The sequence below is a fragment of the Canis lupus genome, chromosome 24 (genome assembly GCF_048164855.1).
Source record: "Canis lupus baileyi chromosome 24, mCanLup2.hap1, whole genome shotgun sequence".
Classification (NCBI taxonomy): Eukaryota; Metazoa; Chordata; class Mammalia; order Carnivora; family Canidae; genus Canis; species Canis lupus.
In genome coordinates this window covers 22,609,709-22,681,797 of record NC_132861.1, presented here as the reverse complement: position 1 = coordinate 22,681,797, position 72,089 = coordinate 22,609,709, and the positions used below count along the sequence as shown (strand labels likewise).

The following is a 72,089-nucleotide window of genomic DNA, read 5'->3' as shown; positions in this document are numbered from 1 at the left end:
AGCCCCAATGGGACAGACGCTGTAGACGGTGAGAGAATTCAGTGGCAGGGCCACTCCTCTGCATGAGTCCAGATGGCACCTTTCATCTAGAATGCTATGTGAGGCAATGGCACTGTTTAGTGGTTTTCAGAGAGACAAAAGGGATATCTACCCTCATAGGCTTTACTGGTTTGAGGGAGAAATATGAACATAAACAAATACTTTCCAAAGTAATTACTCAATTAGAGCTGGGAATAGCATTCTAAAGGAAATGCTGGGAGCAGGAGGCTCAGCAAAGAGCAGAGTTTCCAGGAAAGAACCAACATACGCCAAGCACCAAGGTAGGAAGAAGCATGGTATAGTGGAAGGTCTTCTAAAAGGCCACTGTGCTGGAGTTGGAAAGTGGGAGAGAAAGCAGTGTGACAAGAACCTGGAGGGGCAGGCAGGGGCTACATGACATGGACTCTCGAAGGCCACTTGAAGCATTTAACTCTTGACCTTGAGATTTTAGTCTGAATTCCTAGGGAAGTCACTGAAAGACGTTAAGTAGACAGAAATACAATCAAATCTGCATTATAGGGACGCCTGGGTGGCCCAGTAGTTGAGTGTCTGCCTTCAGCTCAGGGCACGGTCCTGGGGTCCTGGGATGGAGTCTGCATGGGACTCCCTGCAGGGAGCCTGCTTCTCCCTCTGCCTGTCTCTGCTTCTCTCTGTGTGTCTCTCATGAATAAATAAATAAAAGTCATTTTAAAATTTGCATTTTAAAAAGTTTACTTTGGCTACAGAGTGATTACAGTGGAGCTAGGGAGGCTGGTTTCAAGGCTAAGAAAGTGACTTAGGGTGCTTTATAGGCTATTGGCAGTAGCTAGATCGACGCACATTTTCAAGATACCATTTTAGGAGGACTCTTGTGAGAATGTTCTGGTCTAACCAATTGGTTACACAGTGGTACCATTTCCTAAGAGGAGGAACAGTGGAAGAAACATGTTTAGGGAAAGCAGCACAGTACACATTTGGAGATGCTGAATTTGAGATGCTTGAAAAGCATCCTAGGGGAGAGACTGAGGGACAGTTAGCTATATGTTGTTCTGAGGTTAGAGATATATTATTCCTCTCAGAGTGATTAGTCCTTCTCAAAACACTCTTTCTCTCTTTAAAAAAAAAAATTATTTATTTATTCATGAGAGACACAGAGACAGAGAGAGAGGCAGAGACACGCAGAAGGAGAAGCAGGCTCCATGCAGGGAGCTCAATGTAGGACTCAATCCTGGGTCTTCAGGATCACGCCCTGGGCTGAAGGCGGCGCTAAACCGCTGAGCCACCTGGGCTGCCCAACACTCTTTCTCTGTTGTCTTTCTCACCATTTTCTGTCCTTTGTTGTCCTTTTATCCCTATATATTAGGCTCCTTTAGTCACTGGCTATGGTGGGTTGAGTAGTATACCCTAAAATCCGTGTCTACAGAGCCTATGAATGTGACCTTATTTGTAAAAAGGGTCCTTGCAGATGTAATCAAGTTAAGAAAAAATCATACTGAATTAGGGTATGTTCTAAATCCAATAACCAAAGACCACATATGGAAAATGAGACACAGAGGAAAGAAGACCATGTGAAGATGGAGGCAAAAATCAGATACTTATAGCTACAAGCCACAGAATGCCACAGATTGCAAGCAACCAGCAGATGCTAGAAAGAGCAAGGACAAATTCTTCCCTAAAGCCCTTAGAGGGACTGTGGTTCTGCTGACATCTTGATTTTGGAATTCCAGCCTCCAGAACTGGGAGAGAATAAACTTCTGTTGTTTTCAGCCATCCGGTTGGTAGTAATTTGTTATGGCAGTACCAGGAAATTAATACCCTGACTCAACTTTGGCTCCTCCCTCTCCATGTGAATCCATCACAAATCTCTATTCTAGCCATCCAATGCCTCTCAAATCTATTTATTTCCTGCATTCCCACTCCCATCATCTCACAGAAGACTCTATCATCCCTCACCTTGTTATTACAAAAAAACAAAAACAAAAAAAACACCTAACTGGCTCAATGGGTTTATTTTTGCCCTTCTTCAAACCTACTCAGTAGCCCAAGTGACCTCAAAAATACAAATATGAAAAAAAAAATACAAATATGTACACGCCACTCTCTTTAATAAACATATCTGGTAGAATTAGGAAAAGGTTCACCATCTTCAATATGGGAAACAAACACTTCTGTGATCTCACCAGCCTGGCCCCCAAAGTCAACACTTGGCTCCCTCTTCATTATTCTTTCAACTCTTGCTATATTGGACTTCTTTGGGTTCCTCAACCTTGCCATGTTTTCTCACCTCTTCCTACTTACCTTCTATCACTCACACACTTTTAGTTATGTACTTAATGTGTAAACTCCATGACAGCATGAACTATATATGCAATGTTCACTGGTATATATACTCTGTGCCTAATACATACCTAAAAAATACAAAGTTCTCAGTGAACACTTTTTGAAATAATGGCACAGAATGCAATCAAATTCTTCAAGTTACATTAGACCACACCTGATCAGATATATTTTTTCCAGAAAACCAAGTTTTAACTCAGAATATATTTTAATAGAAATAATGTATGAAAAATTCAATCACCATTTATAACAGTACTTCTAGTGGGATAAATATCAGTTTCATTCAACCAGCAAAAGAAAAAAAAATGAACTTTTCAAAAATGAACTTTTGAACTGTCTCTACTCCATACATGCTCAGTCATTATCACCTGACCTTTTCATTCAAGCCAAGTCCTCAAACTCAACATGTACACAAGCATGCTTTGAGAATGCCAAGCAGAAACATAGATCTTAACTGTTTCTGAGGGGGGATGTTACACCCTGGAGATTTTGAAGACAAGAAAGAAGGACAGGAGAAACAAAGTCAATATTTCTCAGCCTGACAGGGGATTACACGGCTCCATTTCCCTTTCCTTCCATTTGGTCAAGTACTTCACAAAAACACTAATGTCAACTGGTAGCCTGGAGGAGAAGTTCATCTCCACAAATAAACATGGTCGCGGTTCTTCCCTTCTCCTTCTCTGCCACCGTTCTATTACTTGCCCCAATCACCAAGACAAACTGATGCAAACCCTGATCTACATTCATACCCAACCCATTCAATACACTTGTGATTACAAAGTCCACCATTCTGTACACTGGTATCCTGATATATGTAAAACTAGTAGGAACACTGTCATTCCTTCTAAACTCACAATAGTACAAAAGTCTAATCTATGATCTCTAACTCAGTACAGGTATGCCTCATTTTATTGCACTTCACTTTATTGTGCATCATGGATACCGCATGTTTTATAAATTGAAGATCTATCACAACTCCACATCAAGCTAGTCTCCTGGCTTCATTTTTCCAACAGCATTTGCTCACTTCATGTCTCTGTGTCACATTTTGGTAATTTTCACAGTATTTTAAACTTTCTCATTGCTATTATATTTGTTATGGTGATCTGTGATCAGGGATCTTCAATGTTACTATTGTGGTTGTTTTTGGGATGCCACAAACTGCACCCATACAAGACAGCAAACTTAATCAATGTTATGTGTCTGACTGACCCCCTGACCCACTGTTATCCATCTCTTCCCCCATCCTCAGGCCTCCCTATTTCCAGAGACACAACAATATTGAAATTAGGCCAATCAATAACCCTACAATGGTCACTGAGTTTTCAAGTGAAAGGAAGAGCTACAAATGATTAAGCTTAGTGAGGAAGGCCTGTCAAAAACTGAGAAAGGCTGAAAGTTAGGCCTCCTGTGTCAAATAGTTAGCAGACTTTTGAATGCAAAGGAAAAGTTCTTGAAGGAAATTAAAAGTGTTACTCTAGTGAAGACACAAATAAGAAATCAAAACAACCCTATTGCTGAGGTAGAGAAAGTTTGCATGGTCTGGATACAAGATCAAACCAGCCACAACATTCCCTTAAGCCAAAGCCCAATTCAGAGCAAGATCCATCCCTCTTTAATCCTGTGAAGGCTGAGAGAGGTAAAGAGCCTGTAGAAGAAAAGCTGATAGCTGGCAGACATTGTTGGTCCATGAGGTTTGAGGAAGAAGCCACCTCCATAGTAGAAAAGGGCAGGAGCAACAGCAAGTGCTGATGTAAAAGCTGCAGCAAAAAAAAAAAAAAAAAAACTGCAGCAAATTATCCAGAAGCTCTAGCTCTTATACTTCATGAAGCAACAGATTTTCCACATAGATGAAACGACCTTCTATTGGAAGAAGATGCCATCTAGGACTTTCATACTTTCATAGCTGGAAAAGAGAACTCAATGCCTGGCTTCAAAGCTTCAAAGGACAGACTCTTTTGTTAGGAGTTAATGCAGCTGAGGACTTTATGTTGAAGCCAATGCTTATTCATCACACAAAAATCCTACAGCCCTTAAGTACATTAAATCTATTCTGTCTGTACTCTCTAAATGTAATAACAAGGCCTGGATGACAGCACACCTGTTTGTGACATGGTTTACTGAATATTTTGAACCCACTGTTGAGACTTATTGCTTAGAAAAAAAGATTCCCGGGATCCCTGGGTGGCGCAGGGGTTTGGCACCTGCCTTTGGCCCAGGGCGCGATCCTGGAGACCCGAGATCGAATCCCACATCGGGCTCCCGGTGCATGGAGCCTGCTTCTCCCTCTGCCTAGGTCTCTGCCTCTCTCTCTCTTTCTCTCTCTGTGACTATCATAAATAAATAAAAATTTAAAAAATTTTTTAAAAAAAGAAAAGAAAAAAAGATTCCCTTCAGAATAGAACTGCCCATTGACAATGCACCCAGTCACCCAAGAGCCAATTCTAAAAGAAGTTCTACTGTGGGTAAATGCTATGCAACAGCATCACATGCCATAGAGAAATCCTAGGGAAAAGAAAAGTCAATCAATGCAGCAAACTTCATTGTTGTTTTATTTTAAGGAGTTGCCACAGGCATTCCCCCTTCAGCAACCACTACCCTGATCGGTTAGCTACTATAAATATCAAGGCAAGATCCTCTACCAGCAAAAAGATTATGACTCACTGAAAGCTCAGAGGATAGTTAGAATTTTTTAGGAATAAAGCATTTTTTAAATTAAGGTATGTACATTGTTTTATATATATGTTGTATTACATATTATGTATAATATATATGTTTATAGTTATATTTATATATAATAAATGATATGATTATAATATATAAATATGCAATTATAATAATGTTATTGTATCATGTTATAGGTTATATTATATATTAAATATATAGTGCCATTGCACACTTCATAAACTACAACATAGTGTAAGCATAACTTTTATATGCACTGGGAAACCAAAAACTTCATTTCAGTCACTTTATTGTGGTATTTATTTACCAGTTCAGCCATTTTCCCTTACTGTTGGAATAAGAACTAAAATCTTGACTAGAGCCTACAAAAACCAGTATGACTTGACCTCTGTCTCCATAGCTGCATCTCTTCCTACTCAACTCTTCCATTTCTAGCCTCCTTTCACTTCCTTGAATATACCATGATTCCTTATCTAGGAAACCATTGCACATTCTATTTCTGCTACTGAGAGTGCTCTCTCTTTCACCTACTCTACTTTTGCCTACTTCTACTTGGCCCTTATTTTTTTTAAGATTTATTTATTGATTTTATATATAGAGAGAGAGCAGGAAGGAGAAGGCAGGAGGGGGGAGAAACTCAAGCAGACACCACACAGCAGAGCCTGACCCAGGGCTCCATCTCACAACCCTCAGATGAGACCTAAACAGAAACCAAGAATCAGACACTTAAGTCACTGCACCACCCAGGCGCCCCTCTACTCAGCCTTTAGATCTCAGTGGAAATATCGCTTCCTCAGAAGACTGTCTCTCTTCAGCCCCAAGACCACATCACTGCATCATCATATACTGTCACTCCACTGTGTGTCTTTCTTCTCGACCCTTCCCAGTGCAAATTAAAATACTGGATATAGGAAATGCCAAACAAATATTTTTTAAATCAACCCTTACTCTGGGGGCTTCAACTTGCCCAAAAAAATAATACCTTGCTGCCTATTTTAAATCTTACTTCAGCTGCCATCTGCATACTACTTTCTGGGGGGGAAAAAGGCAACAGGCCAAAATTTTCTATTTGTTTTCTGAGTTTATGTCCATATTTTAATTCTAACTGTTGGGTAGGTGAGTTGTTATTATATACCTTTCTTTACTACAGATCTTAAGCCCAGAATGCTCACCAGTATACTTGTCTGAAACAAACCTCTCTCAGATCATGGATAAGAGTCTATGGTAAATATGTTGAATGAGGGAAGTCTTCCCTTTAAAATTAATCATTGCCATCTACGTGCTTCATTTATGTACTTTGCTCAGACACTTTGGAGTTTTCACACTATTCTTTCATCATTTGTTGACTTACAGGGCTCACTGAATATACCCATATTTACTTGCTTACCAATAACAGGAATTCTGTGTTGTCTTAGTAAACTCAGCTCAAGTTTGTACAGTACTCTCTGCCACAGAGTTACAGATTTGGATTACAATTCAATGTCAGAAAACCAATTCAGAAGCGCAGTTATAAAGCTACTGGTGGCTCTGGAAAAAAGCATAAAGGAATCAAGACACTTCATGACTGCAGAATTTAGATCTAATCAAGCAGAAATTGAAAATCAATTAAATGAGATGTAATCCAAACTGGAGGTCCTAACAACAAGGGTTAATGAGGTAAAAGGAAGAGTGAGTGACATAGAAGACAAGTTGATGGCAAGGAAGGAAAAACAAGAAAAACAAAAGACCATGAGGAAAGATTAAGGGAAATAAATGATAGCCTCTGAAGGAAAAATCTACGTATAAGTGGGATTCCAGAGGGCGCTGAGAGGGCCAGAAGGCCAGAAAGCGTATATGAACAAATCATAGCTGAGAACTTCCCTAATTTGGGGAGGGAAACAGGCATTCAGATCCAGGAGATAGAGAGGTCCCCCCCTAAAATCAATAAAAACTGTTCAACAACTCAACATTTAATAGTGCAACTTGCAAATTCCAAAGATAAAGAGGAAGTCCTTAAAGCAGCGAGAGACAAGAGATCCCTAACTTATATGGGGAGAAATATTAGATTAACAGCAGACCTCTCCACAGAGACCTGGCAGGCCAGAAAGGGCTGGCAGGATATAGTCAAAGTACTAAATGAGAAGAACATGCATCCAAGAATACTTTATCCAGCAAGGCTCTCATTCAGAATAGAAGGAGAGATAAAGACCTTCCAAGATAGGCAGAAACTGAAAGGCTATGTGACCACCAAGCCAGCTCTGCAAGAAATATTAAGGAGGACTCTGTAAAAGAAAGAGGAAGCCCAAAGAAATAATCCACAAAAACAGGGATTGAATAGGTATTATGATGACACTAAATTCATATCTTTCAATAGTAGCTCTGAGCATAAATTGGCTAAAAGATCCCATCAAAAGACTCAGGGTTTCAGACTGGATAAAAAAGCAAGACCCATCTATTTGCTGTCTACAAGAGACTCATTTTAGACCTAAGGACACCTTCAGCCTGAAAATGAAAGATTGGAGAACCATTTACGATTCAAATGGTCCTCAAAAGAAAGTAGGGGTAGCAATGCTCATATCAGATAAATTAAAGTTTTTACCAAAGACTGTAGTAAGAGATGAAGAGGGACACTATATCATACTTAAAAGGTCTATCCAACAAGAGGACCTACAATCATGAATATTTATGCCCCTAATGTGGGAGCTACCAAGTATATCAATCAATTAACAACCAAAGCAAAGTCATACTTAGGTAATAATACACTAATACTGGGAGACTTCAACACGGTGCTTTCTGTAAATGACAGAGTTTCTAAGCACAACATCTCCAAAGAAACAAGAGCTTTAAATGATACAGTGGACCAGATGGATTTCACAGATATTTACAAAACTGTACATCCAAACGCAACTGAATACACATTCTTCTCAAGTGCACATGGAACTTTCTCCAGAATAGACCACATACTGGGTCACAAATCAGGTCTTAACTGAGACCTTAACTTACCAAAAAATTGGAATTGTCCCCTGCATATTTTCAGGCCATAATGCTTTGAATCTAGAACTAAATCACAAGAAGAAATTTGCAAGAAATTCAAACACGTGGAGGTTAAAGACACTCCTGCTAAAAGATGAAAGGGTCAGGAAATTAGAGAAGAATTAAAAATATTCATGGAAACTAATGAGAATGAAGATACAACCATTCAAAATCTCTGGGATACAGCAAAAGTAGTCCTGAGAGGGAAATACATCACAATACAAGCATCCCTCAAAAAACTGGAAAAAAACTCAAATACAGAACGTAACCTTGTGCTGAAAGGAACTGGAGAAAGAACAACAAATAAAACCTGCACCAAGCAGAAAAAGAGAGTTAATAAAAATTAGAGCAGAACTCAATGATATAGACACCAGAAGAACTGTGGAACAGATCAACAAAACCAGGAGTTGGTTCTTTGAAAGAATTCATAAGATAGATAACCGATTAGCCAGCCTAATTAAAAACAAAAGAGAAAATACTCAAATTAATAAAATCATGAATGAAAAGGAGAGATTACCACCAATACCAAAGAAATACAAACGATTTTAAAAACATACTATGAGGGGATCCCTGGATGGCTCAGCGGTTTGGCACCTGCCTTTGGCCCAGGGCGCGATCCTGGAGTCCCAGGATCAAGTCCCGCATCGGGCTCCCAGCATGGAGCCTGCTTCTCCCTCTGCCTGTGTCTCTGCCTCTCTCTCTCTCCCTATGTCTGTCATGAATAAATAAATAAAATCTTAAAAAAAAAAAAATATTATGAGCAGCTATATGCCAATAAATTAGGGAATCTAGAAGAAATCGACGCATTTCTGGAAAACCACAAACTACCAAAACTGGAACAGGAAGAAACAGAAAATCTGAACTGGCCAATAACCAGGGAGGAAATTGAAGCAGTCATCAAACCTCCCAAGACACTAAAGTCCAGGGCGAATGGCTTCCCTGGGGAATTCTATCAAACGTTTTAAGAAGAAACCATAGCTATTCTACTAAAGCTGTTCCAAAAGATAGAAAGGGACAGAATACTTCCAAACTCGTTCTATGAGGCCAGCATCACCTTAATTCCAACCAAAGACCCCACCAAAAAGGAGAATTATAGACCAATCTCCCTGATGAACACAGATGCAAAAATTCTCAACAAGATACTAGCCAATAGGATCCAAAAGTACATTAAGATTATTTGCAATGACCAAGTGGGATTTATCCCAGGGATGCAAGGTTGATTCAACACTCATAAACAATCAACATGATAGATCATATCAACAAAAGAAAAAACATGAATCCTATGATCCTCACAATAGATGCAAAGAAGGCATTTGACAAAATACAGCATCCATTCCTGATCAAAACTCTTCAGAGTGTAGGGATAGAGGGAACATTCCTTAACATCTTTAAAGCCATCTATGAAAAGCCCACAGCAAATATCATTCTCAATGGGGAAGCACTGGGAGCCTTTCCCCTAAGATCAGGAACAAGACAGGGATGTCCACTCTCACCACTGCTATTCAACATAGTACTAGAAGTCCTAGCCTCAGCAATCAGACAACAAAAAGAAATAAAAGGCATTCGAATTGGCAAACAAGAAGTCAAACTCTCCCTCTTTGCAGATGACATGATATTGTACATAGAAACCCAAAAGACTCGACCCCAAGATTGCTAGAACTCATACAGCAATTCGGCAGTGTGGCAGGATACAAAATCAATGCCCAGAAATCAGTGGCATTTCTATACACTAACAATGAGACTGAAGAAGGAGAAACTAAGGAGTCAATCCCATTGACAATTGCACCCAAAAGCATAAGATACCTAGGAATAAACCTAACCAAAGAGGTAAAGGGTCTATACCCTAAAAACTACAGAACACTTCTGAAAGAAATTGAGGAGGACACAATGAGATGGAAAAATATTCCATGCTCATGGACTGGAAGAATTAATATTGGGAAAATGTCGATGCTACCCACAGCAATTTACACACTTAATGCAATCCCTATCAAAGGACCGTGAACTTTGTTCACAGAGTTGGAACAAATCATCTTAAGATTTGTGTGGAATCAGAAAAGACCTCGAATAGCCAGGGGAATATTGAAAAAGAAAACCAGAGCCGGGGGCATCACAATGCGAGATTTCAAGTTGTACTACAAAGCTGTGGTCATCAATACAGGGTAGTACTGGCACAAAAACAGACACATAGATCAATGGAACAGAATAGAGAATCCAGAAGTGGACCCTGAACTTTATGGTCAACTAATATTCGACAAAGCAGGAAAGACTGTCCACTGGAAAAAGGACAGTCTCTTCAATAAATGGTGCTGGGGAAATTGGACAGCCACGTGCAGAAGAATGAGACTAGACCATTCTCTTGCACCATACACAAAGGTAAACTCAAAATGGATGAAAGATCTAAATGTGAGACAAGAATCCATCAAAATCCTAGAGGAGAAAACAGGCAACACCCTTTTTGAACTTGGCCACAGCAACTTCTTGCAAGATAGACCTATGAAGGCAAGAGAAACAAAAGCAAAAATGAACTATAGGGACTTCATCAAGATAAAAGGCTTCTGCACAGCCAAAGAAGCAGTCAACAAAACTAAAAGACAACCTACAGAATGGGAGAAGATATTTGCAAATGACATATCAGATAAAAGGCTAGTTTCCAAGATCTATAAAGAATTTATTAAACTCAACAGCAAAGAAACAAACAATCCAATCATGAAATGGGTAAAAGACATGACAGAAATTTCACCAAAGAAGACATAGACACAGCCAACAAGCACATGAGAAAATGCTCCGCATCACTGGCCATCAGGGAAATACAAATCAAAACCACAATGAGATACCACCTCCCACCAGCGAGAATGGGGAAAATTAACAAGACAGGAAACAACACATGTTGGAGAGGATGTGGAGAAAGGGGAACCCTCTTGCACTGTTGGTGGGAATGTGAACTGGTGCAGCCACTCTGGAAAACTGTGTGGAGGTTCCTCAAAGAGTTAAAAATAGATAAGCCCTACACCCAGCAATTGCACAGCTGGGGATTTACCCCAAAGATACAGATGCAGTGAAACACTGGGACACCTGCACCCCGATGTTTATAGCAGCAATGTCCACAACAGCCAAACTGTGGATGGCCTCAGTGTCCATCGAAAGATGAATGGAAAAGAAGCTGTGGTCTATGTATACAACGGAATATTACTCAGCCATTAGAAACAACAAATACCCACCATTTGCTTCAACGTGGAGGGACCTGGAGGGTATTATGCTGAGTGAAGTAAATCAATCAGAGAAGGACAAACATATGGTCTCATTCATTTGGGGAATATAAAAAATAGCGAAAGAGAATAAAGGGGAAAGGAGAGAAAATGAGTGGGAAATATCAGAAAGGGTGACAGACCATGAGAGACACCTAACTCTGGGAAACGAACAAGGGGTAGTGGAAGGGGAGGTGGACAGGGGGTGGGGGTGACTGGGTGACCAGCACTGAGTGGGGCACTTGATGGGATGAGCACTGTGTATTATGCTATATTTTGGCAAATCTAACTCCAATAAAACACACACACACACACACACACACACACACACACACACAAATAAGTATGCTCCCACGGGACCCAAACCTCTTGCAGATAACAAATTTAGGTTCTGAAAAAAATGTGAGAAGGAAGGAAGGAAGGGAGAGATGGAGGGAGGGAGGGAAATAAGAAAACTTGGGTCTCAAGAGTGAACAAAAGCCTGCAGAATCTGGAGGGAATCTATACCTGAAAGAAGAGTATTCCTATTTATGCAACTTCCAGTTGTAAATCTAAGAACAGGTCACAATCAACACCCCATGGGGCAGCTAGCTCCAGGGGAAAAACCAGTCTCTCTGGTCTAAAGAACAAAAGATTACAAGGCAACTACAGACACTGAAAATTGACGGGCAAAATCCCTGAAAAGAGAGTCTGAGAGAGGACATCACAAATCCTGCGTATAAGTCTATGTATTCTCTGCCCCAGTCCCTGACCAATCCTTGAACCATGCAGCATGCACGCATAGAAAAAAAATCAAAGCAACCAGCTAAAGATAAAAGAGCTGAACTGAGATTTGAACCACTGCCCAAGAGATAGAAATTATACTTTGATTTGAACCAAGTTAACTGCCTGCTGGAAGAAAAACCTCCACACTTTTAGAGGAATATAATAGAATTCAGAGTCTTTTCCACATAACATTCACAATGCCAAGGTGAATTTAAAAATATTCAATATATGAAGGACCAGAAGAATGTGAATTCATCTCAGGAAAAAAGGCAAAGGAAATGACCCAGATGTTTCAATTAGTGGACAAAGAATTGAGAGCAACAATTATAACAGTGCTAAACCAACTGTTAGTGTTTTCCTTGGCCTTAGAATGTTCCAAAAATATGTTTACAGTGATGAAAAATATAGTTGATCTCAACAGAAAACTAGAAACTTTCTAAAGGATCAAATGGAAATTATAAAACTGAAAAATACAATATCTGAAATCAAAAAGGCAGCTTTGCAGGTACAACTGTTTCCTCAAAAGAATTCTTTCTCTTTTTATATATAATAACCTCTTTTATTTAGTTTCTGATAACTAACCTTAGCTATTTAACTACTCAGTTCCTCCTTCTTTGAGTGTTCAGTGGCTGAAGTACTAAAGCACTTATGACAGTTATAATCTCTCTAACTTGATTCCTGCCTTAATTTTATTCCTCTACCCTAATATTTTTGCCTAATTGACCTAACCCTGCATTCCGTCTGTAGTGGTTTTAAAACATGGGGTACCTGGCTGGCTCAGTCAGTAAAGCAAATGACTCTTGGTCTTGGTGTTGTAAGTTTGAGCCCCATGTTGGGTGTAGAGATTACTTAAAAATAAAATCTTGCCAAAAAAAACAAATTTCATGACATTCTGTTCTTCAAAACATAGACCATGATTCCCCTCCCCCTGAGAGTGGACTGGACTCAAAGAATCACTTCTAATCAACAGAATATAGCAAACATGACAGTATGATTTCCAAGACTAGATCATGGAAGGCACTGAAGCCTCTTCCTTTCTCTCTTGGGTCACTCAACCTGAGGGAAGCCAGCTGTCCATGTCATGAAGACATTCTTGCAACTCTTTGGAAAGGTACATGTAGAAAGCAACCAAGTTCTCCTACCAATAGCCAGCAAGAGGTCTTCAGCCCATAGTCATGTGTTATGGGTTCAATTGTGTCCCTCCTAAAAGATAAGTTAGAATCTTAACTTACATAACACAGTACCTAAAAATATGACCTTATCTAAAATAGAGTTCTTACGGAGATAATCAAGTTACAATAAAGTCATTATGATGAGCCCTAATCCAGTATGACTGATGTCCTTATGAAAAAGGGTAGAAAAACAAAAAAGGGAGGAGATGGGTACACAGGGAAAATGGCATGTAGGATGAAGTCTGAGATCAAGATAATATTAGTACAAGCCATAGAACATGAAAGACTGCCAGCAAACCACCCAAATCTTGGAGAAAGGCATGATAGAGATTGTCCCTCACAGCTCTCTGAAAGAACCACCCTGCCAACACCTTGATCGTTCACTTCTAGCCCCCAGGACAGAAACAATACATTTCTGTTGTTCCAAAGCATTTGGGGTACTTGGTTACAGCAGCCGCAGGAAACTAACGTATCATATGAATGAACCACTTTGGAAGCAGATCATCTAGTTCCAGACAAGCTTGCAGATGATTGCAGTCCTAACCATTATCTTGACTTCCACTTCCTGAGACAACCCTAGCCAGAACTGACAGCTAAGTGGCTACTGAATTCCTGACCCACAGAAATTATGAGATAAGTGTTTGGTGTCTTAACTGTTGTTATGGCCTGAATTGTGTCCCCACCACATATTCATATGTGGAAGCCCGAAACTCTCAAGTGACTGTATTTGGAGGCAGAGCCTTTAAAGAGGTAATTAAGGTTGAATGACACTGTTAGGATGGGGCCCTAGTCCAATATGACTGGTGTCCCTATCAGAAGAGGATCAAGAGACACCTGGGTGGCTCAGTAGTTGAGCATTGCCTTTGGCTCAGGGCATGATCCCAGGGTTCCTGGGATTGAGTCCCGTATTGGGCTTACCACAGGGAGCCTGTTTCTCTCTCTGCCTATGTCTCTGCCTCTCTCTGTGTGTCTCTCATGAATAAATAAATAAAATCTTAAAAAGAAGAAGAAGAAGAAGAAGAAGAAGAAGAAGAAGAAGAAGAAGAAGAAGAAGAAGAAGAACAACAACAACAACAACACCACCAGGGATGGGCACACACAAAGCAAAGGTCATGTGAGAACATAAGGAGAAGGTGCCCATCTGGAACCCAGTGAGGGGGCCCCAAGAGAAACCAACTCTACTGACATCTTGACCTTGGCCTTGACCAAGGCTTCCAGAAGTGTGAGAAAATAATCTTCTGTTGTTTAAGCCACTCAGTCTGCGGTATTTTGTTATGGGAACCCCAGAAGAACAACACAGCTGATAAATTTGGGAATAACCTATCACACAACAATAGATACTAATACACTTTCCCACACCAGCCCCCCAAACACACACATTTTTCCACTTCCATTTGCCACTGTTTCAACAAGTACTGCAAATTAGAAATGTCAGCAATATCTCTTTGAACAGATTTGGTGTTCTGAAACTTGATTCCCTCACAGAGTATGGAAAAGGCTCTGTGATAAATATGTCAAGTGAGAAACAAGTCTTCCCATAAAGACCTCTATCGTTTAAGTGAAAGTAGTAAAGGATGACAATTAGCCTGTGCGTGACCCTGTTTGATCTTAGACTATGAGCATGACCAAGATCATAATAGAAGGCTTACACTTCTAACCCAATGGAAAACTTCAGTCCATTGGAAACAACCACCACCTCCTTCTCTCTTTCCTCAGCAGCTTGTACCTCAGCTATGGATGCTGAATTATATGAATTTGTTAAGCCCTCAACCAACAAACACTTGCTCTTCCAGACGTGTCTCAGTTATATTTTTAAATATATACTTTTTAAATTTATTACAGTTCCTAGCACAGAGAAAGCACTCAGTATATGTTTAGAGAATGACTGAATCCAGAAGAACTGTCCCCTTTAATTCTATCCTCAGGCAGACCTACACCAGCCAAGACTTTAAAAAGGCAGTGCTGAGCTGTGAATCTCCCTCGTTTATCTTATTCCCTCTGGAGAATTCCTTCTGCTGTTGCTCCTGACAAATTCAAAGTCTGGTCTGTTTGATTTCTGCTTCTGATGGTCAGGTAAGCTCTCCCTAAGTTAACTCTTGCCTGTTCCTTCGCATCACACCATTTTCTTCCTTGCGTTGTCTGAACATAATCCTAAGGTCCTGTGCATCCCATTTAGCCCTCCCTCATGGGCCAATTCTCTGCCCTTGTACGTGGCCTCAATCTTCACCCCAGTTATGACTGTTCAGCACCCTCAACCATCTCACCCATCCAACTCCAGGGCAGGCCCAAAAGAAGGTTCAGGGCAGCCCTGGTGGCCCAGCGGTTTAGCGCCTGCCTTTGGCCCAGGGCCTGATCCTGGAGACCCGGGATCGAGTCCCATGTTGGGCTCCCTGCATGGAGCCTGCTTCTCCCCTGCCTCTCTCTTTCTCTCTCTCTCTCTGTGTGTGCCTCTCATGAATAAATAAATTAAATCTTAAAAAAAAAGAAAAGAAAAGAAAAGAAAAGAAAAGAAAAGAAAAGAAAAGAAAAGAAAAGAAAAGGAAGTTCAGCAAAGTGTTTAAGGTTGAGAACTTGCATCTTATGACCTGTTGGCCTACATCTCTTTAGCTTTGCTTCCTGGAATTGTGTTCTACTGATTGATGGGGGCAGGGCAGTGGGTGAGTTCTGCTCTATTTTTAATGTCTAGATAATAGATATCATAAGAATCACAGACCTGTCCATGAATGTGGTTCCAAAAGCTAATCTTGAGTGTTTTCTTGGCCCAAAACTCCAAACTGCTTTCATCCTTTCCTACCATCAAAGAGAAGTTTAGGTTTCTGTTAAGTATCTGAGGGACTCGAACTCACTAGAGCCAAAAAGAAGCTGCAGTCTCCGGAGTCTACTTACATCTCGTAATGAACCCGGTCTACATTGTATTCAGGTGTATTTAGGGCTTCTTGAACTAATTTCTTAAAACATTCAGGGGCAACCCTTTTTAAAACAGACAATCTCAAAATGATCCTTCATACATTCATGAATTAACTAAGACATAACTTGCCTTAAACATTGCCAAGTAGTTTCTCCAGCCAAAAACCTTCGGAGGCTGAGTACTTTAGTGAAAACATTGTAACCATTCATAATAAGAGCTTAACATTTATTGAGTGCTTTTATAATGTGCAGGCTGCTTTGCACTTAATATGGATTCTCTCATTTAATCCTGCCAACAGCCCTGTGAGAAAACTTACCCACAAAAATGTAACTTATCCCAAGACATCCAGCTGTTAAATCATCAAGTGGGATTTAAACCACTTGAAGTCTCTGAATCCAGAACTCCACCGCCTCTTGGGTTTCATGCAGCTTTACTAATGAAATTCCCTCCTGGTATTTGGCTGCCGATGTAAAGATTTCACTGGGTTATCTCATTCTTTTGTTGCCAGGACCTGGATAAGGATAGAAGTATCTCCTGGACTAATCTACTTCTGTCCCGAGGAGAGCGGTTGGGCAGTATGTCAATTCTCACCCAGGAAGTCTTCAATACACGTTTACTGAATGAATGAAGTCAGTTTGGAATTTGTTAAAAACAAATGACTCTTTTCTATCCACCTAAGAATAAGAGGAATTGTCTCAATATCTTCTCTCATTAAGTGCTCCCATGGAAAACTGTGCATTCCATTTTGGTGACTCAGAAAGATGAAATCACAGAGAAAACTGGGGGCGGAGGGGGCTGCCCGTGGAAGGTGGGGAGAAGTGTAGGAAACAGGGCATAGGGGATCCCTGGGTGGCGCAGCGGTTTGGCGCCTGCCTTTGGCCCAGGGCGCGATCCTGGAGACCCGGGATCGATTCCCACGTCGGGCTCCCGGTGCATGGAGCCTGCTTCTCCCTCTGCCTATGTCTCTGCCTCTCTCTCTCTCTCTGTGACTATCATAAATAAATAAAAATAAAAAAAAAAGAAAGAAACAGGGCATAGACCCACAGAGATGAGTCTAAGTCTTAAGTCTAACCTAAGTCCATAATGAGGAGTCAGAAAATCCAAGGGGAGGGAAGACGCTAACATTTGAGGAGGTCAGTGATTCTCCCAACACTCCATCCTCACTCTAAAATGTTCAGATCTTGGAGAACGTGATGTCGCAAATCATCTGGGTGGCCTAGGTTGGGGCCTGTAGCTCTGTCATAAAAGGTCAGTATGAAACACAAGTGTCTGCGGGATGTAAGGCGCCAGGGGCTCCGCGGGGGGAGGGGGGACCGCGGGCGGCCCAGAGCGGCGCGGTGCGGTGCGGAGCGGCTTCCAGGCGGGTCGCGGCGAGGAAGCCCGCTGCAGTGGACCAGGGCGGCCAGCAGATGGCGCGCTCGGGGGGTCGCGGCGGACGTCCGCCCACCCGGCACCCTCCACCCCACCCGCCCGGCCACCCCGCCTCGTCCTCGCGGCCACTCCGGCTGCGAGGTCAAGGGCTGGGCTCCTGCCAAATGGACTCAGGCACCGCCCGGGGCTCCGAGGGCGTTGACCCGGGGGGGCGGCGGCCGCGGCGGGCGGCCATAGGCTGCGGCGCGGGGCGGGGGAGCGAGGCGGGCCCTGCCCGGCCCCGGGACCCCGAGGGCCTCCGAGGAGCCCCGAGCGCGCCGCCGCCCGCCCCGGCCGCCTGGGACCCTGCGCCCCGAGCCCTCCTGCACCGGGCTGTGCGGTGCTTCCCCGACCGCCAAGGGGCTCGGCCGTCAGACATGAACTACGCGCGGTTCCTCACGGCCGCCAGCGCTGCAAGACAGCCGTCGGCCATCCGCGTCGTGAGTGAGTGCGGGGCGCCAGGGGCTCGCGGGCTCGGGGGGCTCTCGCGGGGCCTCCGGGGGCCGGGCCTCCCCCGGGGCGGGGACTCTCGCGCATCCTCCGGGGACTTCCCCCCCCCCCCGGTCGGGGTCTCCCTGGGGCCCTCCGGGGACTTGCTCTCCCCCGGGTCGGGGTCTCCCTGGGGCCCTCCGGGGACTTGCCCCCCCCCGGGTCGGGGTCTCCCTGGGGCCCTCCGGGGACTTGCCCCCCCCGGGTCGGGGTCTCCCTGGGGCCCTCCGGGGACTTGCTCTCCCCCGGGTCGGGGTCTCCCTGGGGCCCTCCGGGGACTTGCCCCCCCCCGGGTCAGGGTCTCCCTGGGGCCCTCCGGGGACTTGCCCCCCCCGGGTCGGGGGCCTCCCTGGGGCCCTCCGGGGACTTGCCCCCCCCCGGGTCGGGGTCTCCCTGGGGCCCTCCGGGGACTTGCCCCCCCCGGGTCGGGGGCCTCCCTGGGGCCCTCCGGGGACTTGCCCCCCCCCGGGTCGGGGTCTCCCTGGGACCCTCCGGGGACTTGCCCCCCCCCGGGTCGGGGTCTCCCTGGGGCCCTCCGGGGACTTGCCCCCCCCAGGGTCGGGGTCTCCCTGGGGCCCTCCGGGGACTTGCCCTCCCCAGGGTCGGGGTCTCCCTGGGGCCCTCCTGGGACTTGCCCCCCCCCCGGTCGGGGTCTCCCTGGGGCCCTCCGGGGACTTGCCCCCCCCAGGGTCGGGGTCTCCCTGGGGCCCTCCTGGGACTTGCCCCCCCCCCGGTCGGGGTCTCCCTGGGGCCCTCCGGGGACTTGCCCCCCCCCGGGTCGGGGTCTCCCTGGGGCCCTCCGGGCACTTGCCCCCCCCGGGTCGGGGGCCTCCCTGGGGCCCTCCGGGGACTTGCTCTCCCCCGGGTCGGGGTCTCCCTGGGGCCCTCCGGGGACTTGCCCCCCCCGGGTCGGGGGCCTCCCTGGGGCCCTCCGGGGACTTGCTCTCCCCCGGGTCGGGGTCTCCCTGGGGCCCTCCAGGGACTTGCCCCCCCCCGGGTCGGGGTCTCCCTGGGGCCCTCCGGGGACTTGCCCCCCCCGGGTCGGGGGCCTCCCTGGGGCCCTCCGGGGACTTGCTCTCCCCCGGGTCGGGGTCTCCCTGGGGCCCTCCGGGGACTTGCCCTCCCCAGGGTCGGGGTGTCCCTGGGGCCCTCCGGGGACTTGCCCCCCCCCGGGTCGGGGTCTCCCTGGGGCCCTCCGGGGACTTGCCCCCCCCAGGGTCGGGGTCTCCCTGGGGCCCTCCGGGGACTTGCCCTCCCCAGGGTCGGGGTCTCCCTGGGGCCCTCCGGGGACTTGCCCCCCCCAGGGTCGGGGTCTCCCTGGGGCCCTCCTGGGACTTGCCCTCCCCAGGGTCGGGGTCTCCCTGGGGCCCTCCTGGGACTTGCCCCCCCCCCGGGTCGGGGGTCTCCCTGGGGCCCTCCGGGGACTTGCCCCCCCCCGGGTCGGGGTCTCCCTGGGGCCCTCCGGGGACTTGCCCCCCCCGGGTCGGGGGCCTCCCTGGGGCCCTCCGGGGACTTGCCCCCCCCCGGGTCGGGGTCTCCCTGGGGCCCTCCGGGGACTTGCCCCCCCCGGGTCGGGGGCCTCCCTGGGGCCCTCCTGGGACTTGCTCTCCCCCGGGTCGGGGTCTCCCTGGGGCCCTCCGGGAACTTGCCCTCCCCAGGGTCGGGGTCTCCCTGGGGCCCTCCGGGGACTTGCCCCCCCCCCGGGTCGGGGTCTCCCTGGGGCCCTCCGGGGACTTGCCCCCCCCAGGGTCGGGGTCTCCCTGGGGCCCTCCGGGGACTTGCCCTCCCCAGGGTCGGGGTCTCCCTGGGGCCCTCCGGGGACTTGCCCCCCCCAGGGTCGGGGTCTCCCTGGGGCCCTCCTGGGACTTGCCCCCCCCCCCGGGTCGGGGTCTCCCTGGGGCCCTCCGGGGACTTGCCCCCCCCCGGGTCGGGGTCTCCCTGGGGCCCTCCGGGGACTTGCCCCCCCCGGGTCGGGGGCCTCCCTGGGGCCCTCCGGGGACTTGCCCCCCCCCGGGTCGGGGTCTCCCTGGGACCCTCCGGGGACTTGCCCCCCCCCGGGTCGGGGTCTCCCTGGGGCCCTCCGGGGACTTGCCCCCCCCAGGGTCGGGGTCTCCCTGGGGCCCTCCGGGGACTTGCCCTCCCCAGGGTCGGGGTCTCCCTGGGGCCCTCCTGGGACTTGCCCCCCCCCCGGTCGGGGTCTCCCTGGGGCCCTCCGGGGACTTGCCCCCCCCAGGGTCGGGGTCTCCCTGGGGCCCTCCTGGGACTTGCCCCCCCCCCGGTCGGGGTCTCCCTGGGGCCCTCCGGGGACTTGCCCCCCCCCGGGTCGGGGTCTCCCTGGGGCCCTCCGGGCACTTGCCCCCCCCGGGTCGGGGGCCTCCCTGGGGCCCTCCGGGGACTTGCTCTCCCCCGGGTCGGGGTCTCCCTGGGGCCCTCCGGGGACTTGCCCCCCCCGGGTCGGGGGCCTCCCTGGGGCCCTCCGGGGACTTGCTCTCCCCCGGGTCGGGGTCTCCCTGGGGCCCTCCAGGGACTTGCCCCCCCCCGGGTCGGGGTCTCCCTGGGGCCCTCCGGGGACTTGCCCCCCCCGGGTCGGGGGCCTCCCTGGGGCCCTCCGGGGACTTGCTCTCCCCCGGGTCGGGGTCTCCCTGGGGCCCTCCGGGGACTTGCCCTCCCCAGGGTCGGGGTGTCCCTGGGGCCCTCCGGGGACTTGCCCCCCCCCGGGTCGGGGTCTCCCTGGGGCCCTCCGGGGACTTGCCCCCCCCAGGGTCGGGGTCTCCCTGGGGCCCTCCGGGGACTTGCCCTCCCCAGGGTCGGGGTCTCCCTGGGGCCCTCCGGGGACTTGCCCCCCCCAGGGTCGGGGTCTCCCTGGGGCCCTCCTGGGACTTGCCCTCCCCAGGGTCGGGGTCTCCCTGGGGCCCTCCTGGGACTTGCCCCCCCCCCGGGTCGGGGGTCTCCCTGGGGCCCTCCGGGGACTTGCCCCCCCCCGGGTCGGGGTCTCCCTGGGGCCCTCCGGGGACTTGCCCCCCCCGGGTCGGGGGCCTCCCTGGGGCCCTCCGGGGACTTGCCCCCCCCCGGGTCGGGGTCTCCCTGGGGCCCTCCGGGGACTTGCCCCCCCCGGGTCGGGGGCCTCCCTGGGGCCCTCCTGGGACTTGCTCTCCCCCGGGTCGGGGTCTCCCTGGGGCCCTCCGGGAACTTGCCCTCCCCAGGGTCGGGGTCTCCCTGGGGCCCTCCGGGGACTTGCCCCCCCCCCGGGTCGGGGTCTCCCTGGGGCCCTCCGGGGACTTGCCCCCCCCAGGGTCGGGGTCTCCCTGGGGCCCTCCGGGGACTTGCCCTCCCCAGGGTCGGGGTCTCCCTGGGGCCCTCCGGGGACTTGCCCCCCCCAGGGTCGGGGTCTCCCTGGGGCCCTCCTGGGACTTGCCCCCCCCCCCGGGTCGGGGTCTCCCTGGGGCCCTCCGGGGACTTGCCCCCCCCCGGGTCGGGGTCTCCCTGGGGCCCTCCGGGCACTTGCCCCCCCCGGGTCGGGGGCCTCCCTGGGGCCCTCCGGGGACTTGCTCTCCCCCGGGTCGGGGTCTCCCTGGGGCCCTCCGGGGACTTGCCCCCCCCGGGTCGGGGGCCTCCCTGGGGCCCTCCGGGGACTTGCCCCCCCCGGGTCGGGGGCCTCCCTGGGGCCCTCCGGGGACTTGCCCCCCCCCGGGTCGGGGTCTCCCTGGGGCCCTCCGGGGACTTGCCCCCCCCCGGGTCGGGGTCTCCCTGGGGCCCTCCGGGGACTTGCCCCCCCCGGGTCGGGGGCCTCCCTGGGGCCCTCCGGGGACTTGCTCTCCCCCGGGTCGGGGTCTCCCTGGGGCCCTCCGGGGACTTGCCCCCCCCCGGGTCGGGGTCTCCCTGGGGCCCTCCGGGGACTTGCCCCCCCCGGGTCGGGGGCCTCCCTGGGGCCCTCCGGGGACTTGCTCTCCCCCGGGTCGGGGTCTCCCTGGGGCCCTCCGGGGACTTGCCCTCCCCAGGGTCGGGGTGTCCCTGGGGCCCTCCGGGGACTTGCCCCCCCCCGGGTCGGGGTCTCCCTGGGGCCCTCCGGGGACTTGCCCCCCCCAGGGTCGGGGTCTCCCTGGGGCCCTCCGGGGACTTGCCCTCCCCAGGGTCGGGGTCTCCCTGGGGCCCTCCGGGGACTTGCCCCCCCCAGGGTCGGGGTCTCCCTGGGGCCCTCCTGGGACTTGCCCTCCCCAGGGTCGGGGTCTCCCTGGGGCCCTCCTGGGACTTGCCCCCCCCCCCGGGTCGGGGGTCTCCCTGGGGCCCTCCGGGGACTTGCCCCCCCCCGGGTCGGGGTCTCCCTGGGGCCCTCCGGGGACTTGCCCCCCCCGGGTCGGGGGCCTCCCTGGGGCCCTCCGGGGACTTGCTCTCCCCCGGGTCGGGGTCTCCCTGGGGCCCTCCGGGGACTTGCCCCCCCCGGGTCGGGGGCCTCCCTGGGGCCCTCCGGGGACTTGCCCCCCCCCGGGTCGGGGTCTCCCTGGGGCCCTCCGGGGACTTGCCCCCCCCGGGTCGGGGTCTCCCTGGGGCCCTCCGGGGACTTGCCCCCCCCGGGTCGGGGGCCTCCCTGGGGCCCTCCGGGGACTTGCTCTCCCCCGGGTCGGGGTCTCCCTGGGGCCCTCCGGGGACTTGCCCTCCCCAGGGTCGGGGTCTCCCTGGGGCCCTCCGGGGACTTGCCCCCCCCCGGGTCGGGGTCTCCCTGGGGCCCTCCGGGGACTTGCCCCCCCCAGGGTCGGGGTCTCCCTGGGGCCCTCCGGGGACTTGCCCTCCCCAGGGTCGGGGTCTCCCTGGGGCCCTCCGGGGACTTGCCCCCCCCAGGGTCGGGGTCTCCCTGGGGCCCTCCGGGGACTTGCCCCCCCCAGGGTCGGGGTCTCCCTGGGGCCCTCCGGGGACTTGCCCTCCCCAGGGTCGGGGTCTCCCTGGGGCCCTCCGGGGACTTGCCCCCCCCAGGGTCGGGGTCTCCCTGGGGCCCTCCTGGGACTTGCCCCCCCCCAGGGTCGGGGTCTCCCTGGGGCCCTCCGGGGACTTGCCCCCCCCCCGGGTCGGGGTCTCCCTGGGGCCCTCCGGGGACTTGCCCCCCCCCGGGTCGGGGTCTCCCTGGGGCCCTCCGGGGACTTGCCCCCCCCGGGTCGGGGGCCTCCCTGGGGCCCTCCGGGGACTTGCTCTCCCCCGGGTCGGGGTCTCCCTGGGGCCCTCCGGGGACTTGCCCTCCCCAGGGTCGGGGTCTCCCTGGGGCCCTCCGGGGACTTGCCCCCCCCGGGTCGGGGGCCTCCCTGGGGCCCTCCGGGGACTTGCTCTCCCCCGGGTCGGGGTCTCCCTGGGGCCCTCCGGGGACTTGCCCTCCCCAGGGTCGGGGTCTCCCTGGGGCCCTCCGGGGACTTGCCCTCCCCAGGGTCGGGGTCTCCCTGGGGCCCTCCGGGGACTTGCCCCCCCCAGGGTCGGGGTCTCCCTGGGGCCCTCCTGGGACTTGCCCTCCCCAGGGTCGGGGTCTCCCTGGGGCCCTCCTGGGACTTGCCCCCCCCCCGGGTCGGGGTCTCCCTGGGGCCCTCCGGGGACTTGCCCCCCCCGGGTCGGGGGCCTCCCTGGGGCCCTCCGGGGACTTGCTCTCCCCCGGGTCGGGGTCTCCCTGGGGCCCTCCGGGGACTTGCCCTCCCCAGGGTCGGGGTCTCCCTGGGGCCCTCCTGGGACTTGCCCCCCCCAGGGTCGGGGTCTCCCTGGGGCCCTCCTGGGACTTGCCCTCCCCAGGGTCGGGGTCTCCCTGAGGCCCTCCTGGGACTTGCCCCCCCCCGGGTCGGGGTCTCCCTGGGGCCCTCCGGGGACTTGCCCTCACCCGGGGCGGGGGTCTCCCTGGGGCCCTCCTGGGACTTGCCCCCCCCGGGGCGGGGTCTCCCTGGGGCCCTCCTGGGACTTGCCCCCCCCCCCGGTCGGGGTCTCCCTGGGGCCCTCCGGGGACTTGCCCCCCTCCGGGTCGGGGGTCTCCCTGGGGCCCTCCGGGGACTTGCCCCCCCCCCGGGTCGGGGTCTCCCTGGGGCCCTCCTGGGACTTGCCCCCCCCTGGGTCGGGGTCTCCCTGGGCCCCTCCGGGGACTTGCCCCCCCCCGGGTCGGGGTCTCCCTGGGGCCCTCCGGGGACTTGCCCCCCCCAGGGTCGGGGTCTCCCTGGGGCCCTCCTGGGACTTGCCCCCCCCCGGGGCGAGGGTCTCCCTGGGGCCCTCCTGGGACTTGCCCCCCCCCGGGTCGGGGTCTCCCTGGGGCCCTCCGGGGACTTGCCCTCCCCCCGGGTCGGGGTCTCCCTGGGGCCCTCCTGGGACTTGCCCTCCCCCGGGTCGGGGTCTCCCTGGGGCCCTCCGGGGACTTGCCCCCCCCAGGGTCGGGGTCTCCCTGGGGCCCTCCGGGGACTTTCCCCCCCCAGGGTCGGGGTCTCCCTGGGGCCCTCCTGGGACTTGCCCTCCCCCGGGGCGGGGGTCTCCCTGGGGCCCTCCGGGGACTTGCCTTCCCCCGGGGCGGGGGCCTCCCTGGGGCCCTCCTGGGACTTGCCCCCCCCCGGGGCGGGGGTCTCCCTGGGGCCCTCCCGGGACTTGCCCTCCCCCGGTCGGGGTCTCCCTGGGGCCCTCCTGGGACTTGCCCTCCCCCGGGGCGGGGGCCTCCCTGGGGCCCTCCCGGGACTTGCCCTCCCCCGGTCGGGGTCTCCCTGGGGCCCTCCTGGGACTTGCCCTCCCCCAGGGGGCCGGGGTCTCTCTGGGGCCCTCCGGGGACGGGGACGGGGCCCGGTGGCGCGCTGAGCTCCCTTCACTCCTTCGCTGTGAGCCCGGCCCTGCGCGCGGACCTCAAACAGGGACAGACTCGGGCTGGAGAGGAAGGCGAGGACTTGGGTGTCCGTGCTCCAGTGCAGCAGGAGCAGCAGTAGAGAGACAGGGGCTGCTGCGGACACGTCCTGGGAAGAGAGGCTGTGCTGCCAGAGGGCTCTTCCCTGCAGGATGAGCAGATGTCAGGCACAGGGTGCAAATGTGTGCGCAGTGGGGAGGGCCTGGTAACTTGGAAAGAAAGGAGTGAGCCCTGCAGCCGGAAAGGCAGGTAGGTGCCAAATGGAGGAGGGTTTTCTGTGATTGCGACCCTCTGCTTTACCTTTGGGATCGCTCTACCTTCTCCATTCTTTAGTTCCTCCACCAGGGAGGTAGGGTCAGAAAAAGCAATTTTATGTGCTTTAGACTAGCATTCTATCACTAGAAATTGTTCAACTTTACAGTTTTTTGTTGACCATAATGCAATATATTGAGCTATCTCTGTTTATGAAAGTCTTCAATGAAAGTGTTTTCTTCTCTTCTGTATTTATTGTAGCTGAGATATTGAGCAGGATGCCGAAATCATTAATTTCCTTGGCTGCTGGAATGCCAAACCCCAACACCTTCCCCTTTAAGACTGCTGTTATCACCATAGAAAATGGAAAGCCCATCCAATTTGATGAAGAGATGATGAAGAGAGCACTTCAGTATTCTCAAAGTGCTGGGTAGTTATCAACGGATAATATAATTTTGTTGGGTTTTTTTTTTTTTTTGCAATATTCTAAGGCCCATTGATAAAGTAATAAGTAGGTATTCCACAAGTAGGTAGATTTGAGGAAGAGTCTTTAAAGAATAATTAAGACCAATAGGTTTATTAAATGCTTAACACTCCCCAGTGACTGCACCTTAATGGGTGGGGAGACTCAGAGAAGGCTTCTACAAGGAAGCTTGGAGCTGAGACTGAAAAGAGAAAAATGAGGTAGCTAGGGGAAGAAGTAGGTTAGGAGGAAGGAGGAAAAGCAAAATCCAGGAAACAGCAATTTTAATTCTGCGGAGTAATTTTGTAATATGTTCCCTTAATAGTTGCGGACAACTGTGCAAATACTTTGTCCCTCCATTTAGATGTCCTGAATTTTTTTTTTAAGATTTTATTTATTTATTTGAGAGAGGGAGAGAGCATGTACATGGGTATGAGTGAGGGGAGTGGCAAAGGAAGGGGGAGAAGCAGGATCGCCACTGAGCAGGAGCAGGACATGGGGCTCCATCACAGGACCCTGAGATCATGACCTGCGCCAAAGACAGACACTTAACCAGCTGAGCCACCCACACATCCCCAGATGTCTTTCATTTCTTAAAAGCAAGCTGAAACATACTTTATGACTTTGGTTAGCTGGTCTTCATCCAATGATAAAGGGTAATTTATGGAGTGTCTACACATTATACCTTATTAAAGTTTTCTTTGTTCTGTGACCAAAAAGTGTATTGAAATGTAGCACGTTATATATATAAATGATATATATGTAGGTTTTTCTTTCCATGATACAAAGAACTTGAGACTGGATTTCTAGGTAGCCTATGGAAATTTTCCTAGGAGAACAATCAATTGTGCAGTGAGTGCTCTAGTGTAAGAGAAAGAGAATAGGCTTTGGAATAAGAAAGATGTAGATTCATATCTCAGTTCATAATCTGAACTGATTGACTTTATGTGAATTTCTTAATCTCTAAGTCTATTGCTTTGTCTTTTAAATAGGGATATTAATATTGGCAAAAAGCATTTGAGGATTTTTTTTGAGGATTTTTTAGATTGAATGAATAAAGTGACTGGCCTAAAGCTACCATTTAATTCTTGTCTACTATTATTATTATGATTTTTAAAACAATAAATTTGAAAATACATTTTATGCTTTAGAATCCCAGAGCTGTTATCCTGGATAAAACAGTTACAAGTAAAATTGCATAATCCTCCCACCATCAATTACCCAACCAACCAAGGACAAATGGACATATGTATAACATCTGGCAGCCAAGATGGTCTTTGCAAGGTAAGACTGAAAGGACAGGGAACCCCACGTTAAAAATCCAGTATGTTGGTCAATATAGTCATCTCTCCCCTGACCTCAAGAGGATTGTGTTTCACGAATTACTGGTAGCCTATCTTGTCTTACCTAGAATTTTAAACAGGGAACTTAAAGACATTCACCAACCTGATTTTTCTTAAATGTAGATCATGTGGTTAATGTCCCAGAGCTATGAGTCATTAAAACAAGATTCCTATTAAGGAAGTACTCAACTCCTGCCAGAAGCTTAATGAGCACTGCTTAATTTCATCTGGCTCAGAGATTACATTTTGATTTATATAGTTATGACATTTCGGGATGATTTTTAAATTCTTTAGAGGGTAAATCCTGAAATTCCTGAGATGAAACATTATTCCTTTGTATGCTTGCTTATGTAATCATCTCTGCTTGCCACTGCTTCCATCGGTCTCCTTCTTGGACATGCTTCGTAGATCTAGGTATGTCTGCCTGACTTCTCTCTGGGTTAGTTCTCCTGTTGTCTCCCTCTTACTCTCTGTGTGTCTCTTTCTCTCTGTTACTCCATCCACCTCTTTCCTGGGTTCCAGAGAGTCTACAGACAGACATAACCACCACTGGGGGTTCTCACAAGAGACTGCACCAGTGGTTCTCAGTTTCATCTGTTTCTTTTTTCCTTTCTTTTTCACAAATAGTCCTATAAAGATTCTCTATATCCAGACTTCACATCTAGACTAAAAAGGACTCTCATTTATCTTAAACCAAAGTAGTTTTGTTTTTCTTTTCATGAAAATGTGAAAGCTGCAATCCAGTTAGCTTTAAGGAATTTTAAATTATCATTACAGAATAAGGTTTTGAAATAAGAATATAATTTTTCCTCCCTCTTTCTGTGTTTAATTGGAGAAAAAATGGGGATTAGCTACTGTTTGAGTAAAGAGAAACATCTGTGATTCCATAGATTAATTAATATGAAAAAAGTTCTTTTTCAATTAAATTCTGTCTTTCTGTCTTAAGAAGGTATACTATGAACTTTTTTCCAGAACAGTGCTCAAGACAGTTTCTTCTTTATCTGTCACAATCAGTCATAACAAAGGAAGATGGCATAGATGGCCAAATACACCAATAATGCACTTATAGACATGCTTATTACAGAGGCCTTCATGGGAATCTGATTTACTCTTCCTTCCACTTTGTTCTCCAATATAGATATTATGTTAAGCACCTGTGTCTCTGTCTACCTCTCTTAAACAATGCTACCAGATAACAACCAGCCCCTCTTTTCATCTAGGATATTTGACATTTTCATGTCCTTTAATTGACGTGGGAAATGTCTGTGTAGGTTTTCATTTAATTTATTGACAGTGAACATGCCACCCAAGTAATTTGTTTGGTCCTAAGATGTCCTGTAAAGCCTGGATCACTTAGAAACTTTTCAGAGCAGCGTAGTATTTGTTATAAAATGCCAAAAACTCATAAGGAAAAGATGAAGGGAACATCATAACCCAAATCAGGAAACAAAAGTCAGAACATCTGCTTCAGAGGAGCCTGGGTGGCTCAGCAGTTTAGCGCCGCCTTCAGCCCAGGGTGTGATCCTGGGGTCGCAGGATCGAGTCCCACATCAGGCTCCCTGCATGGAGCCTGCTTCTCTCTCTGCCTGTGTCTCTGCCTGTGTCTCTGCCTGTGTGTGTGTGTGTGTGTGTGTGTGTGTGTGTGTGTGTGTGTGTGTCATGAATAAATAAATAAAATCTTTAAAAAAAAAAATCTGCTTCATTTGATAACGCCCATACTGTTTCTCATGAGATAAAGTTTGTTAAAGTGATAGGAAGGAGGGGCTCAGACTGAGGATCGTGACACACCACAAGGAAAGAAAGGATGATTCCATGAATTATGTAAGATGTCATCATAATAGATCCGTTTGATTTAGGCTAGAAGCAACTATTGCCTAGATCATGTTGTCTGCAGAATCTCCTCTAAGATTTGTCAAGCCTGTCTTACCTAACTTCTAAATATTCTTTAACATTGTTAACCTTCCCAACCTTTCTAAAACACTCTTCACTGGTTCTCTCGACACCTCATTGACCCAATTGGCCTGCCTTTGCAGTGTCCTCGTCTACACATCCATCATTTATCAGAGTTCCTCAAGGCTCAGTCCTCAAAACTCTTCTTCCCTTAGCCCATATACTTTCCCGGGATACTTCCACTCACACCCATGTGCTCGATCATATGCTAGTAACTTCCAAGCTTCTTCCAAATCCATGTGTCCCATCTGTCCACCTGGCACCATGACAGGATGTTTAAAAGGCATCTCAAACCAAAACACACTCATCACCTTGTCCATCGGAGAGAGACAACTTTGTGGTTCTGTTTTTCAGTGAACAGCATCACTCCCTCCATCTGTCTAGTTCCATGGCCAGAAATCTAAGAGTCATTCTTCATGCCTCCTCTTCCTCATTCCCCTATAATCCATAATTGTGTTCTGTTGGTTTGGATTTCCTAAGTGCCTCTCAGTTCTCCTCTCCAATTCCATCATCACTGTATGTCACGCTACACACATATCTCTTCCCAGAACTGCAGCAAAAACATTCCAGGTGACCCCCCAAATTTCCCAGACTTTCCACATATATTCTCACTCATATTTTATTTCATATTGAAGCCAGAATGATCTTTCCAACATGCATATCTGATAATGTGACTCCCCCCTTCCCAGCCTCTACCTAAAATTCTTACTGTCCTCATGTGGCTTGAATACCTGCATGGTATTTCTCTGCCTATTTCTGTCTAATCTCACTCCACCCTCCTCTTTACATTCCTTTTCAGGACACAGAATTCTTCCAGTTTCTAAAACTGTACCTATTGTCATCACCTATTCCAACTCATAACTTCTCAATGAAGGCTTCCCTGAAGGCCCAAGTCCTCCTACAATGAGCCCTTATAACATTGTGTGTCTATACTTAAGCACTTACCATTGTATTTTAAGTATACATTTATTTGAGTGATTATTTGATTAGCATCTAGCTTTTCCATTGGACTAGTAGCTCCATGAAGATAAGAACCATGTTGCTATGTTTGTCATTTTGTCTCCATACCATGCATAGGCTTGGCTTATGGTAAATATTTAATAAATTTTCAAAGAAGAAATAAATGAATTTTAGGAGCCAAACCAATTATCTTACCCTAGAACAGAACTTGGGAAACTACAGCTAGAGAGCCAATTCCAGCCCTCACCTGACTTTGTAAATAGAGTTTTATAGGAACCCAGCCACACCCACTGATTTATATATTGTTTTTGGCTGTTTCTCACTATACAGGCAGAGATAAATAGTTGCAATGGAGATATTATGGCCCACAAAATATGTACCATCTGGCACTTTACAGAATATTTGCCAACTCCTACTCTTGAATCCTAGTGAGCTCAAACTAACAAGGGATTCAAAGAATGGAAATAATATCCAAACTAATCTGTGCTTCTTTTGTTAGGTGTTTGAAATGATCATTAATCCTGGAGATAATGTCCTGCTAAATGAACCTATTTATTCAGGAACACTTCAAGCTGTGAGTACACATTTTTATAAAAGGGCCTCCTCTTTCTTATAATTAATAAGAAGAAAACATTACACCTTTAGAATTATCTGTCCACTGAAAGATAAAATTGTATCTTCCATCTGTAAGCAGGAAAATATTAAGTGGCATAAGCAAAATATGTTAAATGTACCCTCTGCTTTATACATGTCCTTTTACAAAATCTATGTTTATAGGTGCTGAAATGAAGCTGCGCAAAATCACGTCCAGCTTTCTTAACATTTCACTTGAAATGCAACTTCGTTTACAAAAACTTATTTTTCATAAGTTTTAATAATAAGTATCTTTAATAAGTATCTTTTATTACCATATATCTAAGTACAGTCATGTTATATGTCAATTTAATATAACTGTAAACCAATATGGTATAATTAGGGCTTTCCACTCCAGTATTAATAGGACTATAATATCCAGAATCAGGAAAGTGATCATCTGGCTCTGCTGTGTACTAGTCAGAACACATCTGAGCTATAGGTTTGTTTGGGGCACAATACTTTAGGATTGCCATGGACTGATTTGTGCGTGTTCTTAGGTTAATAGAACTGGCACCAAAGGGTGGAAACTATGGGGAAACTATTTCAACTCCGTATAAGAACTTCCTAGCCATGAGCCTTACTTCACTCCTGACTCCCTAAGAAGGTAAAACACTGCCCATCACTGCAGATACTCAAAGTTGCTCAGTAGTCATTAACACAAGTGTTAGAAAAGTAATTCTAGTTTAAAATAGGGGAATGAATGAGGTGAACTTTATGCTCTGTTGACTCTAACTTCACAGATTCTCTTTTTTCAAGTTTAATATTATCTTAAAAATTAATATATAAAGCAATTAGTCTTCAAGGCATGTTTCCTCAAAATTAAGTAGAAATAAAATTGATACCATTAAAAATGCTTTTCCTGTGAACAATCTGAAAAGGAAATTAAGAAAACAATTCCATTTATAATAAAAGCCAAAAGAACAAAATCTCTGAAACCTAAGAAAGGAGGTAAAAGAGTTAGTTGTACATCAAAAACTACAAAAGGCTGCTGAAAGAAATTAAAGAAGACCCAAATAGATGGAAAAACATCACCTAATCATCAATTGGAAGACTTACTATTGTTTAAATGTCAATACTTCCAAAGCAGGATGCCTGGGTGGCTCAGCGGTTGAGCGCCTCCCTTCAGCCCAGGACATGATCCTGGAGTCCCGGGGTTGAGTCCCACATTGGGCTCCCTGCATGGAGCCTGCTTCTCTCTCTGCCTATGTCTCTGTGTCTCTCATGAATAAATAAATAAAATCTAAAAAAATATATATATATACTATCAAAGCAAACTACAGATTCAATACAATCCCTATCAAATTCCAGTAACTTTTTTTGCAGAAATAGAAAACCCAGTTATCAAATTTATATGGGATTGGAAGGAATCCAAATAGCCAAAACAATCTTGAAAAAGAAGAACAAAGTTCGAAGACTCCTATTTCCTAATTTCCAAACCAACTTCAAAGCTATAGTAATCAAAATACTGTGGCACTGGTATAGGGATAGACATATAGACCAGTGGAATAGAATTCAGGTCCAGAAATAAATCCACACATCTGTGGTCATTTTATTTCAACAAGGGTACCAAAATCATTCAATAGAGAAAGAAAAATCTCTTCAACATAAGGTGCTAGGACAACTGGATTTCCATATGCAAAAGAAAGAAACTGGATCCTTGAGCCACATAAAAATTTGACTCAAAAGGATCAAAGACCTAAATGTAAGAGCTAAAACTACAAAATCTTAGAAGAAAACATAAAAGCAAATCTTTGTGACCTTGGCACTAAATTCTTAGATATGACACCAAAAACACAGGCAAAAAGGAACAAAAAAGTAGATAAATTGTACTTCATCAAAGATTAAAAACTTGTGTGCATTGAAAAACGTTATGAAGAAACTGAAAAGACAGTCCACAGAATGGGAGAAAATATTTGTAAATCACATATCTGATATAGACTTAATATCCAGAACATATAAGGACCTACTATAACTCAATGACGACAACAACAAAACCTAATTTATTTTTTTTTTCAAAACCTAATTTAAAAATGGACAAAGGACTTGAATAGACATTTTTACAAAGAAGAAATACAAGTAGCGAATAAGCACATGAAAAGATGCTCAACATCATCATTAATCATTAGAGAAACACAAATCAAAACCACAGTGAGATACTACCTTATACCTACTAGGACAGCTATTCTTTTCATGTAAAGTAATAAGTGTTATTTTACAACAAGCCAACAAGTTTGAATATGAGGAGAAATTGGAACCCTTGTACATTGCTGGTGGAAATGTAAAATGGTACAGCGGCTGAGGAAAAGTTTGTCAGTTTCTCAAAACATTGAACATAGCATTATCATGTGACTCATTAATTCAACTCCAAGTCTATACCCCAAAAGAACTGAAAACTGGAGCTCAAACAGATAATTGTACACAAATGTTTATTGAAAGCATTATTCATAATAACCAAAAGGTGGAAGCAACTCAAGAGTCCATCAACAGGTGAGTGGATATAAAATGTGGCATATACATATGCTGGAATATTGTTCAGCCATAAAAAGGAACAATATTTTAACACACACTACAACATGGATAAACTTTGAAAACTATGGCCAACTGAAAGAAGCCAGACACAAAAGGACAGATATTGTATAACTACACTTACTTGTTTCTTAAATCTCAAACAGGCAGATTCAGAGCCAGAGAATAAGAGGTTACTAGGGCCTGGGTGGGGGATGGGTGGGGGGATGGAAAGTTATTGCTGAATGGGTAAAGATTTTCTGTTTGGGGTGATAAAAAATTTTGGAAATCAATAGTGATGATGGATTCACACATTGTGAATGTGATTAATGCCATGAGCTGTACACTTAAAAATGGCAAAATTTTGGGGGCGCCTGGGAGGCTTAGTCAATTAAGCATCTGCTTTTGGCTCAGGTCATGATCCCAGGATCCTGGGATCAAGCCCCAAGGCAGGCTCTCTGCTCAGTGGGGGAGTCTGCTTCTCCTTTCCCTCTGCTCCTCCCCCTTGTGCTCTCTCACTCCCTCTCAAATAAATAAAATCTTTTTTAAAAAGGCAACATTTTTGTTATATATCTATTTACCACAATAAAAAACTAAAGTAAAATCATTCCTTTTTCTTAATGGTTGGTTACTAATTAGTAATTATTTTACTAAACTCCTTATATGCCTATGAATATAAAACCACTGTCAGTGTAAACAGCATCATGCACACACACACAAATGTTTTCACATACCCAGACAGAAACCCTGTGCCAGGCTATGAGGAAATTTGCTAGTAAGGATTATGTGTTTTTTTGTGGCCCAGTATTAATTTGTTTATTCATGGTGGATGTACTTTTTTAGCCTAAGAACTCTTAAATTCCTAAGAACTCTTAAATTTGTCATAAATTTGTCTGGATTATTCCCACTTAGTTCATGATTCCACATTTGCTAAAAGAGTGTTTATCCTTTGAAAAATTTTTCGTCTGAGAGCCTCACTCAATTATTGTTATTTCTGAAGTTCTAATTTTTTTCTTTAAGTTCATCCAAGAATAAGATTCCACAAGATTTTTATAAACTTACGTATGTCAATAAAAATAAAAATAAAAATAAACTTATGTATGTCCATAAGCAAGGCCGCTACTTGTGATTTCAGGCTTAGCCTTTGGTAAATATGAAATACTTCCATCCTCCTGGGTAAGCTTCTGCCCTTTTTCCCTCAATGCCCTTCACCCCCTGGCTTCCCTGACCACAGTCCTAAGACCACCCTGAACTTCTCATAATGTGGAGTTAATGCAGGGGGGCCCCAGACTCTGCTCTTGTTAGAAACTGTTTCTAATGTGCCCATGCTATACCACCTGTTAAATACTTTGAATATCACCTCTGCTTGTAACTATTTTATTAGCATAACAGATTCTTTCTATGTTTAACTTTATAAAAAAAAAAGCATTAATTAATAAATATCTACTTTGTAAACCAGTTCTAATTATAATTCCAAAGATGATTCAAAAGAGGTTAGGAGATGCTGTGTAACAAATCTCAGTGGCTTGTGGCTAGGAAAGTTTCTTTCTCCTACATTCTGCATATCTACCAAAAGGCAGCTGCTGCTCTGTTCAATGTCATCTCAATCCCAAGCCCCCAGCTGATAGAAGCAGCCTCTGTCTGGAACATTGCCAGTCAATAGTCAAGGGAAAAGGAAAATAGAGAACCACAAGCTGGATTTTAAAGCTTCTGCTTGGAAGAAACACACATCACTTCTGCTCACAGTTTATTAGCCAAAGCAAGACATATGGCCAATCCTGACATATAAGAGAAAGGAAGTATACTCCTTCCTCTGGGAACCAACAGGGGATATTTTTGAACAATAATGGAATCTACCAAAGGATAACAATAAAATGAGAACATACAACCTCAACCTCAAGTATAGAGACGAGTGCAGGTTTATATGTTTAAGGGGTATAAATGGTAACATTCTTGGTTAGTATAAGAAGAGCCAATGACACATTTTGTAATCCTGTCTGAATCTTGGGCTTTTTTTTTTTTATTTGTGCTCAACAGCTGAAGCCCCTGGGCTGCAACATTATTAATGTTCCCAGTGATGAATTCGGCATTATTCCAGACTCCCTCAAAGAAGTCCTTTCCAAATGGAAACCAGAAGACTCCAAGGATCCCAAGAAAAACACCCCCAAATTTCTTTACACTGTACCAAATGGCAACAACCCTACAGGAAACTCATTAACAAGTAACCGCAAGAAGGCAATCTATGAGGTATTTTAAAAGAATGTGTTATGCGGCTATGTTCTTGTTTATTTTTGACTTTTGAGAAGAGTACTGTGCAAGCTCCCTTTCTTATTTCTTTTTATTACAAGGAAGGTAATTTTAAATAAAAGGAATTTATTAGTAATTTTTAATAAAAAGATTCATCTATGCCCAAGGTCCTAATAAATTGAAACACAAGAAAGTACTCCATCCTTTGTTAACTATGAGATTTTTCTTTTCCTTTAATTGATATTTTCATTAAAAATAAATAGGATTTTTGACCTAATGTTAAATTTTATGCAGTTATTTAATCAAACTTGGGGTTTGATTCATTATTTTATATTTATATTTTCAACTTGTCTCTTCTCCTTCCTACTCCTTAACATTTTAGGTTACAAAGAAATTTTTCAATATAAGAGACATGCTCTTTTTGTCAATTCTCTTTTAGGTACCTGACTATGATGCCTAAACTTTTCACTATAAACAATTTTTTAAAATATCAAACACATATCTAGCTATACAAGAGTCTTTGAAAAATAAGAGAAATGTACCTTTTGTAAAGTCTCTTTTATGTACCAACTGTGCTGCCTAGACTTTTGCTACAAATAGCTTCTTAAAAAATAAGTACCAAAGCCATATTAAACGTAGAGAATGTGCAGTAGAATCATAAAGATATCAGTTTCTTTCACTCATGTATGTATATATGTATATACACACACACACACACACACACACACACACGTTTGTGTCAAAATATTGTCTTATTTTTCACATACTCCAGAGTTCTGTCCTGAGTTCTCTTATTTACATCCTACAACTAGAGAGTCTCATCCAGTTCTATGGCTATAAATTCCCTTCTAAATAATAGAAATGCCTTTCCCTTGAACTCCAGACTTCTGTATCCAACTTCTCCATCCAACGTCTCTTTCCAACATCCACCATTAATGTCTGATGGTCATTTCCAACCTACAATGGCCAAATAGAACTCTTGATTTAGTCCAGTCACACCCAACCTCCAACCCTCCATCTCTGTAAATAGTCCATGAACAGTCACCCTTTATTCCTCTCTTTCTCTGTCTCTTCCTCACACCCCCGACAGCCAGTCCATCCTATGGATTCCACTGCCAAATGGATCCAAATCCACCTCTTTCTCTATTTCTCTCCTCTGCCCTTCCCACCACCCATCTTCCCAGCCACCACCTTCCTTTACTGGTCTACTAGGATAGTTTCCTCGATGGACCCCTGCTACATTCCACTCTCAATCTCCAACCAGTCTTTCTTCACACAGTAGCCAGTCATGTCCTTCAGCCCCTAAAATATAAATGTGAAGCCAGTCTCATGGTCCTCCTGGTGCAGTCCTCTAGTGGCTTCCCTTTGCAATTAGAATTCAAATTCCTTCATCTGCCTCACAAAGCTATGTGACCTGCTAGTCTGTTCCCAAGCCTTATTGTCTCTTCTCCTCCTTCTTGCTGCAACCTATTTTGTCATTCTGAGCTCTTGTGTTGTCAGGAAGGGCTCCCCAATGAAATAGCTACCCTGTCCTCCTCTCTGTCTCTCAGATATCACCCTTTATCACCCTGCCTGGCCCCTAAAACCTCTTGTTTAATATTTCTTGTCTTCATTATCTATTAGATTATATATAGTGTCTTTCCCAGAACTTAGAATGTAAGTTCCATGAGAATAAGAGCCTTCAGTGAATGCCTTGCTCATCTCTTTATCCTCATTGTCTAGGACAAGAGGCACTTAGTAGCTTCTTGAGGGAATGAATGAATGAATGCATGAATGAATGAATCAATACAAAGAATTATGATTCCAAGTGATTTTCAGCTTAGTTCTTAAAAATTAAATATCCTACTTCAACCATTTTAGCTTGCAAGAAAATATGATTTCCTCATCATAGAAGATGATCCTTACTATTTTCTCCAGTTTAGCAAGGTAAGTGATGATGTGAACTTATTTCACAATTAAAGGATACATTGTAAGTTATTACACTGACTTGACTTTAGCCTGGCTGCTGAGTTGGAGCTAATCTACCTTTACATTAAAGTTAAGTAAAATTGTTAGTAATTTTCTACCACTTCAATCTTTAGTCTTTCAGTTTTATCATGGAACTAATACTTCTCATGTCTGGTATTACTGCTCTTTCCAGAAATGACTTACTTTAAAATAGTAGCTAGCTCACTATAGTATGCATTTGGGTTCCCAGAGTGAGTCAGGGCTAATGGTCTTCTCAAACTCCAAATCCTAGTTCATAGCTTATTAAACATCATATGAAGTAGGCTTCGTTTTGGGTATCAGCTATAGTCTCTTGGCAGTGGCTGACTGGAATGATATCTGAGAAGAATTTGAAAGCTAAGCCTGAACTTAAAGAGAAAGAGGGTCGTGCTCAGTTAGTGATGTCCATTACAGAGAAGGCATTACTGGCAGCATGCCACATATTTACCATTCCTGTCTTTGAAGACCTGGATCTTACCAGCAGAATAATGTATTTTTAGGATCTTTTTCACTATGTATACATGCCACTTTTCATGATCATGGTCTCCTAATAGCAGTAAGTGGTACAGATTCTCAGTGCCCGGTTCTCAAAACTAAACACTGTCTTTATTCGCCTCCCAGGGCTGCAGAGAACATATGCTTGGTTTCAATGCTCCCTTTAAATCTACTGAAAAGAAACAAAAACTCTGGACTGTTCTATATGGTTTGCTGAATATCACATCTACCTACCTATTCCCTACCCTCAACATGACCTGGCCTCTTTTCTTGTGTGCATATACTTTTCTTTATCTTTTTTTTTTTTTTTGCATATACTTTTCAAGTAAATATTGAAGTCAATATTGCAGTATGACTAACTTTCTCATCTTGTTTTATCTTTCTAGCTCTTCTAAGGATCAGCATTCTCTCTCTAAACATCCTAAATGCTGCTGGCCCTCTTCATTTTGATCTAATCCAAATGAGTTTTTCTCGAATCCTTCCTCTAAATCTGTTAATCCTGAATCTCAACCTTTGAGTGAGATTTTGAGGAGGGCCTATTTAAGGTTTCTCTAAATTCATAGTAATAGCATCTTAAGCAAATGAGTAAACTCTTCTGTGTGTTTTTGACAGAAAAGCTGTGAAGATAGGCAGGTACTCATAAAAGAACACGCAACTCGGTTTCTTATTCCATTTTAAGACTAAGGTAACAGAAAAGATGGTTGTGCTGCTGCTATCAGAATTTATGTCCTCTCCATTTCCTACACAAAATAATTTTTCAGTCACTCACAGTGTTCTCAAAACAACAATATGTATTTTTTTTCCATTTCAAGCCCTGGGCACCAACATTTCTTTCAATGGATGTCGATGGGCGAGTCATCAGAGCGGACTCTTTTTCAAAAGTCCTCTCCTCTGGGTAAGGCCTTGTATCTTACCTTAGGGCCAGATCTAAAAAAGATAGGTTGTACCTGGGTATTTTTTAGTCCAAATAATTCTCATTTAAGACACTTCTATTCTTACTTACCTTAAAACATCAGTTTGATTATTAATATTAATATATGCCTTTTCTTTCTTTATCCATCTCCAGTAATCAAAGATATTTGGGCATTAATCTAAAGTTGTAGTGGGCCTGGTCAGGTTTTGGGTTTTATATATGAAAGAACACATTTTGAAATACTTGGTCAGACTTGCATTCTATTTTAAACATAAGCTTAAATTTAAATCTGAATTTTAAATAATAAGTAGCTAATTTTATTAGAATATTTTAATTGTCTAGGCCCATTTGTCCCCAGGTCACACCTGTCTTACTAATGAAATCAATAAAGTGACGTGTATTAATTGTTAACACAGTATTGGTATTGTGCCTTTGCTCTTTTGTAGGTTGCGAATAGGGTTTATAACGGGTCCAAAACCCTTGATAGAGAGAGTCATTTTACACACACAAGTTTCAACTCTGCACCCTAGCACTTTTACACAGGTAAAGACAATGTCAGAAATAAGAGGTATTTGGGGTTTCTTTTTAAGAAATCAAAATAAAAAGTATGAGATGTTAGCGAGAAAGACTGAGTGAAGGTGGCAGGAAGGGAAATCACTGATACTGAATCTCTAGTACCAATATGGGCTGAAGTAAAAGATCAGATACCTCAGATGTTTACTCTAAAAGGCAAATGAGAATTAAATTAACCTGGTGTTACTTTGCAGCATAGACCAAATTCCTTGAGAGAGAGGGTATCTTATTCATCCTGTGTCCCTAGCATCTATCCCAGGAACTCCATAAAAACTTTGTTGAACTGAAGAAAATGGAAGTGAGCTTGGCGAAGTAATATAACTTTAGCTTCATTGTCCTGGAATCCGTAATGAGCATAAGGATTCAACCCTGTTTAGTGACTCCTTGTTTGACTTCATTGCACATGTGCTAAAGACACTAGTTGTTATGTATTTTAGCTAAAAAACAATAAAGTAAAATTAATTTTAGAGAATGTATAAAACTCCTCACAAACTTCGAGAAATTATTGGATCCATCGCTAAAGCAATCTTAAGAATCAGATCCTAAGGGTAGAATTGATTCAAAATCAATAGAAAAAGAAGACTAAGGCTAGGACACTTGATATTGTACATTCCATAAAGTACAAATGTCCCCATATTTTGTCAAGGTGGGGATTTTTTTCCCGTATTTTTTGTGTCCTATCAACAAAACTTCGCTATCCATTTATAACATTTAGAACTTCTATTTTATATAGAAAAATCACTGAAAATATTACATACTACATATCTATTATATATATTTTACATTTAAAGAAGCAATATAGTATGCTAACTAATGGCATGGGTCTGAAGCTAGACAGTCTAACTTAAATCCAGGCTGTCTATGACTAACTGTATGACCTTGGGAAGGTTCATTTAAAATTGTGCCTTGGTTTCTTCAGTAAAAAATAAATAGTAATCTAATATTAATATACTAATGTATTATAAAGGTTTCTGGCACAAAGCAAGTACTATATAAACATTTGTTATTTTATTGTCATTGTTAATAATTAACATTTGTTATAAATCACTGTGTAAAGCTTGGTTCAGCTTGTGGTGGTTTACAGGTAATCAAGAATGATTTGCTTTTTATGTTTGGCAGAAAAAAACCCACACATTTTAAGAGGGTGAACCATGACATTTGTTATTGTCTTTTCTCTCTTAGCTTCTGGTGTCACAGCTTCTACACCAATGGGGAGAAGAGGGTTTCCTGGCTCATGTAGACAGGTATTGCATGCTAGTTTCCATATTTTACTAGAAATAGACTTCCCTTTATTAATTTTCAATAGATTTATTCCAAAATAAAGGAAAAAAATGCAGTGGTAAAAAGTTTGCCACCAGACAGGTCAAATAAACATGCTCTATTCCCTTTTCAATCATTCAACATTTTAATCAAGATAGAAAGCATATTCTTAGGGTACCTGGGTGGCTCAGTCAGTTAAGCATCTGCCTTTGGCTCATGTCATGATCCTAAGATCCTGGAATGGAGCCCTTCATCAGGCTCTGCTGAGTGGGGAGTGAGCTTCCTCTCACTCTTGCTCTGTTGACTTCTCTCTCTCTCTCTCTCTCTCTCTCTCTCTCTCTCTCTCTCTCTCTCTCATTTCTCAAATAAATAAAATCTTAAAAAAAAAAAGAAAAAAAAGAAAACAGTTTCTTACAGACTGGACTCCAGAGCCTTCTGGTTTTTTCAATCAATGAACTAACAAACACATGCTTTTCATTGTTTTCATCTTCTAGGGTTACTGATTTCTATAGGAACCAGAAGGATGCATTACTGGCAGCTGCAAACAAATGGTTAAGTGGTAAGTGGAACATACATCCTATCCTGTGATAGTCACTAGCACTTTTATGAATGGGGGATAAACAGTCCATAGTTAGTGTTAATAATATTGCAAGAAAAGTAACAACAGTCCAGGAGTATTCTTGTCAAGAAATGTTACTCTATAAGTAATATCAGAAGTAACAGTCTGCAAACCATGGCACTGTTCTATCTCTACTTTGCCTGTCTGCTGCAAATAATCTGTGGTTTAAAGGGTGGGGTGGGGGAAGACCTTTTAGTCTAAAAATCAACTAGCAATAACTTAAGCTAAATGATGCCTATACTCAAAAGGTTTTAGAGTTACTTCAGAATTTCCCCCAAACAGCAGAGGAATTGTCAAATGGTATGCTCCTTTTTTAATTAGACTACATAGAAACAAAGTAATACTATCTAAGTCAGTACTAGCTCATTACAAATTATTTGCCTTCTAATCATTAACATCATTTATCTAATAATGCCTATTGCTAATTTGCAGGATGATTTAATTTTCTGTTAATGAATTACATGATTTTAATCATATCATTAAAAAAGTTTTTGGTAAAAAAAAAAAAGTTTTTGGTGTAAATAATAAACAAAAATTAATTCCTTATTTCTGTCATAACTTGTTCCCTATAAATTCTTGGTAAATATAGAATTACCAGTTTATTTTTATTATTTATTTATTTTTTTAGAATTACCAGTTTAATAAGAGTACTATTCCTCCATTTTGTACAGCAAAGTTAAAGAAAAGTTTCTAAACAAAAGCAAGTACTAAAAGATAATTAAAATGAAAATAATTGTCTTTCCTTCTTGGCTTCTCTATCCTAATACTCAATGAAACAAAAAGGCTACAAATACATCTGAAGTTCTTGAATTTTAAGTACTTCTTTTCATAATCAATCACATTATAAAAACTAATCCATCAGACTTCCAAACTAATACATAAATGACAGAATTTATTGAAGCACTGGAAGAATCTAGAAGGAGTCGAAGAATCTTCTGTAGTTGAAAGAGCCAGAATTGGCTTCGGTCTGGTTCTAACTAAGGGAAGTAGACACAGGCCTTAGATTCTTTGCACTACCCAAGACTGACTGAAATTGGAAATATAAACATGAGTCTCCCTTCCTCCCTTCACTCCCCTCTCATTTTTTTTTTTCCCCTCTCATTTTTAAATAAACTCAGAACATCAATTTTCAGGGCTCATAGAATTCAGTGTTTTAAAAATGCTGTCCCCGAAGGGATGTTTTTGGACATTCTAGTTGACAGTTACTAAGATTATGTCATTAATTGGTATATTTTCTGTCATCAGAAATGGCTTTAGCAGATATTTATTCTCTTCTTTGGTTTGTAGGTTTGGCAGAATGGCATGTCCCGGCTGCTGGAATGTTTTTATGGGTTAAAATTAAGGGTATTTATGATGTAAAACAAATGATTGAAGAAAAAGCCATTCAGAAAAAGGTAAAAGATATGGATGGAACTGGAGGGTATTATGCTGAGTGAAATAAGTCAATCGGAGAAGGACAGACATTATATGGTCTCATTCATTTGGGGAATATAGAAAATAGTGAAAGGGAATAAAGGGGAAAGGAGAAAAAATGAATGGGAAATATCAGAAAGGGAGACAGAACATGAGAGACTCTTAACTCTGGGAAACGAACTAGTGGTGGTGGAAAGGGAAGTGGGCAGGGGGTGGGGGTGACTGGGTGATGGGCACTGAGGGGGGCACTTGATGGATGAGCACTGGGTGTTATTCTATATGTTGGCAAATTGAACACCAATAAAAAATAAATTTATAAAAAAAGAGGTAAAAGGGTAGAGTTATACTTTTTCTTTAAAGTGATTTTCATTTAAAAAAAAAATTTATTCATTTATTCATGAGAGACACAGAGAGAGGCAGAGACACCTGCAGAGGGAGACGTAGGCTCCCTGCGGGGAACCTGATGCAGAACTTGATCCCAGGATCTTGGGATCACGACCTGAGCTGAAGGCAGACGCTCAACCTCTGAGCCACCCAGGTGCCCCTAACATGATTTTTCACTTAAAAATGAAGAGTTGTTTATCATTGCCCTCCACTCTAACCCATAACAGTTTAATATCAGATGTCATCTCATATTTCTATATCTTACATTTCCAATTATGTTACCTTGTTTTTAAAATCATAATAGTTTTTTGAGTTACACAGTAATTCTTCTGGTCTACATTAATAGAAATAGAGTCATTCATCTCAGCTACTGGTTAGTTTAATGACTAAGAGCAGATGGTTTTTTTCTCCCTGATTAAGAAAGTAAAGCATGCTAGCAAACTTGGTAAATTCATAACAGTATAATGGAAGGTTTTTAAATAGCTCATTATTTCATCACCCCGATTTTGTGACCATTTGTGGTATATTTGCTTTTTTTTTTAAAGATTTTATTTATTTATTCATGAGAGACACAGAGAGACAGAGACACAGGCAGAGGGAGAAGCAGGCTCCATGCAGGGAGCCGAATGTAGGACTCAATCCCGGGACTCCAGGATCACGCCCTAGGCCAAAGGCAGGCACTAAACCACTGAGCCACCCAGGGATCTCCCCTGTGGCATATTTTCTTGAACAGCTTGTCTATATGTTGTATTTTGTCTGTGCAGTTATTTTTCATGGTTAAAATTACACAGAAAAGTTTGTGTCCTGTTTTCACTTAAAATTGGCTGTAAGTATTTCTTTTAGGATTTTCTTTTTCTCCTTTCATACTTAAATCTACTTAGTTATCATTCAAGGGCATTAATTAAGATGGGAAATCTAAATATTTTTTCTGTGTAGGTGTATAGCTGTCCAATTTACCTAGTGGAGTATCCTTTCTCCATGAATTAATTCTTTTGTTACATTTGCCAGTCTTTTATAAACACTGAAATCTGGTTCTAGGGTCACTTTGTTTTGAAGCAGTAAGTATGAGGGAACAGATTGTGTTGATGCTGGCACAGGACCATGCTAGTGCACAAGAAATGAGATTGTGTGGATGCTATAAAACTGATGTCTGGAGGTCAGACCTGGAGGCCGTCATGTGTCCTCTCTAACCACCTTACTTGAGGGCAGGAATCATGCTTTATTCATTGTTCTAATCCTACCAATTCTACATTGTAGGTACTTAGTAAATACTTAGTCAAAAAAAAAAAAAAAAACATTTTAGTATAGTAAGTCAATTTTACATTTTCTTTGCTTTTCTGTCAATGCCATTATCATCAGGATCATTTGATAAATGGTTACTTGTATGGATCTCTGAGGTAGATACTAAGGATATAGACTTTTGGACTTTCTTATATTTTTTTGGTATACTCCATCTAGCCCATGTATCCTCTTGCATGTAACCTTAACTTTTTCTAAATAATCTCCACTTTACAACTACAACCTTAGCCCAATTCTGGTCATCTTATAAAGAGGTTATCACTACCCTTCCTTCTCTCACAGCTCCTTGCTTGTAGTGCACCCCCAATATTTTCTACTATATTGGGAGAAGTGATAGTTTTCATTTTATTGTGCATCAGTACAGAAACCCATCTTCTGCTTTGAAATCTCTTCCCCCAGAATGCCCCAAATCATTTCACTCCCAACTCACCTTCTTTTAGTGGACAGTGCCCAGATTTATACCACATAACAAGAATGAATACTTTTGAATATCATGATCACACTAAATTATAATCTCAAAGACCTAACACAACCAAAGTTTATTTCTGACTCACATAAAACTTCCAAAGATGTGATCTGCAGGCAAATCTGCTCCAACCAGTGGATCAGAGACTCTCGTTCCTTCCTTCTTGTTGCTATTGGTCTTCAATGCATGGATGCCACAATGGCTACAAAATGGGAAAAGCTGATGATGGGTCACACTTGGGGAGATTTTTATGGGCAAGGCCTAGAAGTTGCATGCATTACTTCACATCCATTGGCTAGGATTTGGTCATTTGCCACACATAACAAGAAAAAAGCTGGAAAACAGAAAATATTCATACACCCAAGAAACAGAGGAAATGGGGTTCACAATCAGTGAGTCATCTGCCATAGTGCTCACATCAAGAATAGCAGTTGTTCCCACTACCTCTGTCTTGACATACTTACATAACATTTTTATTCATTCACGTTATGTATCAAATTTACCTCCTTTCAGTTCTTCGACTAGACCAATTTTCTTCCCCTCTCAAGGCCTTTTACACTATCTTCTCCCTAAAATACTCTTCACCCACTTTTGGCTCGGTCAACACCTACTTATTATCCAAGTCCCAGCTTAAAGCCACTTCCAAATATGATAACTTAAAAATGGTCTCTCATTGTTTGACTTTATATTACTTTCCTAGTTGGCTAACCATTTATTCATGTTTATTACCCTCTCTATTTCTTTTATAAGCTGTCCTTTGCCCATCAAAGCTAGAATATTAGTGTTTTTCTTCTCAGTTTCTGTATATTATTTATATGAAGAAGATGAAGTACTTGCCATATTTACTATAAACAGTAATTTTTTCCAGATTCTGTGCTTTTATTTTAGGACATAGAGACATTTTACATAAAATTATTTTTCTCATGATTTTTTAAGTTGTTTTTAAATGTAAAAAGTCTTTTCCCACTCTGAAATTGGATATACCTACATTTTTTTCTAGTTTTTATTTAATGCTTATTCACTTATTTTCGATAAACTTTCTTAGGTATTAATGCTTCCTGGAAATGTTTTTTACATCGATAACTCAGCTCCTAGTCCTTACTTCAGAGCATCCTTCTCTTCAGCTTCTCCAGAACAGATGGATATGGTGAGTACAATATTCTCTTTAGAGTAACACTAGATACCAATTCTTTTTGGGGGTGCATGTGTTCATTTTGTGAGTTATAACATTATTTAATGTCCTCTTAAGTTTCTGAAAAATAAGTATCAAGTGAGAAGTCATGAATTACTATTAAAGACATATTTTAATGATAGCAAATAGACAAATGCATGAGACCAAGTTGGAGTTAAATTTCATTGTCTTCATGAATTGTTTTCAGACTTGCTGAACAGTGTGGGAAGATTACTGACATATAAGAAAACTTCCTTCCTTCCTTCCTGGAATTAATACGAGCTAAATTCAGTACAAATTCATGAAAGCCATTAATCTCTTTCTCTGAAGGAAAATATATCAGCAAGAGTCAAATGCAATAATATTCTTAAATTAATTATAGTCTGGGTTTAGCCAAAATAACAAGAAGCAAAGAAACAAGTTCCTAAGGACTGCATGTCTGGGACTCCAAATAGAAGAATCATAAATTGAACAACACCATTAACCTCGAGAAAAGTCTATACTTGCCCTTGCAGATGGACTGGTTCTTGATGTTCTTTATTTACTTGCTTTCTCATCTCATTAAATATGCTTTTCATAAGTTGTCTCTTGTTTTACATATGAGGAGAATTAGACAATTGAAACATACAGAATGCATATGCAGGTGAATGATTATATGAGAAAATATTTAGTGTTGTGGGAAAAATGGAAAATAATGATCTTAAAGGCTTAAAGAACAAATAAAGTCCTGGGAATCTGATATGCTTATAGTTACATATATTAGTGGACATTGATGGCATCCTCCTCAGATTAAAATGATGTTAAATTTGACTTTTCATTGCCTTATGTTAACCTAAGATTAATACTCTGTTTGAATTTTTTAAATTATCGCAAACTTTTCCTAAGTAGCATCCTAATGTCATTCATTTTTATCTCTTTTCTATTTCAGGCCTTCCAGAGATTAGCCCAACTTATTAAAGAATCTTTATGAAGAAATCAAACTATGAAAAAATCAAACTCTTTCATGGATTTTTCAGATAAATTATTTTTATGTTTTAGCAAGAAGAAATGATTATTGGCATTAGACTTACAGATTGGATTTCAACAATCATGTCATGTCTGTAGTAATTGTGCCCTTAAATTCATCAGATTGACAAAATATAATCCACTTATACCTTTTGATAAATTTTCACTCTGCAAAAATCATTTTCTCCTGGATTTTATTATAAATAACTCTAATTGCTTTCTGATTTCCCATAAACTTTCCTTGAAACATTTTACAATAAATTATTTTGAAAATGTAAGAAAATAAATTCAGAATGGTATATGAACTTTTTCTATTTTTAGAAAAATTTAATGAAATCTTACTGGAAAATTTGTTAGAATTTGACCATTATAAATGATTATCAGTAAGAGTACCACTGACATTATGTTGTGCCATAGAATCCTTTTAAAATAAAATTCTGAAATTAAGCATACCTAAAGGCATTAGGCCTATTAATTCTAAATAAGGAAGAGAGATATGCTGATAGCTACATATATTAGTGGACTTAGAAGAATTTGCTACACTGTATTTTCATAATACTACACAATTTACAAAAACACATTCTTATCCATTACTTAAATCTACTACACCCCTTTGAGGTACTTAGGCAATACTTTTTAATGACTTTCTCACTTTTTCACATATTTTTCTCATCTGATTATTAATGTATGCTTATTTAAAATTTTTCAAACAATACAGTCAGTATAAGCGATAAAGTAAAAGCTACCTCATTATCTCATCCCCAGTGATAACTGCTGTCAGCATTTATCATCCATCCGTTTATTTTTATTTTTTTAAAAGATATTTATTTATTTTTTTTTAAATTTATTTTTTATTGGTGTTCAATTTACTAACATACAGAATAACCCCCAGTGCCCGTCACCCATTCACTCCCACCCCCCGCCCTTCTCCCCTTCCACCACCCCTAGTTCGTTTCCCAGAGTTAGCAGTCTTTACGTTCTGTCTCCCTTTCTGATATTTCCCACACATTTCTTCTCCCTTCCCTTATATTCCCTTTCACTATTATTTATATTCCCCAAATGAATGAGAACATATAATGTTTGTCCTTCTCCGACTGACTTACTTCACTCAGCATAATACCCTCCAGTTCCATCCATGTTGAAGCAAATGGTGGGTATTTGTCATTTCTAATAGCTGAGGAATATTCCATTGTATACATAAACCACATCTTCTTTATCCATTCATCTTTCGTTGGACACCGAGGCTCCTTCCACAGTTTGGCTATCGTGGACATTGCTGCTAGAAACATCGGGGTGCAGGTGTCCCGGGGTTTCATTGCATTTGTATCTTTGGAGTAAATCCCCAACAGTGCAATTGCTGGGTCGTAGGGCAGGTCTATTTTTAACTGTTTGAGGAACCTCCACACAGTTTTCCAGAACGGCTGCACCAGTTCACATTCCCACCAACAGTGTAAGAGGGTTCCCTTTTCTCCGCATCCTCTCCAACATTTGTTGTTTCCTGCCTTGTTAATTTTCCCCATTCTCACTGGTGTGAGGTGGTATCTCATTGTGGTTTTGATTTGTATTTCTCTGATGGCAAGTGATGCAGAGCATTTTCTCATATGCATGTTGGCCATGTCTATGTCTTCCTCTGTGAGATTTCTCTTCATGTCTTTTGCCCATTTCATGATTGGATCGTTTGTTTCTTTGGTGTTGAGTTTAATAAGTTCTTTATAGATCTTGGAAACTAGCCCTTTATCTGATATGTCATTTGCAAATATCTTCTCCCATTCTGTAGGTTGTCTTTTAGTTTTGTTGACTGTATCCTTTGCTGTGCAAAAGCTTCTTATCTTGATGAAGTCCCAATAGTTCATTTTTGCTTTTGTTTCTTTGGCTTTCGTGGATGTATCTTGCAAAAAGTTACTGTGGCCGAGTTCAAAAAGGGTGTTGCCTGTGTTCTTCTCTAGGATTTTGATGGAATCTTGTCTCACATTTAGATCCTTCATCCATTTTGAGTTTATCTTTGTGTATGGTGAAAGAGAGTGGTCTAGTTTCATTCTTCTGCATGTGGATGTCCAATTTTCCCAGCACCATTTATTGAAGAGACTTTCTTCCAATGGATAGTCTTTCCTCTTTTATCGAATATTAGTTGCCCATAAAGTTCAGGGTCCACTTCTGGATTCTCTATTCTGTTCCACTGATCTATGTGTCTGTTTTTGTGCCAGTAGCACACTGTCTTGATGACCACAGCTTTGTAGTACAACCTGAAATCTGGCATTGTGATGCCCCCAGATATGGTTTTCTTTTTTAAAATTCCCCTGGCTATTCGGGGCTTTTCTGATTCCACACAAATCTTAAAATAATTTGTTCTAACTCTCTGAAGAAAGTCCATGGTATTTTGATAGGGATTGCATTAAACGTGTATATTGCCCTGGGTAATATTGACATTTTCACAATATTAATTCTGCCAATCCATGAGCATGGAATATTTTTCCATCTCTTTGTGTCTTCCTCAATTTCTTTCATAAGTGTTCTATAGTTTTGAGGGTATTGATCTTTTACATCTTTGGTTAGGTTTATTCCTAGGTATCTTATGCTTTTGGGTGCAATTGTCAATGGGATTGACTCCTTAATTTCTCTTTCTTCAGTCTCATTGTTAGTGTATAGAAATGCCACTGATTTCTGGGCATTGATTTTGTATCCTGCCACGCTACCGAATTGCTGTATGAGTTCTAGCAATCTTGGGGTGGAGACTTTTGGGTTTTCTATGTAGAGTATCATGTCATCGGCGAAGAGGGAGAGTTTGACTTCTTCTTTGCCAATTTGAATGCCTTTAATGTCTTTTTGTTGTCTGATTGCTGAGGCTAGGACTTCCAGTACTATGTTGAATAGCAGTGGTGAGAGTGGACATCCCTTAGGGGATCTTAGGGGAAAGGCTCCCAGTGCTTCCCCATTGAGAATGATATTTGCTGTGGGCTTTTCATAGATGGCTTTTAAGATGTCGAGGAATGTTCCCTCTATCCCTACACTCTGAAGAGTTTTGATCAGGAATGGATGCTGTGTTTTGTCAAATGCTTTCTCTGCATCCAATGAGAGGATCATATGGTTCTTGGTTTTTCTCTTGCTGATATGATGAATCACATTGATTGTTTTACGGGTGTTGAACCAGCCTTGTGTCCCAGGGATAAATCCTACTTGGTCATGGTGAATAATTTTCTTAATGTACTCTTGGATCCTATTGGCCAGTATCTTGTTGAGAATTTTTGCATCCATGTTCATCAGGGATATTGGTCTGTAATTCTCCTTTTTGGTGGGGTCTTTGTCTGGTTTTGGAATTAAGGTGATGCTGGCCTCATAGAACGAATTTGGAAGTACTCCATCTCTTTCTATCTTTCCAAACAGCTTTAGGAGAATAGGTATGGTTTCTTCTTTAAACGTCTGATAAAATTCCCCTGGGAAGCCATCTGGCCCTGGACTCTTGTGTCTTGGGAGGTTTTTGATAACTGCTTCAATTTCCTCCCTGGTTATTGGCCTGTTCAGGTTTTCTATTTCTTCCTGTTCCAGTTTTGGTAGTTTGTGGCTTTCCAGGAATGCGTCCATTTCTCCTAGATTGCCTAATTTATTGGCGTATAGCTGTTCATAATATGTTTTTAAAATCGTTTGTATTTCCTTGGTGTTGGTAGTGATCTCTCCTTTCTCATTCATGATTTTATTAATTTGAGTCTTCTCTCTCTTCTTTTTAATAAGGCTGGCTAATGGTTTATCTATCTTATTAATTCTTTCAAAGAACCAACTCCTGGTTCTGTTGATCTGTTCCACAGTTCTTCTGGTCTCGATTTCGTTGAGTTCTGCTCGAATCTTTATTAACTCCCTTCTTCTCTTGGGTGTAGGATCTATTTGCTGTTTTTTCTCTAGCTCCTTTATGTGTAAGGTTAGCTTTTGTATTTGAATTCTTTCCAGTTTTTGAATGGATGCTTGTATTGCGATGTATTTCCCCCTTAGGACTGCTTTTGCTGCATCCCAAAGATTTTGAACGGTTGTATCTTCATTCTCATTAGTTTCCATGAATCTTTTTAATTCTTCCTTAATTTCCTGGTTGACCCTTTCATCTTTTAGCAGGATGGTCCTTAACCTCCACGTATTTGAGGTCCTTCCAAACTTCTTGTTGTGATTTAGTTCTAATTTCAAGGCATTATGGTCTGAGAATATGCAGGGGACAATCCCAATCTTTTGGTATCGGTTCAGACCCGATTTGTGACCCAGTATGTGGTCTATTCTGGAGAAAGTTCCATGTGCACTTGAGAAGAATGTGTATTCAGTTGAGTTTGGATGTAAAGTTCTGTAGATATCTGTGAAATCCATCTGGTCCAGTGTATCATTTAAAGCTCTCGTTTCTTTGGAGATGTTGTGCTTAGAAGACCTATCGAGTATAGAAAGAGCTAGATTGAAGTCACCAAGTATAAGTGTATTATTATCTAAGTATTTCTTCACTTTGGTTAATAATTGATTTACATATTTGGCAGCTCCCACATTCGGGGCATATATATTGAGGATTGTTAAGTCCTCTTGTTGAATAGATCCTTTAAGTATGATATAGTGTCCCTCTTCATCTCTCACTACAGTCTTTGGGGTAAATTTTAGTTTATCTGATATAAGGATGGCTACCCCTGCTTTCTTTTGAGGACCATTCGAATGGTAAATGGTTCTCCAACCTTTTATTTTCAGGCTGTAGGTGTCCTTCTGTCTAAAATGAGTCTCTTGTAGACAGCAAATAGATGGGTCCTGCTTTTTTATCCAGTCTGAAACCCTGCGCCTTTTGATGGGGTCATTAAGCCCGTTCACATTCAGAGTTACTATTGAGAGATATGAGTTGTCATCATGATAACTATTCAGTCCTTGTTTTTGTGGAATGTTCCACTGAACTTCTTCTTAAAGGGGAATTTTAAGAGTCCCCCTTAAAATTTCTTGCAGAGCTGGTTTGGAGGTCACATATTCTTTCAGTTGCTGCCTGTCTTGGAAGCTCTTTATCTCTCCTTCCATTTTGAATGAGAGCCTTGCTGGATAAAGTATTCTTGGTTGCATGTTCTTCTCATTTAGGACCCTGAATATATCCTGCCAGCCCTTTCTGGCCTGCCAGGTCTCTGTGGAGAGGTCTGCTGTTACCCTAATACTCCTCCCCATAAAAGTCAGGGATTTCTTGTCTCTTGCTGCTTTAAGGATCTTCTCTTTATCTTTGGAATTTGCAAGCTTCACTATTAAATGTCTAGGTGTTGAACAGTTTTTATTGATTTTAGGGGGGGATCTCTCTATTTCCTGGATCTGAATGCCTGTTTCCCTTCCCAGATTAGGAAAGTTTTCAGCTAGAATTTGTTCAAATACATATTCTGGCCCTCTGGCCCTTTCGGCGCCCTCGGGAACACCAATTAAACGTAGGTTTTTCTTCCTCAGGCTGTCGTTTATTTCCCTTAATCTATCTTCATGGTCTTTTAATTGTTTGTCTCTTTTTTTCCTCAGTTTCCCTCTTTGCTATCAACTTGTCTTCTATGTCACTCACTTGTTCTTCCACCTCGTTAACCCTCGTCGTTAGGACTTCTAGTTTGGATTGCATCTCATTCAATTGATTTTTAATTTCTGCCTGATTAGCTCTAAATTCTACAGTCATGAAGTCTCTTGAGTCCTTTATGCTTTTTTCTAGAGCCACCAGTAGCTGTATAATAGTGCTTCTGAATTGGCTTTCTGACATTGAATTGTAATCCAGATTTTGTAACTCTGTGGGAGAGAGGACTGTTTCTGATTCTTTCTTTTGAGGTGAGGTTTTCCTTCTAGTCATTTTGCTCAGTGCAGAGTGGCCAAAAGCAAGTTGTATTGGGAAAAGGAGAAAAAGAGAGGAGAGAAAGAAGGAAAGAAAAGAGAAAGAGAAAAAAAAAGGAAGAAAAAAACGAAAAAAAAAGAAGAAAAAGAGAAAGAAAAAGAAAGAAAGGAGAAAAAAGGGGGGTGGGGGAAGGAAACAAATCAAAAAGCAAAACAAAACAAAACAAAACAAAAACAACAACAACAAAAAAAGAACCACGGGGGAGTATCTTCTGATTCTGTGTACTTTAAGTCCCTTGGCTTCCTCTGGAAGTTGTCAATCAGTCCAGCTGGTCTTCTGGGGGAGGGGCCTGTTGTGCTGATTTTCAGGTGTTAGCAGTTGGGGGAGCTGCTCTGCCCCTGCCTGGTGCAGGGCTCAGGGGGGGTTGTTTACCCCGTGAGGCCCCAGGAGCAACAGCCCTAGTGGCGGGGCCAGCTCTGCAGCCCTGGATTCAGCCCCCGTAGGAACTCCGGGGCTCTCCGTCTGCAGGGCCTGGAGGCTCCGGGGCGGGGCCGCTGATCTGCTCAGCTCGGGGCAGGAGCGTCCTCGCTGTCCTGGGCCCTCCCGGCCTCTGCCTGTCCCGGGGGAGGCCGGAGGCCGGATCCGGGCTGTGTCCGGCGCCCTGTGCTCCGGGGCCTGCGCTGTTGGATTCGCGCTCCCTCCCGCAGCCCCCTCCACGGAGCCGCCGCCCGAGCCCCCCCCCCCCCCCCCCCCGAGCTGCTCCGGGTCCGCCGTGCGCGCTGCAGCCCTTAGGGAGCTCGGCGCACTCTCCCGGGGCGCAGGTGTCTGTTAGTGTCCCCGAGAGCCCGAGGGCATCCCCGCCCTCCTGGGTCCTGCTCCACCTCCCTGCGAGCCCCTTTCCGCCCGGGAAGGTTGGTGCAGCTCCTGCGTCTCCGGGACGGGGCTCTCCTGTCCTGGGGACACTCCCCCGGCCTCAGCCCGGCTCCTCCTGGGCTCCTCCCCCTTGGAGGCCTTTATTTCTTTATTTCTTTTTTCCCGTCTTCCTACCTTGATAGAAGCGCGAACTCTTCTCACTGTAGCATTCCAGCTGTTCTCTCTTTAATTCTCAGACCGAATTCATAGATTTTCAGGATAATTTGAAGGTTTTCTAGGTAATTTGGTGGAGACAGGTAATTTGGTGGAGACAGGTGATTTGGGGACCCTACTCTTCCGCCGTCTTGCCCCTCCCCACTCATCCATCCTTTTAGATGTTTTTCTATGCATGTGCATGTTATATGTAAAAGAGTAGGATCTCATTATGACCATGTATCATAAATACCTTATATTTGCTTTCTAGTGGTCTGTAACAAATTACTGCAGTGTTTCAAGATCCAGTAATTATAAAGTTATAAGTTCTTTTAAGAAATTAGGAAGTCACTTTCACTTATGACATCCTTTACATGTATAGGCATACCTCAGAGATATTGTGGGTTCGGTTCCAGACCACTCCAAAAAAGCAAATATGTCATAAAGTGAGTCAAACAAATTTTTTTTTGTTTCCCAGTGCATATACAAGTTATGTTTACATGATACCATAGTCTATTAAGTATGCAATAGCTTTATGTCTAAAAAACAATGTACATGCCTTAATTTAAAAATACTTTATTTTACAACTGATGAATTACTGAACTCTACATCTGAAACTAAGGAGGCACTATATGTAGGCTAATTGAATTTAAATTTAAAAAAATACTTTATTTCTAAAAATGCTAACCACCATCAGAGTTTTCAGCAAGTAGTAATCACTAATCACAGATCCTAACAATTATAATAAAAGTTTAAAATATTACGAGATATACCAAAATGTGAGTGAGCAAATGCTGTTGGAAAAATGGTGCTGACAGACTTGCTTGATGCAGGGTTGCCACAAGCCTTCAATGTGTAAAAATGCACTATCTGCAAAGCACGCTAAAATGTATGCCTGTATAAGCGTACCCACCATAGTTACAAACGAGATGTCACATCTTCCAGCAGCTAAATTTATTGAACAAAAGTCTCACCTCAAAGCTCACCTTAGCTGGCCCAAGCCCAAGTCCTTATGTTTAAGACAACCAGTGGTAGTTATTTAGGAGAGACTGGGAAGACATGGGGCCTGGGTGAGCACTAAGATGAACCTAACAATTCCACTCCCATGAGATGAAAAGTATACATTAGATTTATAAAAGTAAAAACAAAATAAGCCTTCTGCTTACTTTATTCGATAGTTCCAGATATCAAATTTCTTTGCCATCAATGTATAAATATTGCCTTGCATTTTTTAAAAATCACTAACACAGAGTAGTTGGCTTATAGATTGATTTATAATCCCCAGCTTTCATCTTCTAACATACAGAACTTAATATACTCAGAACCAAGAGGATCACCCTCTAGAACCCGTCAGGTAGACTATTTTCTCCCTCCACTACAACTTTGTCACCACCACCATCTCCCAGTCCACCCCCTTTTTTTCTCTTCTCCTTTCTTTTCTTTTCTCTTTTTCTCTTTTTTCCTCTTTATTTATGCTTTTTTCTCTTCTTTTTTCTCTTTTTTCTCTTTTTCTCTGGGAATCTTGGCCGCCTATTTTTTACTAATTTGTCTTAAAATTGTTTTTCACTTCACTGGACCTTTTGTTTTATTTCATTCTGATCTTTCTTTTCAATTTCTGGTCTCTGACCTCGACACTAGGGTAAAATTTACTTAGGTCATTGATATTCTGAAATCAGCCCACTCATACAGCCAGTCTGCACTGAGCAAAATGACTAGAAGGAAGAACCCACCACAAAAGAAAGAATCAGAAACAGTACTCTCTGCCATAGAGTTACAGAATTTGGATTACAATTCGATGTCAGAAAGCCAATTCAAAAGCACAGTTATAAAGCTACTGGTGGCTCTGGGAAAAAGCATAAAGAATTCAAGAGACTTCATTACTGCAGAATTTAGATCTAATCAGACCGAAATTAAATATCAATTAAATGCGATGTAATCCAAACTGGAGGTCCTAACGAGGATTAATGAGGTGGAAGAAAGAAAGAGTGAGCAACATAGAAGACAAGTTGATGGCAAGGAAGGAAGCTGAGGAAAAAAAAAGGAAAAAGACCATGAGGAAAGTTTAAGGGAAATAAATTATAGCCTCAGAAGGAAAAATCTACGTATAAGTGGGGTTCCAGAGGGCGCTGAGAGGGCCAGAAGGCCAGAAAACATATTTGAACAAATCATAGCTGAGAACTTCCCTAATTTGAGGAGAGAAACAGGCATTCAGATCCAGGAGATAGGGAGGTCCCCTCCCAAAAAAAAATCAATAAAAACTGTTCAACGCCTCAACATTTAATAGTGAAACATGCAAATTCCCAAAGATAAAGAGAAAATCCTTAAAGCAGCGAGAGACAAGAGATCCCTAACTTATATGGGGAGAAATATAGATTAACAGCAGACCTCTTCACAGAGACCTGGCAGGCCAGAAAGGGCTGGCAGGATATAGTCAAAGTACTAAATGAGAAGAACATGCATCCAAGAATACTTTATCCAGCAAGGCTCTCATTCAGAATAGAAGGAGAGATAAAGACCTTCCAAGATAGGCAGAAACTGAAAGAATACATGACCACCAAACCGACTCTGGAGGAAATATTAAGGAGGACTCTGTAAAAGAAAGAAGAAGCCCAAAGAAATAATCCACAAAAACAGGGACTGAATAGGTATTATGATGACACTAAATTCACATCTTTCAATAGTAGCTCTGAACGTAAATGGGCTAAATTATCCCATCAAAAGAATCAGGGTTTCAGACTGGATGAAAAGGCAAGACCCATCTATTTGCTGTCTACAAGAGCTTCACTTTAGACCTAAGGACACCTTCAGCCTGAAAATGAAAGGTTGGAGAACCATTTACCATTCATACCCCTTCCTCTAAAGAAAGGGGTAGCAATCCTCATATCAGATAAAGTTTTCACCAAAGACTGTAGTAAGAGATGAAGAGGAACACTATATCATACTTAAAGGGTCTATTCAACAAGAAGACCTAACAATCATGAATATTTATGCCCCTAATGTGGCAGCTGCCAAGTATATCAATCAATTAATAACCAAAGCAAAGTCATACTTAGATAATATACTAATAGTAGGAGACTTCAACATGGCACTTTCTGCAAATGACAGATCTGCTAAGCACAACATCACCAAAGAAACAAGAGCTTTAAATGATACAGTGGACCAGATGGATTTCACAGATATTTACAGAACTTTGCATCCGAACACTACAGAATACACATTCTTCTCAAGTGCACATGGAACTTTCTCCAGTATAGACGACATACTGGGTCACAAATCAGGTCTCAACCAATACCAAAATATTGATATTGTCCCCTGCCTACTTTCAGACCACAGTGCTTTGAAACTAGAACTCAATCACAAGAAGAAATTTGGAAGAAACTCAAAAGTGGAGGTTAAAGACACTCCTGCTAAAAGATGAAAGGGCCAACCACGAAATTAGAGAAGAATTAAGAAGATTCATGGAAACTAATAAGAATGAAGATACAACTATTCAAAATCTTTGGGATATAGCAAAAGCAGTCCTAAGAGGGAAACACAGCACAATACAAGCATCCCTCAAAAAACTGGAAAAAACTCAAATACACAAGCTAACTTTGCACCTAAAGGAATTGGAGAAAGAACAGCAAATAAAACCTACACCAAGCAGAAGAGAGTTAATAAAGATTTGAGCAGAACTCAATGAAATAGAGACCAGAAGAACTGTAGAACAGATCAACAAAACCAGGAGTTGGTTCTTTGAAAGATTCATAAGATAGATAACCCATTAGCCAGCCTTATTAAAAACAAAAGAGAAAAGACTCAATAAAATCACAAATGAAAAAGGAGAGATCACAACCAATACCAAGGAAATACAATGATTTTAAAAACGTATTATGAGCAGCTATATGCCAATAAATTAGGCAATCTAGAAGAAATAGACGCATTTCTAGAAAACCACAAACTACCAAAACTAGAACAGGAAGAAATAGAAAACCTGAATAGGCCAATAACCAGGGAGGAAATTGAAGCAGTCATCAAAAACCTCCCAAGACACAAAGACCAGGGCCAGATGGCTTCCCAGGGGAATTCTATCAAATGTTTAAAGAAGAAACAATACCTATTCTACTAAACCTGTTCCAAAAGATAGAAAGGGACAGAATACTTCCAAACTCATTTTATGAGGCCAGCATCACCTTAATTCCAAAACCAGACAAAGACCCCATCAAAAAGGAGAATTATAGACCAATCTCCCTGATGAACACATATGCAAAAATTCTCAACAAGATACTAGCCAGTAGGATCCAACAATACATTAAGAAGATTATTCACCATGACCAAGTGGGATTTATCCCAGGGATGCAAGGTTGGTTCAACACTTGTAAAACAATCAATGTGATAGATCATATCAACAAGAGAAAAAACAAGAACTCTATGATCCTCTCAATAGATGCAAAGAAGGCATTTGACAAAATACAGCATCCATTCCTGATCAAAACCCTTGAGAGTATATGGATGGAGGGAACATTACTCAGCATCTTAAAAGCCATCTATGAAAAGCCCACAGCAAATATCATTCTTAATGCGGAAACATTGGGAGCCTTCCCCCTAAGATCAGGAACACAACAGGGATGTCCACTCTCACCACTGCTATTCAACACAGTACTAAAGTCCTAGCCTCAGCAATCAGACAACAAAAAGAAATAAAAAGCATTCAAATTAGTAAAGAAGAAGTCAAACTCTCTCTCTTCACAGATAACATGATACTGTACAAAGAAAACCCAAAAGACTCCACCCCAAGATTGCTAGAACTCATACAGCAATTCGGCAGTGTGGCAGGATACAAAATCAATGCCCAGAAATCAGTGGCATTTCTGTACACTAACAATGAGACTGAAGAAAGAGAAATTAAGGAGTCAATCCCATTTACAATTTCACCCAAAAGCATAAGATCCTTGGAATAAACTGAACCAAAGAGGTAAAGGGTCTATACTCTAAAAACTACAGAACTCTTCTGAAAGAAATTGAGGAAGACACAAAAAGATGGAAAAATATTCCATGCTCATGGATTGGAAGAAATATTGGGAAAATGTCAATGTTACCCCGGGCAATTTACACATTTAATGCAATACCTATCAAAATACCATGGACTTTCTTCAGAGAGTTGGAACAAATCATCTTAAGATTTGTGTGGAATCAGAAAAAACTCAAATAGCCAGAGGAATATTGATAAAGAAAACCAGAGCCGGGGGCATCACAATGCCGGATTTCAAGTTGTACTACAGAGCTGTGGTCATCAAGATGTGGTACTGGCACAAAAAGAGACACATAGATCAATGGAATAGACTAGAGAATCCAGAAATGGGCCCTCAACTCTATGGTCAACTAATATTCGATAAAGCAGGAAAGACTATCCACTGGAAAAAGGACAGTCTCTTCAATAAATGGTGCTGGGAAAATTGGACAGCCACGTGCAGAAGAATGAAACTAGACCATTCTCAGGATCCCTGGGTGGCGCAGTGGTTTGGCGCCTGCCTTTGGCCCAGGGCGCGATCCTGGAGACCCGGGATCGAATCCCACATCGGGCTCCCGGTGCATGGAGCCTGCTTCTCCCTCTGCCTGTGTCTCTGCCTCTCTCTCTTTCTCTCTGTGTGACTATCATAAATAAATAAATAAAAATAAATAAAAAATAAAAAAAAAGAAACTAGACCATTCTCTTACACATACACAAAGATAAACTCAAAATGGATGAAAGATCTAAATATGGGACAAGAATTCATCAAAATCCTAGAGGAGAAAACAGGCAACACCCTTTTTGCACTTGGCCACAGCAACTTCTTGCAAGACACATGTATGAAGGCAAGGGAAAGAAAAGCAAAAATGAACTATTGGGACTTCATCAAGATAAAAAGCTTCTGCACAGCCAAAGAAACAGTCAACAAAACTAAAAGACAACCTAAAGAATGGGAGAAGAAGGGGTTTTATGGGGTGGTGGGGGGGGTCAGTCAAATAGATATACAGTGCCTGCATGATGGACCTCATCATGTGTACTGAAGCTGCACACCCACAGGGGAAAATCAGGTGTTCACCGTAAATCACATTGTTAGTATAAACTACCTAGAAAACAGTTACTGCTGCATGGCTCAAGACCCCAGAGATGGAATACACTCATCAGTGAGAATATTCCAAGAGCTCACTTCCCAAGAGCCAGTCAGGAGCCAGTCACAAAAACAGTGCTTTCTTGGGAATGTGCCTTCTTGGAGTGACCCAGATCTGCTGAGTTAATCCTTTCCCACCCACTAGAAACCCCACTTATGGACATTTTAGAGAATTTCCCAAAATATGGAAGAAAGTAAAAAAATAAGAAGATAGCAATTGTAATTTAAAACAGCAAAAAGCTAGGGTTAGGGGTAGAGGTTTCCTCCCATCCAAGTACTAACCAGGCCCGACCCTGCTTAGCTTCCGAGATCAGACGAGATCGGGCGCGTTCAGGGTGGTATGGCCGTAGACGGGGTAGAGGTTTCCTGACTAAAGGTCTCACAGTAAGAAAACAATTATGTCATTCACTTATGAATCATTAGGATAAAATGATTACATATAATATGGAATGAAGAATCAGGGTATGAAACTATATACTGTAGCTACAACTATATAAAAACTGAGAACACATCTACCACAAAAGTAACAACTGGGTAACTTTTTTTCTTTAATTTCAAAATATTCTGTACTAATTTACTTTCATAATTTAAAAAATTAATTTTTAATACCTCAAGCAAACTACTCATAGTTTTTGTTTTTTTTTTCAGTTGGATAAGCAGAGATTCCTAAAGGCAATGATCAGAAGATCTAGGGACAGCAAGAGGGCAATGACCATGTAATACAAAATCAAAATGAAAGTCATATCCATGCCACTGCAGTTGATTTGGATCTGGTTAGAAGTTACATAGGTTTAGTTTCCTAGTATTAGTCTACAGAGCTTCTATGTGGAAACCACGGTGTCACCAAACATTGTCCACAATGAATGGAAGCAGCTGGAACATTGGGTTTTGGTGGAAACCAATATGAGTATTTCAAGTTGACCTAAAATAGAAGTTGTCACTTTGCATGGTTTCCTTTTGATTTAAATTTGAATGTTTGTCAACTTTAGCAATTTCCTCTCCTCCATGTAAGAAGGTCTTTAATACTTTCCACATAATACTTGTAGAGCACAGTATATCTTTAAATTCCTTTTCAAATGCTAATTAAATCTCACATGGGTGGAAATTATTAATCAAAAGTAGGCTTAATTAAACTTTTTGGAGATTCTAAAAGTCTTGATAAAAATCAAATATCAATGAACTTTTAACTGGTGATGTATGTTTATTAAGGTTTTAAGTTACCTGAAATAAAAAACCACAACTCCTTTCTTCAGAACCCAATGGTAATTAGGAGAATTCCATTAAAAAAAAAAAATGTATCTGTTGATGAGCATTCCTTTCCAGTTACCTTATTTCTACACCTCAGGATTTAAAATTTCATTTATTCATTTTATTCATTCAGGGAGCAAATATTTGTTGAGTGTCTACTATCCCAAGCATTCAACACACAGCAGTGAACAAAACACAGAGCCTACAATTGGGGCAAAAGTTGGTGAACGAAGACAGACAACAAAGAAATTTAGTAATAAAGTATTTTACATAGTGATGAGTGCTCACAGGGTAAAAGGATAGGTAAAGATAAAGTGGGGCATGCTACTTTTTAAAAAGGGCTCAGTGAAGCCCCTGAAACAGGTGATATTTGAGCAGAAAACAGACTGCAGTGAGGGGATGGGCCAGGCAGGTATCTGTGAGAAGCACTCCATGCAGAGTGAACCGGAGGCTCAGCAGCCCTGACAAGAGACCACACTTGATAAGTCTGAGGAGCTATACAGACTTCAGAGATGCTAAAAAGTAAACCAAAGTGTATTAGTCTGCTTGGCTACCATGAAAAAGTGCTGCAGACATGTGGCTTAAGAGAAATTTACAGTCTCACAGTCCCAGAGGATAAATGTCCAAGACTGAGGTGTCAGCGGGGTCGGTTTCTTCTGAGACTTCTTGGCAGATAGATGGTCACCTTCCCCCTGTGTTTTCACTTGGCCTTTGCTCTATACGTGGCTGTGTCCTAATTTCTTCTTCTTATAAGACATCAGTCACACAGGTCGTATTGGATCAGGGCCCATCCTATGACCTCATTTTAATGTAATTGCCTCTATCTCCAAATACAGTCTCATTCTGAGGTACTGAGGGTTGGGACTTCAATGCATGAATTTTAGAGGGACACAATTCAGCCCAAACAATAGGAAAGTGGTAAAAGATAAAAAGTCAGAGAAGGGGCACCTGAGTGGCTCAGTCAGTTGGACAGCCAACTCTTGGTTTTGGCTCAGGTCATGATCTCAGAGTCCTGGGATGGAGCCCTGCATCAGGCTCTGTGCTCAGCATGGAATCTGCTTTGGATTCCTATCTCCCTCTCCCTCTACCCCTTCCCCTGATCACGTGTTCTCTCTCTCTCTCTCTCTCTCTCTCTCCTCTCTCTCTTTCACTCTGTAAAATAAATAAATAAATCTTTAGGAAAAAGAGAGATGGGAGGGTGAGAGGAGTAGACTCAGTAGGGCCTCAAGTTTGAATTATTCTGATAAAAACAGGAAGCCACTGGAGGGTTTTAATCAGAAGAACAGCATGAGCTGTTCTTGGATTTCAAAAGGTCACTCTGACCCCAAGCACAAAAATGGATGGGAATGGAGCAAGGTTAGAAGCTGGGAGATGGCTTAGTAGTCTGGAGACAAGACTTTCTCTCTTGATTAGAACAGTCAAGAAAGAACTCCCTAATGACATGGCATTGAATGGGAGTAAAAGAATAAAGTAAAGGGAAATTCATGGAGATACCTGAGGAAAGAGAGAAGCAAAACAATTTTTCAATAGAAATTGAATATACGGATGCCTGGGTGGCTCAGTGGTTCAGCATCTGCCTTTAGCTCAGTAGTGAATCCAGGGTCCTAGGATCAAGTCCTGCATCAGGCTCCCTGCAGGAAACCTGCTTCTCCCTCTGTCTGTGTCTCTGCCTCTCTCTCTGTCTCTCATGAAGAAATAAAAATTTTTTCAAAAAGAAAGAAATTGACTACAAAGAGGCTACTTTAGGTGAAATAAGTATTAGAAGATTCCTACCCTCACATGATTTGAATATGTAACTTATTTATTAATCTTATTAGTTTGACTTGGCTAATTTGCTTTTCTTTTCTATTCCTGCTATCAGAGTTTTTCATTCTCATTTTATTTCACTGCTTTTGCAAACTATTTTGTGTCTTCTTCTACTTAGAATTTACAACTGAAGTTGAAAATGTAAGTACTAACTTGAAATATGGTCATAATTTCAAGAACACTTTGTATTCAAATAGCTACATTATCCAGATACTACAACCATGTATTCATTAGAGTCATTGAAAAAGCAATCAAAATTAGAACCTACTGAATGAAGCCCTTAATAATTTTATATGTAAGGAAGAAACTACATAAAGAGAAAATAAAAACATTTCTTACTACACTCAGACATATGGGAAGCTGCTTTGAAAGTTCAGATTCAAAAAAAAAAAAAATGCTCAGATCATTTGATACTCTCCATGTTTGTGGCATTTCAACCTTCTGCCAACCACGGCTCCCAGACCTGCCATGGGGTTTTCTTTTCCAAGATTCCTTGAACCCCATCTGAACCTCATCTTGGGAAGAAAGCAACAAAATAACAGAGGTCCTGGAATCCCTAGACACCAAAACTTCCACCCTTCCGGCAATATAATACCTGGAAAAAATTAAGAAAGAAGAGGAAGAAGGAAGGAGGGACAGGAAGAAGGGAGGGTGAACCTGCATACATTTTGATGTAGCAATTTTAGTTCTAAGAATTTACCATAAGAAAATGTTTTAAAGATCCTCATCATAGCATATATTTGTGAAAGAATGAAACTGCCTAGAAGTCCAGCCATAACAATCTTTCTTCTAGTGCCCCCACTTGGCCCTACTTCCTTCACTTACCTAATTCCTATTCATCCTATAGGCTCAGCTCAAATTCCACTTTCTGAGAGAACTCTGCCCTGAGCCCCAAGATGAGATTAGGGCATTCTGCTAATGACTCACATAGCACCCTATCTCTTTGCCTTTGTAGCACTCACAACAGTAATTCTTTGTGCAATTCTTAGTTAATGTTTCCTGTGCCTTTCTCTTCCCAGATGATAATCTCTAGGTGGACAGAAGCTTATGCCCATTTTCTTCACAGCTCTATTCTCAGAGTATATCACTGTTCAGCAGACAATATGCTCTCAATAAATACAGCAGTCAGTATGCTCTCAATAAATAAATGCCAACACATATTTATTCCACTTTAAATGGATAAATTTTATGATATGTGAATTATATCTCAAGAAAGCTTTTTTTAAAAAGATGTCACCATCAATACATAAATTAGGGGGTGCCTGGGTGGCTCAGTCAGGTAAGTGACCAACTCTTGATTTCAGCTCAGGTCATGATCTCATGGTTATGAGACCAAGCCCAGCGTCAGGCTCCTCACTTAGTGGGGATCTGCTTGAGATTCTCTCTCTTGCCCTCTGCCCCTCCCCATTGCATGCTTGTTCTTTCTCTCTCTAAAATAAATAAATAAATCCTTTTAAAAAGAACATAATTATTTAAACAAACTAATGAAAATTGCCAGACAATGGCATACAATGTAGTTAGAAAAAAGTATTTGAGCTGTATGTCTACTGACATGGAAAAATATTCAAGAAATATTATGCCAAAGAGTTTTATAAAAGTTTATACAACATGATCTCCTTGTTTTGCTTGACAAAAGAATACCCATATGTATATTAATGTAACTAATATTTATTGAATGCCCATATTTCCAGACACGGGTCTAAGGGTTTGTGATACTAGTGAATAAAGATCTCTGTTATTGTGGAGCTTACATTCTGGCATGGGAGATTGGCTATAGTAATAAACATAACATATAAGAACATTATACAGTATGTTAGAAGGTAAAAAGGCCATGGGGTGGGGAGGATGCAGGGGCTTGGTAGATGAGGATTTGATAGTGCTGGAGAGAGGCATGCTGCAGTTGTGTTGTGTGTGTGTGGTTTTTTTTTTTTTTTTAAGATTCATTTATTTATTCCAGAGAGAGTATGCAAGTGGGGAGAGAGGCAGAGGGAGAGAAAGAATCCCAAGCAGACTCTCCACAGAGCACAGAGCCCATTTGGGGCTCCTACTGCAAGATCATGACCCTGGCCCAAACCGAGAGTGGATGCTCAACTGACTGAGCCACCTAGGTGCCCCCTCCTCCACCGGGCAGCAGTCTCAAATAGGGAAGTTAGAATAATCCTTTGAGAAAGTGAACAAAGACTCAAGAAAGAATTAGCCAAGCAGGCATATGACAGAGCAGCAAGCCCTCAGCATGTTTTAGAGTCTTAGCCTCTTCTGCTCAAGGAACTGTGAGACCAGCATGGCTGTGGCAAAGCAAACAAGAGGGAGTGCCTCAGGAGAGGAGGGGGTGGTAGCTATTGTTCCTGATGCCATTGTCAGGACTTCAGCTTTCACTCCCTGAGGCATGCGGGCCATTGTGGGATTGTGACCAAGGAGAGGGATGATCCCTGTTTGAGAGGATGGCCCTGGCTGCTGAACAGGGTAGAGAGTGGAGGATGGGGCTGAGTGAGAGAAGGAGAGAGACCATTTAAAGATTAGTACAGTAATCCAGGCAAGGGAGGATGGTGGCTCAGACTCAAGAAAGAAGAGAACAGGTGGCTAGGAGAAGTTAAGTGTCCAGATTTCCAAAGATAGAGCCAACAGGATTCCCCAATGGACTGAATGTGAGGTGTGAAGAGAGGAATCAAAAACCAAAGTTTGGGATCTAAGCAACTGCAGGATGGAGTTGACAATAACGAAAATGAAGGCAGAGGATGAAGGCTAGTTTGAAAAGAAAGAATTGGAACTTAGCTTTGGATGTGTTATTTTTGAGCCGTTTACCAAACATCTGTGCTAGATTATTTTCAAATGATCATCACTGGCACGTTCTGCTAAAGTATCTGCTCAGAAAAGGCTAGGACTATATTCCTCAGAATCAGCCAATGAGAGACCTGAGCTTTGAGGCACCAGTTCTATGTGCGTGGTGCAGCCACAGTGAAGTTCCAAGTGGCTTCTGGGTGAGCTTTCTGAAAAATGCCCACATGGGGATAGGTGCTTGTGATTCACAGTAGCTTCAGGACATAACTGGATGTAGCATGAAGGAGCTGGTGGGAGGATCTTGAAATCTGCCACAGCTTCCAGACCTGTGCTTGCTGCAGGCTGAAACACAAGTGACAATTTTGTGTCTTTTCTCTAATCAATGACCTTCTATCTATTGTTTAAGCTTCCAATTCATAATCAGCATGCATAGTTTTCTGTTTTCCTGCCCAATAAACCAGGCAAATGGAGTTGTGCAGTGGGTAGTTGGAAATGTCAATGTGGAGTCTGGGGCGGGGGGGGGGGGAGTTGGGGTTGGAGATGACATTTGCACGTCATGAGCAAATGACAGCATGTAAATCTTGAGCTTGAATGATCACCAAGCATAGAGAGAGACAAGTTGAAGGACTAAGCCTGAACAAACCAACCTGGACAGGCCACGTCAGCTGAAGAGGAACCAATAAGGCACAAACGTCCAGGCCAGCCTGGCACCCCAGAAACCAGAGGAAAAATATCAGCAAGGAGGAGAGAATGGCCACCCACGCTTGAGTGTTGCTGATCAGTCGATTAGCTGAAAGCTGAGAACTAACTGACCCACTGGATCACATAAAGTGGAAGTCATTGGTGACCTGGATAAAAGCAGTTCTGTGAGAGGGTGTTTTTTAAAGCCTGACTAGAGTGGTTTTTAGAAAGAATGGGAAGAATGGCACACAGCTGTGCTCATTGTAAGAAGTCTGGTGACTTACATGAAAATTTGGACAAGCAGTATCTCTGGGTCATGTGATTATAGGTGAAGGTTTTTGTTGCTTATATCTTTTTATTGATTAGCTGAAATGAACATGGACTCCTTCTCTAATAAGTAAAAATAAAATTATTATCAACATCTATCTCTAAATGCTTCAACTACCAACCTGCCATAGCCCGGGGCTGACCCTGAGTTCCAGGGGGTTCAGATCTAAGAAAAACAAGTTCTTGGGTGTCAGTCTCAGTTCTCAGACATTGCCCCATCTTCTCTTTAGCCCCAGTGACACCAAATGATATACATACTGTCTGCTGTTCCCAAACTTCAATTACTGAGCATTTTCAAATTAAATAGTACCCTTACAACTTCAAAATTCTTTTCAATAATTAAAATAAATGTTTATGGAACACTTTGCATGTAGCCGTAACTTGCTAAAAACACTGCATTTAAAAAGATGAATGTGATTGCCAAGTGCTTAATTTACACTGTGAACACTATTTATGCAGGATAGCCAAAGACCCATCTAGCAGATACACCTGTCAACTATACTGAGGAGAGAAGGGAAATATGAGAAATTTCAGGCACGTGAAGCCTGTAAAAGAGAATCTTTGGGAAACCCAAATGTGACATTTTATAAGGAGTGTTAACCTGTTACTGGGATTAAAACAATTGAGAAATTTTTCTGAACGGCCTCTGAACAAAGGCACTTTTCTTGATCTTCTGTACCCAGCACCTTTCCCAGTAATGCATATGGTTAGCACTGAATTAACATGTATTGAACTAATTACCTCACTTGCTCTCCTTTACTGAAATAGTCATAATGATTATCCTCTCTTTCTAGCAAATACAAAGTTAGGCTTAATGAGTGCAGGCTAATTAACATACAAGTAAAGCTAGAGAATCTTCAAATGTTTGGAGGACCCATGGGGGCATTTCTCTCCAGCCTCCAGATGATTCCTGTCATGTTAATGATGATGTGCTCAATATCTAGTCCCTGGGGTTGCAAAGTCCATCTGCCAATGAAGGGGGTCTTCAAAGTAAAAAGGGCAGAAAACAAGGATTAAAAAAATGGATATGGCAAAATAGCTCAGGTGAAAAGTCATATTGTTATATCTTCATGAATCCTCTAGCTACTGATAATAGGCATACATTAATATCTTATAAGGTTAATAATAATAATAAAGCTAAGTGCTTTCATGCATTACCTAATTTAATGCTCAAAACAACTGGAAGCAGAATTGTTAGCCCCATTTTACAACTAAGTTTCTGGATGGCCTGAGTGATGAATGACTCCAAGTCTGGGCTCAGGGCCAGCCAGATGAATGGGGGTAGCTACAGGCTGGGGTCCCACAAGGGGACACAGAAGCATTACCTGCAATGTTTGTACAAGAGTGGTCAGGAAAAATAGCGGCAGAGGAGTGCAATTCTGCAGGATGGTTAGAAACATTTAGGGACCTTTTACCTACAGGCAGATTCTTGCACACAATGGCTCAATGGAGAAGCAAGAATCTATATCAAAGACTCAGAAATACACGGCTGTACATTTGTTATCAATGGTCGTCAAAAGGGAAGAATTTTCACCCTTTTGGGGGCAAAAATTGTTAGAATGCCCAGGCTTCAATAATTTGTGACAACCTAGGAAATCTCAAGTCGACATATAGAATTGCTTTATATTGTATTACATTCCTACGCTATAATGAAAAATGCCAAAGTTATTATGAAATGTAAAGTGAAGTGACAAACCTTGAGCAGCAGGTGGCAGGCTCACCTCATGATGATTTCTTAAAAACCTTGCAACAGGATTACGGTAAACTTTTGATTCTAATATCATTACAAAAATTCAAATATATCTCATACTTAGCAGAAATTAGGAATACAACATTATTTAATCATGCTATGTCCTGTAACTTCATGACTAATGTTGACTAAGTTTATTCATTCAACTTAGTGAATACAAGAGAATACATGTATGAAGTGAATTCATCAAGACATTTCTACAAAAAAAAAAAAAAAAAAGACATTTCTACACACTAGACACAAAGTAAAATGTCTAGACTATTCTAAATTATAATAGGGGGAAATACTATGTTTAAATATTGGTTTCTCATTAAGATATTTTATGTTCTGTCTTCCTATGTGAGACCTGTATAATTTTATATTGCATATTCCTGTTTCACCTAATTTTTTAAAAAATGTTTAAAGTTTTCATTCATTCTACATTTAAAAGTATATTTCTCACACTATTAAAAATTAAAATGGCAAACCCCATCAGAAAACCATGGTAAATTTATGTTTACTCTTAAAATATATGTTGAGGCGAGCACAGTAAGATAATGCATTGTGCTTTATCAAAAAGAATCTTTCTTTACCTTATTTACATTAAGACAATTTCTAGCTTCACTAACTAACGTATTAAGTTCATAAGCATGCAGTCACCCAGCAGTTTTGTTGGGTGAAGGAAAAGAGAAGGTTCTTGCCCTTGAGGAGCATATAACCATATTATAGAGACAAGACCAATAGAACCGTATGTTTCTAAAATTTCTAAAATTTAAAAATTTCTAAATGTATGATTGCATATACATTGCCTTCAAAAGGCTTACATTATCAAAGCGCAAAATGGGAGCTAGTTTGACTTTTGAGTAAAGAATGGTCGACTAGGCACTCATTAACTCAGTTACTCATTATCACCTCACACCACAGCCCGACCCCCTCACATTCACACATCCACACTTCCAAATTCAGGTGATTACAATTTGTATCTCAGAAAAGCTTCCAGTGTCTGGGTACCTGAGTTCCTTTTAGTTAGAGAACCAGAAAATTTTCAATCTACAAATGCCAAGCATCTAATAAACACACGGTATAATAAAAACATAAGGAAGTATATACATTCCAAATGTCATCTAATAAAAGTCAGGAGACAGAATGGACCAAGTCACTGAAGGCTAGGGGTTCAGATGACAAGTACGGAGCTGACAGTGTGCCTGTGAGAATAGCTAGGGAAGATGTCCTGATGGCGATAAAGGTGAGCTGGACCTGGGGTGATGGCAGAGACTCAGAGAAAGAAGAGAAGGGTCATTTGGGTTAGAAGAGAGACGTGAGAAAACATGAAAGAGCTTTAATTATTATAGAACATTTGGAAGACACTTTACCTAATTTAATTTTTAAAATAATGTGCTCTTTACTCCCCATTAATCTCATAAGAGGGTTGTATCTCATAATTAATCTTCTAGGATCCTACTAGTGCTAACCCTCCATAAGCTGATTTTCTTCATGCCAATCGCACTGTTATGGACTGAATTATTTCCCCCCTCCAAATTCATATGTTGAAGTCCTACCTTCAGTTAGCTCAGAATGTGACTTAATTTGGAAACTTGGTGGTTGCAGATGTAATTACTTAAGAAGAGGTCACAATGGAGTAGGGGGGGCCACTATGACTGGTGTCTTTATAAAAAGGAGACATTTGGACACTGACACACACCCAAGGAGAACACCATGTGAAGACTGGAGTTAGGCTGCCCAAGCCAATGACCCCTCCCTAATGCCTCCAGAGGGAGCATGGCCTAACTCCTTGATTTTGGACTTCATGCCTCCAGAACTATGACATTAGTTTCTGTTTGAGTCACTCAGTTTGTGATACTTTGTTACAGCAACCCTTGAGCAACTTGACCACACACATCAACCAGAATTCACTACCTTGACAAATGGATATGGTGAAATCCAGCATGAGTATTCAGATGTAGCATCTGTTAGAATTGCATATCAGAAGAAAAACTGTTTCCTGCAGAGGCTGTATACATCCAAACACTCTGGGTAAATCTTCCTTTGCCAATTTGAAATGAAGTGTGGCTTCTGTTTCCAGTGGAACACCAAGAGGGGCCAGAGGATGCTCCTCTCTGGGTTCCACATCATGTGGAAGGAGGGCTGTGCCCCTGCTCTATCGGTCACCAGCTTGTTTGGAACAACAGCCTGACGTGAGGCACACTGCTCTCCTTGAGTTACTCTTCTTGTTCTTGCTCTAATGGCATATCACTTGGCAGTGAACTACCTTGCATGGTAGAACTAGGCTTTCAGCTCTAATTGCCAACCTGAAAAATGATCCAGAATGCTCCTGACCATGATCTACACATCTATGACTCTCTATCTTTGGTGGCAGTACTGTGCTGATTCTGAAAACACATACACACACACACACACACACACACACACAAACTGTCTACATCTCTGCTTAATTTGGTGAGTTATTTATTAACTGACATCCCCATCTCTGAAAAGAACTTGAGGTGACTTCAAACAAAACCACCTGGCCAACATGTACATTATAAACTCTATGATCTGAAATGGACAGGGTAGCCACCCATTCTATAGTCTATTTTTATGGAATTGTCAGGGCTTCCCAGATACCTGATGGAAACACATGGCTGTGCTATTAGAATGATGTGTGCTTTCATATTATTCTGAAATAAGTTTTATCTGCTATCATGTTACCTTTTACCCATAACAGATAATCAAAGGTAAATGGATCAGTGTAAATCATAGAAGTAGGCGGAATTCCCATTTCTCATTCTTATTATCTGCTGATTACATTTCCCTCTAATAGGCTCAGTAACACAATAAACTCCTCATGCAGCAATATTCACTTTGTGGAAAATGTTGCGTGTGTGTTTCTAACTTGTTCTTGTATATACTCTAAAGGTGACAGAACTTCTAACAGAGACAGAAAAAAACTATGGTAAGAGCCAAATATATAACAGAAGGGTGTAAAAAATAGGAGAAATAAAAATGACTTGAATCATTTTTTCTAGAGAAATAAACATTCAAGCACTACAACTCCTTACAAATCTTTTTACACAGAGAACTGCAGCTCCAGAAAAAAGGCAGGGGTGGGAAATGACTGACAACACTTAAAACTTTGTAACAAATTGAGTTTTTAGAAAATTTTTCAAGAAAAAAGTCAGAATCCAAGAATTTTAGTAAGAACAAAAGACCTTTACTGTAAGAGATGTTTTGAATTATCCTGAAGAGTCTCAAAATAAACAAACAAAAAAGAACCATTTCTTTAGAAAACATACATATACTGCAACAACACTGTTGCATTCAAAACCCAATCCCGTGCATGCCACGCTCAGACTGCATGGCAAAACAGCCACTCTCTCTTGAAAGATTAACTTAATTGCATCCTTACAAAAAAGAAAACTCAGGCGCTCATGATAGAAGCACATTGCATCAATGTGACACTAATGTTGGTCCCTTCCGAAATTGTCACTCATTTGTCCTGCTGTAAATTGATTATTCCATATAAGGAGAAATGAGTCAGCATTAAGACTATTACCCTGAAGGATAACACTATGTTCCAGACAAATGTTTTTTGGAAACACATGGCCTTAGTCAGCTCTGGCTACTACAATGAAATACAATAGGCTAGGCAATTTAAACAACAGACATTTATTGTCCACAGTTCTGGCAGCTAGAAGTCTGAGACCAGGG

At 42.9% G+C, this 72,089-nt stretch overlaps 1 protein-coding gene across 3 annotated transcripts; it reads left to right on the top strand.

Annotated features, from left to right (window-relative positions):
- The first annotated feature begins 17,778 nt into the window (after positions 1 to 17,778).
- On the top strand, positions 17,779 to 47,109 carry AADAT (aminoadipate aminotransferase). Of its 3 annotated transcripts, XM_072795949.1 has the most exons (13): positions 17,787 to 17,996; positions 25,396 to 25,564; positions 26,749 to 26,881; positions 30,350 to 30,424; positions 35,029 to 35,238; positions 37,099 to 37,164; positions 38,532 to 38,614; positions 39,079 to 39,175; positions 40,388 to 40,449; positions 40,960 to 41,024; positions 42,372 to 42,478; positions 45,692 to 45,793; positions 46,746 to 47,109. In XM_072795949.1, the coding sequence occupies exons 1-13, from the start codon at positions 17,930 to 17,932 to the stop codon at positions 46,785 to 46,787; spliced, it is 1,278 nt and encodes a 425-aa protein (XP_072652050.1). In that variant the 5' UTR covers positions 17,787 to 17,929; the 3' UTR covers positions 46,788 to 47,109. The 3 variants fall into 3 exon arrangements, with proteins under 3 accessions (XP_072652051.1, XP_072652052.1, XP_072652050.1); XM_072795950.1 differs by lacking the exon at positions 37,099 to 37,164 and having other exon boundaries at positions 17,779 to 17,996; XM_072795951.1 differs by lacking the exons at positions 37,099 to 37,164; positions 38,532 to 38,614; positions 39,079 to 39,175 and having other exon boundaries at positions 17,786 to 17,996.
- The last annotated feature ends 24,980 nt before the right edge of the window (positions 47,110 to 72,089 follow it).

Bases quoted from the DNA above. Each gene is read 5' to 3' on its own strand.
- AADAT (XM_072795949.1), top strand. From the start codon at position 17,930: ATGAACTACGCGCGGTTCCTCACGGCCGCCAGCGCTGCAAGACAGCCG. The intron at 40,450-40,959 runs GTATTGCATGCT...TTCATCTTCTAG, and splicing joins TTCCTGGCTCATGTAGACAG to GGTTACTGATTTCTATAGGA. The intron at 45,794-46,745 runs GTGAGTACAATA...TTTCTATTTCAG, and splicing joins CTCCAGAACAGATGGATATG to GCCTTCCAGAGATTAGCCCA.